Genomic DNA, 72,089 nt, shown 5'->3' on the forward strand with positions numbered 1-72,089 from the left:
TCTTATGGGAGAGACACCTCTAGTGAACTGTGGACCCCGGTCCATTCTTTTATACTTGAAATACAAATCTGCTGCAATACTTGTTTCTACTGTTTTCTTGCAAACAATCATCTTCCACACAATACGGTTAACCCTTTGTTACAGCAAGCCGGTGAGATTGACAACCTCATCTGTTTCGTTGGGGCAAAGTACTTTGGTTGTGTTGTGCAGGTTCCACGTTGGCGCCGGAATCTCTGGTGTTGCGCCGCACTACATCCCGCCGCCATCAACCTTCAACGTGCTTCTTGACTCCTACTGGTTCGATTAAACCTTGGTTTCTAACTGAGGGAAACTTGCCGCTGTGCGCATCACACCTTCCTGGTTCCCAACGGACGTGTCAGCTACACGCATCAAGCGGGCCAAGGCTGATGGCCAGATTGAAGGAGTGATTCCACATCTGGTTGATGGTGGTTTATCTATACTTCAATATGCCGACGATACAATTCTGTTTATGGATCATGATCTTGAAAAAGCTCAAAATCTGAAATTAATTTTGGCGGCTTTTGAGCGAGTTGTCGGGATTGAAAATCAATTTCCATAAAAGCGAATTGTTCTGTTTCGGTGATGCCCAAAACGATACGGCTCGTATACGAGTTGTTTGGTTGCGAGCAAGGCCAATTTCCTATTCGTTATTTGGGTATTCCGATTCATTATCGGAGACTTACAATCGCGGAATGGAAATTAGTGGAAGAAAGATTACAAAAACGCCTTAGTAGTTGGAAGGGTAAATTGTTGTCCCCGGGAGGAAGATTGGTACTCATTAATTCGGTACTCACAAATATGGTACCGTATATGTTATCATTCTTCATCCTACCGAAAGGAATTCTGCATAAACTCGATTACTATCGATCCAGATTCTTTTGGCAAGGGGACAGCGAGAAAAGAAATATCGATCGGTTATGTGGAGTATAGTTTGTAGTCCCAAAGATCAAGGAGGGCTTGGAGTTCATGACCCGGAGGTCAAGAATTCAGCTCTTACGGGTAAATGGCTGTTTAAGCTACTTACGAGGATGGGACTTGGCAAACTATTCTTCGGAGAAAGTATATCGGTTCGAAGACATTATCCCAAGTGGTTTGGAAACCCGGGGATTCTCACTTCGGGCTGGTCTTATGGCGACAAAAAATGTATTCTTTCGCCATGGTACTTTCTCAATCAGGAATGGAGCACGGATACGGTTACGGGAAGATGCTTGGCTAGACAATGCACCCTTAAGTGAACGAGTATCCTGCTCAGTATAGGATTGCTCGTCGCCAAGGTGATACCATTGCTAATGTAATGGCTACCTCACCTCCGAATGTGACGTTCAGACGGGTTTTACTTGGACAAAGACTTGTGGCATGGAATACCCTAATTCAACGGCTCGGAGATATTCATTTATCACCTGAACCAGACGAATTTAGATGGAACCTTCATGTAGATGGTACCTTTTCCGTAAAATCTTTCTACAATGCGATCCTTCTTTCTGACTTACCAGTTGACAACAATAAGAAGATTTGGAAGATGAAGATACCATTAAAAATTAAATTTTTTGGATGGTATCTTCGTCGTGGGGTTATTCTCACCAAAGACAATCTTGTTAAGCGGAATTGGCATGGAAGTACACGGTGTGTTTTTGTCATCATGACGAAACAATCAAACACTTATTCTTCCGAGTGCCGGTTCGCGAGATCTATATGGTCTGTTATCCAAGTAGCGTCTACCTTGTATCCTCCGACTAGTGTCGCCAATGTCTTTGGCAATTGGCTTCATGGTATAGATTCAAGGTTTAAGTTGCTTCTTAGGGTGGGGGCGCTAGCAGTTATCTGGGCGCTTTGGCTATGTAGAAATGACAAGATCTTTAATGACAAAAATTGTTCTTTGTTGCATGTCATCTACAGATGTACAAGTATTCTCCGTTCATGGTTACCTCTACAACGAGTGGAGAACCGACATCTATTTACGGAGGTCTGTACACGGTTGGAGGCTACGGCGAGGGATACTTTTTCCCTACATGGGTGGCAGCATAGTCTACGGATAGATGCCCCACCTACACTTTAGGCGTTATATGATTCATCGTTCCGATATGTATCTCGCCTAGTTTTTATTATTTATCCTTTTGGACTTGAGACAACAAAACGGCTGTGTGCATCCTGGTTATGCAGAGGCTGGATGTAATTGCTTATTAAAGTAATAAAGCATCCTTTATCGAAAAAAAACAAAACATTCACCGGTTATCGCTACACCCCACAAGAAAAAAAAAGATGATATAAATTTGTGTAATTCTTCTTTTATACAAAATATCAGAAGAGGAAATCCATAAGAATATGTTATCTTCAGTTTATCATATTTAACCATGGTACCAAGTTCACACACTCAGACATGTGCTAGAAAAACAGGATCCTAATAGCGATAAACTAATTATTAAGACCATGATCTAAGAAAGCTAGCGCAAGAACACTCACATGCATCTACTTGAGAGTTGAAATTAACTTACAACGCAACAAAGACCACTATGTACGAAAGCTGTAAATGTTCAGGGTCACAAAAAGTTCGCTGGTTTATTTTCAAGTGGATCATTTTGGTTGAATTAAAAAAAAAGGTATATCCTGTTCTTTATTGGTTTATAGCGATGACAGAAACAAAGAAAACAATTATACAACTATAAAAGGAATATTCTACGTACGTCATGTTTTCTTGAACTCGATTTGGTTTGTGTAAAAGATGATGCTGATTATGTGTACCTGTAATCATGTGCTCCTGTAGTACTGGCGTTCTGTTTGTGGAAAGCACGGCCAGAACAGGAATATGAAGAGGTGTGAGCGCAAACAAGCAGAAATCTCTGCCCATGAAGGAAAAAACACTTAGATGCCTGCAAAGCCCATACCGATCAAGTGATGGGTGAAAAATCGCACAAAAAAACACTGATAAATAAAAGCATGCATGCAATCAGCCTCTTTGGTCTCTGCAAGTGCTAGCTAGCTGAGGAAATCTATAAGAACCATAGATTTAAACTATAGATTATAATATATTTAACCAAGATACCAAGTTCAAACTCGACATGTGCTAGGAAACAGTATCCTAAAACGATATAAACTTATTAAAGATCATAATGTAAGAAACTATTTGTAGCCCCGATGTTATCGCTGCACACAAGAAAAAATAAGATGATATAAACATTTGTGTAGTTCTTTTTTATACAACATCAGAAGAGGAAATCCATAAGAATATGATATTCTCAGTTATCATATATTTAACCATGGTACCAAGTTCACGCACTCGGACATGTGCTAGAAGAACAGTATCCTGATACGCTATAAACTAATTAAGACCATGATGTAAGAATTATAGCACAATAACACCCGCATCTACTTGAGAATTCAAATTGACTTATAACACAACAAAGACCATGATGTAAGAAAGCTAGTAAATGTTCCCGGTCACAAAAAGTTCACTGGTTTTTTTTTTCTTCAAGTCGATCATTTTGGCTGAATTAAAAACATGATGGTACACCATGTTCTTTATTAGTTTATAGCAATGACCAAAAGGATACTGTGTAAGCATATTTAATTTTTAACATGTGCTCAAAGAAACAAAGAAAAAAATGCAACTAGACAAGCTAAGTCTACTACAAACGATCAAGTGGGCGATGGCGACAGCGACTCCCTCCCTCTCCTCCACCTCCTTCATGGATTTTGGCAACGCTTCCTCGATCTAGGCGGCACGGATGCCATCCTTCGGTGGGATTTCTCGCCAGTCTTGTCCCTGGCGGATCAGGTTCGTCAGTGTTTTGGATCTACGGTTCATTTCTCTCCCTCACCTTCTGCCAAGGAATTTTTCTTGGTTGTCTCATTTTCCTCGGCTTCTTTTTCCCTCACGGAAGAATCTGTTGGCGTAGTGTTGCAATGTTGTCTTGGTGGTATTGCACAACGTTATAATGTTTACAAGATCAGTGGTCGGCGCTTTCGATTCTCCTTGGCTTCAAACAAAGTGGGTCATTTTAACTATGGATGAATTGCCATTTTTCCCTATTCCGAGGTGTTCATCCTGCTCATTCTGGATTTTTCACACCATCAAAAAAAACAAAAAAAATTCTCACCGTCAAAAAAATTCTGGATTTTTCAATCATACAATATTGAATTATTGTATATCGTAAATGGATCTTTTGGTGGCACAACGTAGCCCAACTTTGCTACGTCCGAATCTGGATCTTCTGGCAGCTAGTTCTGCAAAGGATAAATCAACTAAAGAGTAACCAAATTTGGTTTTATCAAGGATTTTAATACATCCAATGAACGATCCTCGCTGGTATTCTCTGTTGAACTGCTGCTAGTGATTCCTCAACGAGCTTCGTCGGTCTCTGCTACACTACCGCCGGTGGCTCCTATGGCGGCGATGCCTCAAGCCCTCAACGGTCGTTCCTGGTGGGTCAGTTATATGTTCATCGTTTATAGGATCATGCAAGTCTAGGTGAACGTTCTTTTGTCAGCCCTAATTTTGCGAGATTGCTATGTCAAAGTCTACCCGTGCACACCCTTGAATTACTGGAGGATCAGCGGCAAGGAGGATATTCAGAGGAAGAGATCATGCAGATGTTGCACTTGCCAATTATCCCGCCCAAAGATTTTTTGAATTCATTGGTCATTGCTATAAATGTGGGCTTCGGGATCATTTACGTGAGAACTGCCTAGGGTTCTATGCTGATTGTGCTCATTTGGACCGCTGCTGCGCGCGGTGTTTAAATGCTCCCGCTCGCCCTTGCTCTAAATATTTTTCACATGAACATAGCACAGATTGCTACACTATTGGGCTGCGCTGTAAAACCTGCAAACGATTGTGCCATTGGGCATGACAGTGTTCCAAGAAGCCCGGTAGAATTTGGAGAGTCAAGAAGAGAGAAAGAGATCATTTAATTGGTCAGAAAATCTGGGTAGTTAAGGAATTAAGAGATATTCCGCCGTTAGCCCCGGCTCTTTTATCGTTCCAACTTCCTCCTCTGCTCCAATTACGTCCAGGGTTTCCTCTGTCGCCGACATGGCCACCTTCTCAGTGAACCCGCTGGCGTTTTTACCTGATGGGATGGCGGTTGATCACGAACCTGCAGATCGCAAGGTTAGAATGGATTTGGTTGTTCCCCCTGTAGCTCCTCTTCGGCATGACCAAGTTCTTATTGCAGAGACTAGTAGATTCATGCATGTGCATCTAAGGCAAATGGTTAGAGAATCGATCAGAGATATGCTAGTTGAGTCAGGATACATTGTGCGCTACTTTAATGATCACCCATTTGGTATTGGCGTGTACACTTTCCCAAAAACCTTGGTTGCTGATGCAGTTGTTAATTTGTCTTTTGAATTGGATGATGAAACAACTGTTACTTTTGTTCGTCATGATGCGGCTAGAAACATGAGACCACCTTTGGCCGTGAGATTTGGATTATTTATCTGGGATTACCTCTAGATTATCAAACCAATTATTATGTGAACAGTGCTATTGAGGACTTTGGCCAGTTGTCGATTTGGCATAATCCTAGAGGAAATAAGAAGTTTGTACTGGTTAAAGCTTGGCTTGTGGATCCCAAATTTGTCCCTAGAAGCTTGGTCATGCATCAAATAGGAGGTGCTCGTCATAGTTGGACAGTGCATGTTATTATGCTCAGGAGTCCAGCTTGAACTGTTCACATACATGATGCTCCACCACCACCTGAAGACCCTGCCCCTGCTAATGGAAATCCTCACCCTAAGTTGGCCACTTGGCTCCACAATAACAACAAGTGGGAGGGTACAATGGTGGAAATCAGCACCAGGTTCAACGTATCCAAGTTCAGCAAGATGAGAATATAGTACAGCCAGCACAGCCTGCTCAACTACTCCATAAAGATCCTCCTTTGTTTAACTTTTAGGTGATGCTTGAGGAGCAAGGTGTTCCTTTTTTTGCTGGGGTCCCACCACCTGCAACAAATGTGACAGACAGTCCTATACAAGCATGGACAGATAGCATATCTGACTCATCCTCTTCCTCTGCTGATATCATGGATTTGGATGTCCTTGGATCCATTCAGATAAATTCCTTCAATTTGAATTCTGCTTCATTTCAAGATATGCATGCTAAGATATGGTCTAGATTAAAACTGGTGAAAGCAATTGTGAACTCCACACCTAGTGCTCTAACTGATGGGACATTTATCACTGTCCAAATTCAGTTACCTTCATTTGTTCTCTTTGAGATGGTTCATGAGTTTGTGTCTCTGTCTAATTGAAGGAAAGTTTCCAGGATGGATGTTACTCGTGCTCCCTTAAGGATTTTGGACACTACAACTGAAGATCATGTTGATAGCAATGTATATGTGGGCCAGAAGAGAAAGAAAACTTTACTGGAGGCGCCAGAGAGCACTCTGCAAGTGAGAAGAAGCCCTCGTAGCAACAATTATGATGGTTTCAAACCAAGAAATGACTCAGATACCAAGACAGTGAAGTCCAAGGTGAAGCCCAGGAAATATCCAACTATAAAGAGAGCTCCAGCTGATGCAACTGCAACTACAGTCACTGCTGAAACTCCAATTCTTGTTCTGCAAGCTGTGGGAATAAATATGTGTGGCATTCACCCTGAGGAAGTGTCTCCAAAGAAGCTTCTTTCTTCTCTTCAGGAGGAGAGCTCTTCGGATAGTAGTGCTTAATTGTACTCTGCTATTTGCATTATCCTTTTGTAATGAATTTCCTTAAGAAGTGGATTGTGTTATGTTGGAATATCATGGGTATTAATGATAAGACTAAGCAGTTAGCTCTCATGAATGATATTAATATTAGTGGTTTTTCAGTTGTTTGCTTGCAAGAAACTAAAAAATGATTTTAATATTCTTTTATTAAATATTGCTGCTCCAGTAGTTTTGATGAGTATGTGTTTATTCCTTCAAATGGAGCTTCTGGTGGGTTAATTATTATCTGGAAATGTTCTATTTTCTCTGGTATGGTGATGCATTGTGAGCCCTTTGCTATATTTGTTCATTTCACCTCACAACAATCCTCTCAAGCATGGACACTAGTTAATATTTATGGGCATAGTACTGGAGAGTTAAGGGATGATTTTGTGACCTGGTTTTATAATTTAAATATCCCTGATAATGAGGATTGGTTAATTATGGGAGATTTTAATTTCATTAGATCCCCTACAAATAGGAACAAGCCAGGGGGAAATATAATCCGATCACAGAATTTGACTGAACTTCCCATTAAAGGAAGAAAGTACACTTGGAGAAATATGCAAGATGACCCACTTTTGGAACAGTTAGACTGGGTTTTCACCCCTCTGCATTGGACAACTGAATATCTTGCTACTCTGGTAACTGCTCAGGGCAAACACACATCAGATCATTGTCCTTGTGTTGTATCTATTCAAACTTCTATTCCTAGCTCAAAAATATTTCGGTTTGAAAATTTCTGGACAGCTCATCCTGGTTTTCACAAAGTGGTGTTGGATATTTGGTCAAAACCAACTCACAAAGGCAATTCTGTGGCTAATATTAATGCAAAATTTAAACGATTCAGATATGATCTGAAATTCTGGAGCAAATCTATCTCAAAACTTTCTATTTGCATTGAAAATTCAAACAGGGCCATTTTGGAGCTTGACATACTAGAGGATAGTAGGCCACTTTCCATTCCAGAGAAGAATTTTAGAATCATTCTTAAGAAACACTTAGAAAAACTACTTCAGTATCAAAATGCTTATTCGAAGAAAAGGTGTACTATTCAATGGACTAAATTTGGGGATGAAAATACAAAAAAATTATCAGTCAATAGCTATAGAAAGACATAGAAGGAATTCCATTCCCACACTTGCTCTTCCTGATGGGTCCATTGTTATAGAGCATATAGACAAAGAAAAAATTGTTTTTGAAGCTTTCAAGGAAAGGCTGGGAACTTGCAATTCTTCTACTATGCAGTTTGATTTATCTTTTGTCATTTGTCCTACTGCTGGACTTGAGGAATTGTCACAACCTTTCACCACAGAAGTAATTAGAACAATGCCTATTGATAAGTCACCAGGACAAGATAGATTTAATGGTTTGTTCCTAAAGTCCCTTTGGGATACTATTAAGGAGGATGTCTATCAGCTCTGCTTTGACTTCTATGAAGGGAATTTGAATTTGGACAGTATTAACATGGGATACATTACTTTGATTCCAAAAATACACTCTCCACAAGAACTAAGTGACGGACCCGTCACACTTCTAAATTGTGTGTTGAAAATTATCACCAAGATCTTGGCAAATAGGTTGCAAAAGAAAGTGTTGCAAACTGTTCATAAAAACCAGTATGGTTTTCTTAAGGGAAGGACTATACAAGATTGTATGGCATGGGCATTTGAATTTATATATCAGTGTAAAGCCTCCAAAAAGTAAATTATTCTTCTCAAACTAGATTTTGCCAAGGCTTTTGATACAATTGATCATTCTGCTATGCTCCAAATTATGAAGCAAATGGGTTTTGATGATAAATGGATTAACTGGATTGATGTGATTTTCAAATCTAGGATGTCGGCTGTCCTGTTGAATGCAGTTGCTGGAAGACAATTTCACTGTAAGAGGGGGTCAGACAAGGGGATCCTCTTTCCCCATTGATTTTTGTGCTTGCTATTGACCTTCTGCAATCAGCAATTAATAAAGCTTTCAGGGATGCATTGCTTAGAGCACCCTTTTCTCCCGATTTTGGTATGGACTTCCGTGTTTTCCATTATGCATAGGATACTCTCATTATAATTCCAGCTAGCACACAACAAGTCGTGGTGATGAAGGATATTCTGGAGAAATATGCTACTTCAACATGCCTCAAAATAAACTTTCATAAGTCCTCTCTCATCCCTATAAATTTATCTGATACAATGGCTAACAATATTTCTCAAATTCTGGGATTCTCTATTGCCTCTATGCCATTCACATATTTGGGGTTGACTTTAGGAACAACTAAAACTACAGTACAAGATTTGATGCCCCTGGTTGACCGTATTGAAAGAAGGGTTTCTGCTACTTTCCTCATGATGTCATACAGTGGTAGAGTTACAGTGGTTAATTCACTCCTTACATCTATTGTCACTTTTACTATGTGCTCCAGTCAGCTGAACCCAAAAATCTTGGAGCATGTAGAGAAAAATAGGAGACATTGTTTGTGGAACAAGAAAACTGATGATGGAGAGAAGTGTAATTCTTTGGCTTCATGGGACATGGTTTGTATGCCAAAAAAGAAGGGAGGTCTTGGTATTTTGAATCTCAAGCTACAACATCAAGGTCTAATGCTGAAATACTTGCATAAATTCTATAACAAGATAGACACACCTTGGGTTAGCCTCCTATGGAACTCATATTTTACTGGGAAAGTGCATCATGCTATGAACTCGTGTGGCTCCTTTTGGTGGAGAGACACTACAAGAAATCTGCCATAAGTTGACAAAATAAAGGTGTCATTAAAACGTCAATAATGGCTACTTGTGACGTTACGGTGACGCTTTTCAAAACGTCGAAAGCTGGGAGTCAGCAGTGACTGCTTAAGACGTTCCACTTGAAAACGTCGTAGAGCTTTGTGACGTTTTAAAATGTCACCGACGGCATGACATTCCCAAAACGTCATGGGCACCTACCCCCGAGTCCAAGCGTGGCAATCCGACGTGGCAAAATTGCGACGAATTAGAAACGTCATTATCTGAATTCAGCCCGGTCCATTCAGCTCCTTATGTGGGCTGAGCCCATTAGTTTTGATTATTTTTTTCAGCTTTGTTGGGCCTTGGCCCGTAACAGTTTGGACCATTATTTTCTGACAATTGGCCTTTCACAAAGCATTTCTATTCTATTTTTGGCCTTTTTATTTTGATTTGATCCCACCAGTCAGTGGGTTCCAATTGTCAGAGTAGAACCAACATTTAATAATAAATTACAAAATCGAAAATACATGAAATTAAAGAATTTTTTTATAACAGTCATAGTCAACGTACATTACAACATTTCCGGTCTCAATTTACATCACGGTAACATACAACACAATAATATAAGGTTAAAACAAAACAAACAGAGTGCACAGTATCCTTCCATCGAGGGAACAGACTTTGCTCGGAACCTCCAGGTCGGTTCTTGCTGTTGCACCATCCAAGGCCCCTTGCTGCTACATCGCCCCAGAAACTTCGCCCAGAACTAGACACAATAGTGTGCCATCGCCCAGGAACGCTAGAACTGCCCTGAGCAACGCCTCACCGCGGAGGTGCACAAGATTGCACCGCGCCATCTGTACCTCACCACCGCGGGAAATAGTCTTTGCACCATCAGGAACTGCTGCAGGTTAAACCAATTAAAAATAAGGCCCAATAGATTCATGTCAACGAAAATTAACAAGTGTGGATCTGGTGCAAACAGATTTGGATAAACCAATACAAGTTCTAGTTGCTAGTTATAAATTTGAAGAACAAATATGTTTATATGAGACTAGGTGAACATGCGAGCAACACATCTTGCACATCGTGAACAGCTGAGCAAACAAAAAATATAGGGTATCTCGTTCTACGGTGGTCAGCCCCTAACAAAAAGTTCAGGTGATGACACTTAGAGGACGAAAATGAAAATGTGGTGCATAAACAAACAGCCTAATGCAAACATTTTATCTTAGAATAATCAACGAAAACATCGTTTGCACAGATCATGAAGAACACACGAGTAGTGCAGCAGGCAACTTTTAAGTTATTCTCTATCCTTGTTCTATGAATTTGAGTTGAATAGCACATATACAGCTTTGGGAGCGTAAAAGCTGGAGAAAAATCCTGCAAAGTTTTATGAATAAGAACATGATATAACCTGCAATCATGCTAACATTGATCCAATAGTACGTTTTGCATCCAATTGTACCTGTGGCTAGAAGCCTCCATAAGGTAACCAGACTACCATATTTTGCACCGAACGGAAGAACAGGCAATACCTATGTTTTTCAGGGGTTATATAAATTAGTCGAGCAAAAACATTTTGCTTCAACAAAATCTAGAAGTCACGAGCTGAATTTGATGCTTACTTTGAGAGTCATCGACGGGTTACCCGAGAAGATCACTTGTGCCGTAGATATCAAGGAGTTAGCAAACGGCAACACGGCTCGGCAGCACGAAGCAAATCTTCTTCGATCAACCGGAAGTTCCTTCCGAGCCTCCAGTGGCCGGCTGCTACAAATGCGAACTGAAATTACTTCGTTGATCGAAATACAGCAACGAGCAGATGATCTGTGGTTCACACTGCATACCTCTGTGGCACAGAATCTTTCAAGAAGGCTAGGCCTAAGATCATGACGCCCAGGTGACAGAATGCAGAGATCGGGCTGTAGATGGCAAACTTATGCGGGATTAGCACAGGAAAATGAGTCAAGTAGGAATTTCAGGTAACAGAGCAGCAGAGTAGCATGTACCTGAAGGTGATCTCTCTAGAAAAGGAGCAGGAGAAGAAGAACATGGATCCCAGCCCGAACCAGAGCGCTGATTTCGCGACGTCCTTCCACATCACCAACTCGACGATCCTTTCCCAGAGACCTTCCCACCCGGACTGTTCCAGAGCGTCTGTTCCCGTGACTGAAACAATCGCAGTTAGTCAGTTACTTCGAATTAAGCCAGCATTCGGATCAATGGTTATGGTAATTAAGCAAGCTCCAATCACCGTGCGGGGCGTCGGGCTGGAGCAGGGACCAAAGCCAAGCTCATGTCCTCCTCAAAATCTGGGTATAAATTCTTTAGGCTCCGGGTCTAAGAAAAGCAAACATCCCATCGATCATTGTTTCCTCCAGCTCCTGCCAAATTATATCATTAACACCAACATGGTATACAAGGTAAGAGATACAAGTTACTTCATCTTGTAATTTAGCAATTGCCAGCAAGATCTTGTTCTGGGATGGCTCGTTTGAGTTGAGACCACAACCATGAGAATACCAGGCTGCTATTCTAGTGATCTACCTAGGCCAGCTGCAGCTTAACCGGGCTATAGTATGTACGGATATATTTCTTGCTACGGTTGGTCAGATTAGAAGGTAACATTGCAAACTGACTTTCGAACAAGTGTACAAATAATTGTAGTACAAACCTGAATACAAATACAGCATTGAAATGGTGATACAACCGTGCGCGAGAACTTTGTCTGAATTCATTTTCCATTACCTAAAAGTGAGAACAAATGTGTACGCTACATTCAGATCTAACAGCAAACTTAAGTGTATGATTGATCTTTGTAATGTTCATCCTTTTCGTTATAAGCACTACAACTGAGGGTCTTCGCCTCTGCCAAATGAAACCCTGTCTCTTAGCACAAGATAAAATGGGGCAGGTACAGGTTCGCACATGCTTGTCAAGTAACAGTTTTGCAAAAGGCACATGCCTACCTATCTACAATTCAGAAATGATACCTATCTAACAATGATATATTGCTAATAGAGGTTCCGACAAGATGGTTCCTCGAACTTAGGATCCAGTCAAGCAAGATGTAGCAATATATGCCTGAGACGAATGCGAGATGAAGACAGCAATGCAGAAATTTAGCCGAATGAGTGAACTAACCGAGATCAAACGGGTAACAGAATGCAAGACCAGCAAGCGGCGGAACCAAAAACACATCTCTATGGACTGGCGGGAGAACAGAACTTATTTATGTATCGGGATGATAGCACACATCGATACCCAAGATCTGAGGGTTATTACCATGATCCGTCGCTAGAACCCCTAACGGTGTACACACGCAACACATAATTGCATACAAGTCATTCGTGCAACCCGCCTTGAAGCTGGGTTCTACGGATCGAACTAGGTCGACACCCAAGGGGCCAATTCCGCGAAACCCTAGGCGCGTCTCTCAGAGGGGGCAGATCCCCCGGAGACCTGCGTGCGGCGCAAACCCTAGAAGAAGACTAGGTCGGTACGGGGTGTTGAGCTGGCTTACCGGCGTATGAGTTGGTGACGTCGACGGTGCCGCGGGAGGAGGTTCCGAGGAGCACGCCGACGACGCGCTTCCTGGTGTCGCGGGCGACGCGGTTGTAGTGGTCGACGATGCTGAGCAGCACGAGCGGGTGCACCACCACGCGGTCCAGGGTCCGCCCCGACAGCTGCGCCGCCTTCACCACGTCCATCTCGAGCTAGCTAGCGCGGCGCGCGGCGGCAGATCTGCGGCGTACGGGCTGCTGCGGCTGCGACGGCGGCGCTGCGCGTACGGCGCGTACCTCCGGTCCAGCTCCTCGAGGGTCTCCTGCGCCGCGGCCGTGGGGGCGGATGCGGCGGGGGCGACGGAGGGCGGGGAGAGGAGCGGCTTGGCCGCGGCCTCGTCGCCGCGGGTGGCGCTGTCGAGCTCGGCGGGGGCGTTGGTTTGGCGATGGGTGGCGGCGTGGAGCTGGCGGTGGAGTTGGTTTGGCGATGGGTGGCGGCGGGGAACGAAAGTGGACGGGGAATTAGGGTTAAGTCAGTCGCGATGGGATCTGAAAATTTCGATTCGGCGCGCAATACAAACTTCCAGCGATGGGATTGAGGCGGGAGACGAAAAAATAGGCCACATAGGCGAAAATTGATACGAGGTAGGTCCCAAATGTCTGAGTAAAAGTGATGACATGGCAGCCAACTCACAGTTTCAATTACGCGAAAAGCCTAACGACGATCTTGTTTCGTCGCAATAGGCTGCACTAGAACGTCGTAATCCATCTCGGTTAGATTATGACGTTTTCGTTTAATCAGCTAACGACGTTTTTGCCCCAGAACGTCACTATTTTCTAAGGTTTTGCCCCCCTTCAACAGCCAACGGCGGTCAAAGCTAGGAACGTCATAAAGCTATGACATTTTGATTTCCAGTCATAAAAAAAACGTCATATTATGGCAGATTTCTTGTAGTGAGAGGTATTCAAATTGACGCCCATTTTTCGAGGAATCACAAATGTCAAAATTGTTGATGGTGGTTCAACCCTTTTCTGAAAGGACAATTGGGAAAATCAAATTTTTGCAGATATTTATCCTAGAGCATTCTCGTTTGTCAAAAATAGATTGGCTGACAGCTTCCATTTACCTTTATCTCCTCAAGCTCTAGAGGAAACAAGATCTCTACAAGCTAGTGTGGCACATGTTATCCTGGAAACTAGTACTAATGATAAATGGACTTATGATTGGGACTCTAAGGTATATTCATCAAGTTGTTATTACCAGTATTGCTTCAGAGAAATACAACCTCATATCTCCTTTTCATGGTTATGGAAGACAAAATGTATCCCAAAGATGAAATTCTTCTGCTGGTTGGTGCTCTCAGATAGACTAAATACTAGAAACATGTTGAGAAGAGGACATTACACTCTGAACTCTAGGTATGACTGCCTCATGTGCTCTTCATCTCCTGAGGAAACAATTGAACATCTAATTTTCCACTGTCAATTCAGCCACGAATGTTGGTCATCTCTCAACCTTGCATAGCAGCAATCTGGAGATCGATGTCAAATAATTGAACAAGGTAGAACACAATGGACAAGACCAATGTTCATGGAAGTTTTCATTGTTGGTACTTGGAACATTTGGAAGGAGAGGAACAATCTTTTGTTCAATAATATAATACATCAAGTGGATTCATGGAAGAGAAGATTCAAGACAGATTTTGCTATGCTAGTCCATAGAACCAATAAAGATCTACACCCCTTCATTCATAGTCTTTCAAATAGTTTATAACTTTCATTTCTGTCTTCTGTAAATTCACGACGGATGTAATACCTTGGATTGGTACCCCGAGGGGTGTTTATTAATACAAAAGCAGTAGGAGGCTTTCCTACTGTTAAAAGTTCAAAAAAATACAACTATACAAAAAGAGGGCGAGAAAAAAATAATTAAGTGTTACTGGTCATGGAATATTGTACGTTCTATTTCCTTGAACTTGATTAGCTTTGTGTAAAAAAAGATGCTGGTTATGTGTACCCTGTAGTCATGTACTCTGGCAACCTGTTTGTGGAAAGCCGGGCAGCTGAAGTAGGAACAGTAGTAGGTGGAGAGGTTTGAGCCCAAACAGCCAAGAATCTGCTAATGAGGAAAAAGTACTTAATTAGATGCCGCAAGGCCCATGCCGATCTAGTGAGAGGTGAAAAATCCAACTAAAAAGCACTGAGAACTAAAATCATACATATGCAATCATCCTATGATCTGCTAGTGGTAGCTAGCTGAGTAAATCGGTTCCAAGGCGCAGTAGCATGCATGATAATCACGGGTAACTAAAAGGCACCCACGCGATGATCACAAATGAATGAGCTACTTGCAGTTTGGTGAGCAAATCAACACACCGTGCATGCATATGCACACCATCGTCGATACACATGATATAACTGCGTAGATTTCGGAGGCCCTAGGGTGAAACGATGTCAAGGGCCCATTGTTCACAGTAGTGAAGTTTTCTTACGGCAGGGGGGCATTGCCCCCCCCCCCACTCTAGAATTTTTTTAAATATATTTATTTAAGATAACTTTTTATATATTACTTAAAGTTTAAGTATGATTGGTGTTGTGGCCTCCTAACAATCTCCATTACACACAAAAAACTTAAAATATATTAGTATTGGGCAAGAGAAATATTAGTGTAATGGAATAGCAAACTAAATAATATTTACATTTGAAAGATCCATGGTCTTCGAAAACTTGAAGAAGACGTTTGAAAATATTTATTTCTATTGATCAAGCGAACTATGCCATGGTTCTTATTTCTACCAATAGCTACTTGTGTACACGTGTATATACATATATATCTTTAAAAATAAAAAATAAATATGTGGGTCGGTGTTGTTCTGGATATTTGGGAAGGGCTAGAGAGAAATCGTATCTTCAGGAAAAAATATTTAAATATTTTTTTGTTAAAGAAGTTGGAGTAGAGGCATAGCTTGGACCTTGTATATTTTATAGAATTATTCTAAATAGTACATCCTAAAGCGTAAATATTAAAATAAATATTTGGTAAGAAACATGGTAAACTGTAAACTGTAGCTTAGGACGTCTATATTTTTTGAATTATTTTAAAACTTTACAGCCTAAGTACAAGTTTAAATATATCAAACATGTAAAGAAATCTTGAGCCGGAGCCCTCGCTCCTGAAGGCCCCAGGGCGAGCGCCCCTTTGCCCCTACCTATGGGCCGGCTCTGGTCAAACCACACAAAGCTAGCAACAAATCGTGGGGGGAAAGGAAGAAAGAGTAAACAAATAAAGTGCACAGATCCCACACTGGTCACTGGAGCAGTAGCATCGCCTACCTGATCTATCCCAAAACCCTGACGGTGGCTCCTCCTACCCCTTGAGCTAGATCACTCTCTCGGCAGGGACGGAGACAAGGGGGGACGAGGGGGTGGGGGGGCTGCCCCCCCCCCCCACATGCTCATGATTTTCCTTTGAACACAAGCCATATCAGCTCTTTATTTGTGTGATTTTAGCTAGTTCTGTTCCCCTCATACTAACATTGCTCCCCTTATACTTCATTCCTAGCTCCGTCCCTGCTCCTGGTCCGGTGCCTGAGCAAATGTGTATACCGTCAAGCCAAGTGCCTCGCAAATGTGTATATCATGGATCGGGGGAAAGGAACAAAGGGTAAACAAACAAGAACACATATCTCACACTGGCCACTGGAACGCTTACCTGATCTCACACTTCTCCCTTCAGCAAGCTGCGCCGATGCTCCCACTCTGCTGTGTGCTAGCTCTCTCGCTTAAGCAAGAAACCCAGCCAGGTTTATGTGTCTCGCGCAACGAAAAGAACACGCTAGATAGGTGATGGTTGCCAAGTTTTTACAATTCTCCGTGAAATATAAAGAAAGAAGAAGGAGGTTTGGTTCGCTGCTCTGACCGAATGTGTGTCGTGATCAAGTGCCTCGCTTTTTGCATTCTTAATTTTTCAACACGGGGGCTCAGAACAATCGATGCGCTGGTGCCTTGTTCGTATGGTGTATGTCAGATAGAGAGAGAGATAAGAGAGAGACAATGGACTAGGTATGACATACCATGAAGCTAGCATTCCGTTTTCAGAATATTCCACGTCTTGTTCAGACACCAGAGCCACAGACCGGCGTGCCTTGAAGCAGGACGAAAATTGCATGCATGTAACATATTTTTGCGAGTGAGCATGCTCTTACATTATGTCGCTCTTTTCCTATGCTTTTCCTTTTTTTTGCTTGTGGATGGTGTCTTCTTTGCTCGTTGTAATTTATTTTTGCGTAAAAGTGAATATACTCATGGCTTCTTACATGGTCTAGAAACATTTCAAGTCTCCCTAAAAAAAGTACAGAAAAAATATTTTAAACCCGCATGCAGCCCTTCCAAAAAGAGAATCAATTGGCTTTTCTTCCACTCACTATAGGAAATGCACAAGGGCCCGACGGCTATATCCTATACCGACGGCTTTTTGTCGGGGCCAAATTATTAATTAGTAATTTGACCTAAGCATGCTTAGAGATTAAATTGTCTAACAATTAAAAATTGCCTCGGTTTTTTTTGAAAAAAATGAAAAATGTGCCGAAAGAGGATTGTGCCGACAGGGGTATGCCGACGGTAGCCGTCAGCACAGCGTGTGTCGACGGCATTCCTGGTAGTCCCGATGGCTCATCGGGCCCTTGAGTGGTTCATGTAGTGACTTGTGCCAAAGTTTTGTTTATAAGTTGTTCGTTATGCAGCAATCATTGTCGTACTCCTTTCGTTTTTTAAGGTATTTGTTTTCATGGGTGTTTTTTTGTTACATCTTATAATTTGTAGGCCTTTGTTATTGCATATAATAATCTGTTCAAGAGGTGTTTTGGCCTTGTTGCCTTGCCCTTATTCAATGAAATGATACGCATGTGCATCCTACGATGTAGAGCCTGGAGATATGCACTTGGTTTTGAATGAAATTATTATTTTTACTAATTTTGATTTTAAGTAATATATTTAATTAATGCAGCTACAAATATATAAGTGCTGACATGCCACAGTGTAAAATTAATTGAAATCCTCCGAATCATACTAGATGTCGGTTATATATGTTGGGTAGATCGGTATTTTCAAAACCAAAGTATTCCAATGTCGTGGCAAAGAAATATCGCAATTTTCTGCTATACTAAGTTTTAGAAGAAAAAAAGGAGGTTCAGACCTTTTTATCCAATACTTCAAAAAAATACACATTTTCTGAGAAACGTTGGTTTGTATATCTGCAATATTTGTTAAAGCTAAACACCTCAAAGTATATAATACTAAATTAAACTAGAGGGCCGATACTTATTATGGATCGGAAGGAGTAGTAACTAGAAACCATAGTACTGTAATAAAACTTTAAGAATACTAGTATATGCTACCAAAAGCACCCCATTTATGATGATTTTATTCTTCCCCACATAGATAGATAAATTAATAGACCTCCGTCTCCGGTGGTCCTGGGGCCTTGGAGGTGTGGCGGACCACGGTCCCTCGTCGGCGGGGAGTTTTCGTTCTTAATTTAGTTTGCTTTTCAGTCTCTTTCTTGGGATGGTGAGGTGACGACTACATCCTGAAGTCAGAATAAGGTCATCTCCGCCCTATCCTCGTTCCGGTGGTGCATCTAGTGCCGACGGAGGACGCGTGGAGTTGTGTGCCCGTCGGATCTCCTGGGATCCGATCGATTTTCGTGTTTGTTGGTGTGGTTTCATTATAGTCTCTTCCGATCTACGGTTGTCATCATTGGTGATACGTCTCAAACGTATCTATAATTTCTTATGTTCCATGCTAGTTTTATGACAATACCTACATGTTTTGTTCACACTTTATATCGTTTTGATGCGTTTTCCGGAACTAACCTATTGACGAGATGCCGAAGTGCCGGTTCTCGTTTTCTCGCTGTTTTTGGTTTCGGAAATCCTAGAAAGGAAATATTCTCGGAATCGGACGAAATCAACGCCCAACATCCTATTTTTCCCGGAAGCTTCCAGAGCACCGAAGAAGGACCAGAGGGGAGCCAGGAGGGCCCCACCCCACAGGGCGGCGCGACCAAGGGGGTGGGCGCGCCCCCCTATGAGGAGGGAGCCACTGTGGCCCTCGCGACTCCGTCTCTTCGCCTATAAGATGCCTCCTGACCTAAATCCTCGACACGGAAAAACCACGATACGAGAAACCTTCCAGAGCCGCCGCCATCGCGAAACTCCAATTCGGGGGACAGAAGTCTCTGTTCCGGCACGCCGCCGGGACGGGGAATTGCCCCCGGAGTCATCTCCACCGCCGTCTCCACCGTCATCTTCACCGCCATCGCTGTCTCCATGATGAGGAGGGAGTAATTCACCCCGGGGCTGAGGGCTCCGCTGTAGCTATGTGGTTCATCTCTCTCTTTATGTGATCTAGTTGAATATCATCTATGTGCTACTCTAGTGATGTTATTAAAGTAGTCTATTCCTCCTCCATGATGTAATGTTGGCAGTGTGTGCATCATGAAGTACTTGGTTTATGCTATGATTGTGATCTCTTGTAGATTATGAAGTTAACTATTACTATGATGGTATTGATGCGACCTATTCCTCCTTTCATAGTGTGATGGTAGAAGTGTGCATGCTATGTTAGTACTTGGTTTGGTTGTGTTGATCTATCTTGCACTCTAAGGTTATTTAAATATGAACATTGAATATTGTGGAGCTTGTTAACTCCGGCATTGAGGGTTCGTGTAATCCTACACAATGGTGTTCATCATCCAACAAGAGGGTGTAGAGTAGTCCTATTATGTGATCATTGTTGAGAGTGTCCACTAGTGAAAGCAGGATCCCTAGGCCTTGCTTCCAAGCATCGAATCTCCGTTTGTTTACTCGTTTTGTTACATGTTTGCTCGCTGCCATATTTTATTCAGATTGCTATTACCACTCATACTCCTCCATATTACTTGCATCTCACTATCTCTTCGCCGAACTAGTGCACCTATACATCTGACAAGTGTATTTGGTGTGTTGGGGACACAAGAGACTTCTTGCTTTGTGATTGCAGGGTTGCTTGAGAGGGATATCTTTGACCTCTTCCTCCCTGAGTTCGATAAACCTTGGGTGATCCACTTAAGGGAAACTTGCTGCTGTTCTGCAAACCTCTGCTCTTGGAGGCCCAACACTGTCTACAAGAATAGAAGCACCCGTAGACATCAAGCACTTTTCTGGCGCCGTTGCCGGGGAGGTAAGGTAAAAGGTATTCACATCCTCCGACTACTAAGCTATTTCCTAGCACTGTTGCCGGTGTGTGAGTGCTCGAAGCTATCTCCTTTAGATTCTGCAATTGCATCTTTTTGTTTCTTGTTTTTATTTTCACTAGTTAGGCATAATGGAAAACAACAACAAATTTGGTGAGCTTTTTAATCTTTTTCCTAATTTAGAATTGTTTGATGCGAAAATTAAAAAACCTATGGAACCTTATTTACATGATAGTAGCAATGTTATTAGTATGAATGCAATTACTGCTAATGCTATGAAGAAGTCTAAGCTTGGGGAAGCTAGTTTTTGTGATATTTTTAGCTTCCCAACTTTAGGGGAGAAAATTTGCTCTGATAATACTTTATCTCCCATATGCGATAACTCTGATGATGCTTGTGATATTTTAAATGCACCTACTGAAAGTATTCCATATAAGATACCCATGAAAATTATTGAACGTGTTATGGATAACCGCTATGAAGGGGATGGAACTGTCCATCCTGGAGATCATTTACTGTTTTTGCATGAATTATGCGGGTTATTCAAGTGTGCAGGCATCTCTATGGATGAAGTGAAGAAGAAATTATTCTCTATGTCGTTGTCTGGTAAAGCGGCGCATTGGTATAAACTGCTGAAGGATGAGCATTCTCTTGATTGGAAGGATATGGTGCCTCTATTTTATTCTAAATTCTATCCTCCAAGTGAAATTCACAAAGACCGAAACCGAATATATAATTTCTGGCCTCATGATGGAGAGAGTATTGCCCAAGCATGGGAGAGATTGAAGTCTTTAATGCTCAAATGCCCCAATCATGAGCTTCCAGGTAATATCATCATTGATAATTTCTATGCAAGACTTTCTTTTCAAGATAAGACCTTGCTGGATACTACTTGTTCTGAATCATTCACGCGCAACAAAGAAGAGTTTAAAAGGGACCTTCTTGATCGGATTAAGGAGAACGCTGAAGATTGGGAGAACGACAAAGGTAAAGAGTCAGGTATAAATTATGATTATGAATGCATTGAAACTTTTATGGATAGTGGTAAATTTCGAAATATGAGTGCTACTTATGGCCTTGACTCTCAAGTTGCTGCAAATTTTTATAAAGCTTTTGCCTCTCATTTTGAATTGCCTAGGAAGAATTTTGATAAGTATCATGAACCTTTTAAAGAGGCTGGTATGAAGGATGAAATTGTTGTTAATGATTGCAATAAACATGCTCAAACTCCTAAGAATGTTATTTCCTATAAGCATGTTAATTTTTGTGGAATGCATAGACCTTGTGGAATTAATCAAATCGAAGATGAATATTGTATCCATCATACTAATGAAAAAACTAGAAAGTGGTCTAGGGCGCTAGATGATCTTGGTAAAAAAGTTTGTGTCCTCTATCCTTTTATTTGTGAAGTTTGCCATGAAGTGGGTCATTTTAATTTTCAATGCTCCACCAATGATAATTTGAACCCAATGAGTGCTGCAAATTTGTATTGTGATGATGAAATTACTCCTAATCAGCATGATGAACTCACTTTATTTTTGTGGTGTGAAGAGTTATCAAGAAAAATTTCTTTGTTAGATATTAATGATCTTGATGTTGATGATGTCCTGCATGGGTGTTTTTCTTATTGCATTGATAATTTCCATACAAATACTTACATACAAAATATTTTAGAAGATGACATCTTGCCAAAATATGATAGGACCGCTGTGTGTTTTGAACTTATTAATGAAAAGGGGGAATCCTCCCAAGTTTCTTCTATTGTTTCTGGAAATAAATCAGGTCCTGAGGAGAAGCCTCTCTTCAAGCCTCTTCCTCCTAAAGAAGGAAATGAGGAGAAGGAAAAGAAGAAGAAGAAGAAGAAGAAGAAGAAGAAGAAGAAGAAGAAGAAGAAGAAGAAGAGGGGGAATAAGAAGAAAGAGGCAACGGCATATCCCCGCGTGTATGAGGTAACAATAGGTAACCGTAAGTATGTTGCTCCTAATGATTATTATGATAATGAATCTGAGTACGATGATCTTCCTATACCCTTTACCCATATTAGTGATCATGATTTGGAAGAGCACACTAACTTTGATGTTGGAAATCTCTTTGATACTGATTATGAAAGTAATGATGATAGCATTATTCATGTCCCCTCAAACGATGATATTGAAAGCTCTAAGCTTGGGGATGTTGTGCTCGAAGATCCTATACTTGAGACCTCTACTTTTAGTGAAAATAATGATATCACATATTCTGGTCTAGATAATCGCTATAGAGATGGATATGACACATGTTACAATTATCCTTATGAAACTTGTCATAGTTATGATGGGATTGCCAAAAACAATTCCCTTAATATCCAACTTGTTTACCATGTTCAAATTCTTGATAATAATTTTGCTCCAATTACTATTAATGAGAAGAACTCTTCTTATGCCAAAATTAATGATACTCCTATGCATATGAACCATGATAAGAATGTTTTAAGTGATGGGTATATTGTGGATTTCATCAATGATGCTACTGAAAGTTATTATGAGAGAGGGAAACATGGTTATATGCATCTTAATAATATTAAGTTTCCCCTCTTTATGTTGAGAATTTTGAAGTTACTCGTGTTTTATCCTCTTATGCTTGTCACCTTGTTCTTCATGAATTTATTTGTGTACAAGATTCCTTTTCATAGGAAGCATGTTAGGCTTAAATTTGTTTTGAATTTGCCTCTTGATGCTCCTTTTTGCTCCAAATACTATTTCTTGCGAGTACATCATTAAAACTGCTAAGTCCATCTTAATGGCTATAAAGAAAGAACTTCTTGGGAGATAACCCATGTGTTTATTTTGCTACAGTACCTTTGTTTTATATTTGTGTCTTGGAAGTTGTTACTACTGTAGCAACCTCTCCTTATCATTTTGTTGTGCCAAGTAAAGTCTTTGATAGTAAGGTTCATACTAGATTTGGATTACTGCGCAGTTACGGATTTCTTTGCTGTCACGAATTTCGACCTGCCTCTCTGTAGGTAGCTCAGAAAAATATGCCAATTTACGTGCGTGATCCTCAGATATGTACGCAACTTTCATTAAATTTGGGCATTTTCATTTGAGCAAGTCTGGTGCCATTTTAAAATTCGTCTTTACGAACTGTTCTGTTTTTACAGATTCTGCCTTTTATTTCGCATTGCCTCTTTTGCTATGTTGGATGAATTTCTTTGATCAATTAATGTCCAGTAGCTTTATGCAATGTCCAGAAGTGTTAAGAATGATTATGTCACCTCTGAACATGTTAATTTTTATTGTGCACTAACCCTCTAATGAGTTGTTTCGAGTTTGGTGTGGAGGAAGTTTTCAAGGATCAAGAGAGGAGTATGATATACTATGATCAAGAGGAGTGAAAGCTCTAAGCTTGGGGATGCCCCCGTGGTTCACCCCTGCATATTTTAAGAAGACTCAAGCGTCTAAGCTTGGGGATGCCCAAGGCATCCCCTTCTTCATCGACAACATCATTAGGTTCCTCCACTGAAACTATATTTTTATTCCATCACATCTTATGTACTTTACTTGGAGCATCTGTGTGCTTTTGTTTGTGTTTTTATTTGAATAAATGCTTGTGTGGGAGAGAGACACGCTCCGCTGTTGCATATGAACACATGTGTTCTTAGCTTTTAATGTTCATGGCGAAGGTTGAAACTGCTTCGTTCATTGTTATATGGTTGGAATCGGGAAATGCTACATGTAGTAATTCTAAAATGTCTTGATAATTTGATACTTGGCAATTGTTGTACTCATGTTTAAGCTCTTGCATCATATACTTTGCACCCATTAATGAAGAAATACATATAGCTTGCTAAAATTTGGTTTGCATATTTGGTCTCTCTAAAGTCTAGATAATTTCTAGTATTGAGTTTTGAACAACAAGGAAGACGGTGTAGAGTCTTATAATGTTTACAATATGTCTTTTATGTGAGTTTTGCTGCACCGGTTCATCCTTGTGTTTGTTTCAAATAAACCTTGCTAGCCTAAACCTTGTATCGAGAGGGAATACTTCTCATGCATCCAAAATCCTTGAGCCAACCACTATGCCATTTGTGTCCACCATACCTACCTACTACATGGTATTTCTTCGCCATTCCAAAGTAAATTGCTTGAGTGCTACCTTTAAAATTCCATCATTCGCCTTTGCAATATATAGCTCATGGGACAAAATAGCCTTAAAAACTATTGTGGTATTGAATATGTACTTATGCACTTTATCTCTTATTAAGTTGCTTGTTGTGCGATAACCATGCTCCCGGGGACGCCATCAACTCTTTGTTGAATATCATGTGACTTGCTATGCATGTCCGTCTTGTCCGAAGTAAGAGAGATCTACCACTTTAATGGTTAGAGCATGCATATTGTTAGAGAAGAACATTGGGCCGCTAACTAAAGCCATGAATCATGGTGGAAGTTTCAGTTTTGGACATATATCCTCAATCTCATATGAGAACACTAATTGTTGCCACATGCTTATGCATTAAAGAGGAGTCCATTATCTGTTGTCCATGTTGTCCCGGTATGGATGTCTAAGTTGAGAATAATCAAAAGCGAGAAATCCAAAATGCGAGCTTTCTCCTTAGACCTTTGTACAGGCGGCATGGAGGTACCCCTTTGTGACACTTGGTTAAAACATGTGTATTGCGATGATCCGGTAGTCCAAGCTAATTAGGACAAGGTGCGGGCACTATTAGTATACTATGCATGAGGCTTGCAACTTGTAAGATATAATTTACATAACTCATATGCTTTATTACTACCGTTGACAAAATTGTTTCATGTTTTCAAAATAAAAGCTCTAGCACAAATATAGCAATCGATGCTTTCCTCTTTGAAGGACCTTTCTTTTACTTTTATGTTGAGTCAGTTCACCTATTTCTCTCCACCTCAAGAAGCAAACACTTGTGTGAACTGTGCATTGATTCCTACATACTTGCATATTGCACTTGTTATACTACTTTACATTGACACTATCCATGAGATATACATGTTATAAGTTGAAAGCAACCGCTGAAACTTAATCTTCCTTTGTGTTGCTTCAATACCTTTACTTTGACTTATTGCTTATGAGTTAACTCTTATGCAAGACTTATTGATGCTTGTCTTGAAAGTATTATTCATGAAAAGTCTTTGCTATATGATTCATTTGTTTACTCATTATCTTCATCATTGCTTCGAATCGCTGCATTCATCTCTTATGCTTTACAATAATGTTGATCAAGATTATGTTGGTAGCATGTCACTTAAGAAATTATCATTGTTATCGTTTACCTACTCGAGGACGAGTAGGAACTAAGCTTGGGGATGCTTGATACGTCTCAAACGTATCTATTATTTCTTATGTTCCATGCTAGTTTTATGACAATACCTACATGTTTTGTTCACACTTTATATCGTTTTGATGCGTTTTCCGGAACTAACCTATTGACGAGATGCCGAAGTGCCAGTTCCTGTTTTCTGCTGTTTTTGGTTTCAGAAATCCTAGAAAGGAAATATTCTCGGAATCGGACGAAATCAACGCCCAACATCCTATTTTTCCCGGAAGCTTCCAGAGCACCGAAGAAGGACCAGAGGGGAGCCAGGAGGGCCCCACCCCACAGGGCGGCGCGGCCAAGGGGGTGGGCGCGCCCCCCTATGAGGAGGGAGCCCTGTGGCCCCTCCGACTCCGTTTCTTCGCCTATAAGATGCCTCCTGACCTAAATCCTCGACACGGAAAAACCACGATACGAGAAACCTTCCAGAGCCGCCGCCATCGCGAAACTCCAATTCGGGGGACATAAGTCTCTGTTCCGGCACGCCGCCGGGACGGGGAATCGCCCCCGGAGTCATCTCCACCGCCGTCTCCACCGTCATCTTCACCGCCATCGCTGTCTCCATGATGAGGAGGGAGTAATTCACCCCCGGGGCTGAGGGCTCCGCTGTAGCTATGTGGTTCATCTCTCTCTTTATGTGATCTAGTTGAATATCATCTATGTGCTACTCTAGTGATGTTATTAAGAGAGTGGATTTGGTGAACAGGGGATACGTGTGCACCCTCTCTCTACCGTTGGATTTGTTCCAAGATTATGACTTCATAAACGGTAATGAAACGGCGTCAAATCTGCTTATCCAGTCACGCGCGGTCACACAATCTTATCCCCTCGTCGCCTTACCTCTCCTCCATCCTTATCCCCCAACGACACCTCCTGGCCACAGAATCGCCGCTCTCTCTCGCAGCGTGGTGGCCGCCACGAGCACCTGAGGCATCCGTCGACTAGCGCAGCGAGGCCTACGCTGGGGAGTATGCCATGAGGCCATAGGCACCTCAGGTCCTCAGCTGTGCAACCCAGCTGGAGCAATGGCGGTGAACTGCCTCGAAGGTGAGGACCTTGCCAGGGCTGATCGTCGCCGCGTGCCCCCGCCTCTTGGAACAGCTATGGCGTTGGTGTTGATTGGCCAACAAGCGAGCTGTAGTCTCCGCGTCGCCGCTGCCACCGACGCGACCACCATCACCGTCGTGAACAAGTGCTCCTACACAGTCTGGCCTGCCGTGCTTCCGGGCGGAGGCGTGCGGCTTGACCCGGGCCAGACGTGGCCTCTCACCATGCCGGCCGGCACCGTGGCCGCCAGGGTGTGGCCGCGCACGGGGTGGACCTTCAACGGCAGCGGGGTTGGCCGCTGCATCACCGGCGACTGCGCCGGCAAGCTGGCTTGCGCCGTCTCCGGCGAGCGGCCGACAACAATTGCAGAGTACACGCTAGGGAAGGGCGGGGCCCCGGACTTCTTCGACCTGTCCCTCGTCGACGAGTTCAATGTGCCGATGAGGTTCCAGCCCCTAGACGGCGCTCCGTGCCGTTCCGCCAGCTGTGCCGTGGACATCCCGAAGGAGCGCCTGCCGGAGCTGCGGGTAGCGGGAGGGTGCGGCAACTCCTGCGGCAAGCTGGGCGGCAACACCTACTGCTGCAGGGGCCAGTTCGCGGTCACCTTCCCGCCGAGGCGCCGACCTACTACTGGATGTTCTTCAAGAGGAAGTGCCCCGAAGCATACAGGTGGTGGTGCTCTGGACATGTTGTTACTTGTAAAATAGATAATCTGTTAATCATGACTATATGATCTGGAAACTACTAGTGAATTAATCTGATATGCTGGGTATTATGGTGGAAAATGAACTGCTCGGCTCTGTAGATCAAAGACGGGCAAATCTACTTAATTTGATCCTAAAATGAAGCTAATCAAGAAGATATAGCATGTTTGACTAGAGCCACGACATTTTTTTTTACTTTACCGTAGTACTTTTATGCTTTGCCCCGGCTGGCAGAGTGGCAGTAGCTTATCTACTTTGCTCTTGCCGTACTGTAGCATATATTTTTTCCTCGATCATGGCCTGGTCTATCAAATAGCTTTTGTGACAACTCAGTACTTTAATAGCGAAGGGAGAATCTGGTGTGTCCTTTTTCCACCGTCAGACACATGCAAACACGAGGTGGAGCACAGGGCGGCGGACGCTCGGGAGACATCAGCGAGGAGGACCGGTCAACGAGGGGGGAGCGTGTTATCTTCTCACAGCCAACTAACACCGTTTGACACGTGTCAAGTAGAGAAGGGGTGCTCACGTATCCCCCTGATCACCGGGTTTCATCCGATGTTATTAAAGTATTCTATTCCTCCTCCATGATGTAATGTTGGTAGTGTGTGCATCATGAAGTACTTGGTTTATGCTATGATTGTGATCTCTTGTAGATTATGAAGTTAACTATTACTATGATGGTATTGATGCGACCTATTCCTCCTTTCATAGTGTGATGGTAGAAGTGTGCATGCTATGTTAGTACTTGGTTTGGTTGTGTTGATCTATCTTGCACTCTAAGGTTATTTAAATATGAACATTGAATATTGTGGAGCTTGTTAACTCCGGCATTGAGGGTTCGTGTAATCCTACACAATGGTGTTCATCATCCAACAAGAGGGTGTAGAGTAGTCCTATTATGTGATCATTGTTGAGAGTGTCCACTAGTGAAAGCAGGATCCCTAGGCCTTGCTTCCAAGCATCGAATCTCCGTTTGTTTACTCGTTTTGTTACATGTTTGCTCGCTGCCATATTTTATTCAGATTGCTATTACCACTCATACTCATCCATATTACTTGCATCTCACTATCTCTTCGCCGAACTAGTGCACCTATACATCTGACAAGTGTATTTGGTGTGTTGGGGACACAAGAGACTTCTTGCTTTGTGATTGCAGGGTTGCTTGAGAGGGATATCTTTGACCTCTTCCTCCCTGAGTTCGATAAACCTTGGGTGATCCACTTAAGAGAAACTTGCTGCTGTTCTGCAAACCTCTGCTCTTTGAGGCCCAACACTGTCTACAAGAATAGAAGCACCCGTAGACATCAATTGGCGATGGTTGTTGCTCTGGTGCGTTGGTCCTTTCACTACTAGGAAATCCCTTTTCTGTGGCGCACCATTTAGAACTTCTGTGGCGCATATCCCTTGCGCCACAGTTGTCACGCGACATATATTTGAATTATGTGGCGCATATGTACATGCGCCACAGAAATTTCAAAACTTCTGTGGCGCACCATGTAGTCATGCGCCACAAAAATCTTCTGTGGTGCACCCAGCAGTGGTGCGCCACAGAATTTTTTTTTGAATTTTAAGAATATGGCGGCCAGATCTAGATCTAGGGCCGCCGAAATTTCACCAGTTTTTTTGAAATTTTTAGGAGGTCGCCGGAGGTGGGCGATGGGGTGGGTGGGTGGGTGGAGGAGGAGGCCGAGGAGGCTGGCCAGAGGAGGTGGTGGTGGTGGTAGAGGTGGGGGTGGAGGTGGGGTGGTGGTGGAGGAGGAGGAGGTGGAGGAGGGCTGGTGGTGGTGGAGGAGGGGGTGGAGGAGGAGGTGGTGGTGGTCGCCGGAGGAGGAGGAGAAGGTGGTGGTGGTGATGGTCGCCGGAGGAGGAGGAGGTCGCTGGAGGAGGAGGTGATCGCCGGAGTAGGAGAAGATCGTCGGGTGTGGGGGGAGGAGAGATTAGAAGGGAGGAGAAAGAGGAGAAGGGAGAAAAAGGGAGAAGGAGGAGAGAAGTAAGGAGAAGTGGAGGAGGAGAATGACGCCTCCGAAATTCAAAATTTGGGCTAAGAATTCTGTGGCGCATGTCCATATGGTGCACCACAGAATTTTTTTCGTTTTTTTTTCATTTTTGCAGGAAAAAACTTGACTTTGCCGTATCTTTTTACTCTTTTCGAATTTGGCGATTCTAAAAATTTGCTAACCAGGTAAATCCGGCTGAATTTGGATGTAGAATTTTCTCCCGGTCATTTTGATATATTATGCGTTTTTTTCGAGTTCATATGCAACCACAAATCCAGTTCGATGATTTTGTAACATAATTTTGCAAAAAAAAAAAATCAAAATCATGTTTGTTAATTCTCAGTGGTACTAGATGAGATAATATATGGGCAGCTCGAAGGATTTTATTTTCTTGAAATTTCTAGCTATTTCTTTCTATTTTACGGTGCTAAAAAAGGCGATCCACGGGGAGGTGGAGTTGCATGGGGAGCAAAAAAAACCCTGCACATTATGTGGCCCATATGCCAATATGCGCCCCAGAAGTTCAACTTTCTGTGGCGCATGGGCATATGCGCTACAGAATTGTGGACTCGTACTGTTAGGGGTGGCCCCCCACAAGAAATTCTATGTCACATATGCCAATATGCGCCACAGAAGTTCAAATTTTTGTGGCGCATGTGGCCAGATGCGCCACCGAATTTCCTTCGCCCATGTGCAGTATTTGACCTCCCATGGGCCCCATAGAGATTATGTGGCGCATCCATCCACATGCGCACAGAATATATTTCTACCTATAATAGTTTTCCTAGTAGTGTTTGGGACCTTAGCACGATGACTTCCCGTCTGTCTACGATAGGTTTTGTCTGACTCCGGCGACAGAGGGGCGAGGACAGCGGCGCGCTTTCGGCTCGTGCTAGTGTTTGTAGTCGTCACTAGGTGGTATGAGTACCAGTTTGTAATTTTCTTTATTTTTGGGTCATTTTTACTACTGTTGATGATTGGATTTCTTGCAAAAAAAAAAAAGGTCTAACGTACATGAGAGGTACGGTGCGTTCCGGCACGTATATAATCGTCTCCGCAACTGACACAGCCAAGCCAACACCAGCTCCCGGAATCCGGCTCCTTCCCCGCCTCATCTCTCTCGCCCCCTGCCCCGTGTTCGTCTCGCTCTCTCTTGGACGTCCTAGTTCCAGACCTACTCCACACCACAAAACTCGCGGCTTCCATAAGGCAATCTGTTCCCGATCGAGGAGCAGATCGATCTAAGGAATCTCGTTGATCCCATCACGCCGTGTCGTGTGTGCGCACATACCTACTTTCCTTAATTTCCTCATCAATCGTAGAGATCAATCGTATCGATCGATCGATCGCGGCGGAAGAGAGAGGCGGCATGGATCGCGACGAGGAGAAGGGCCACGGCGACAGGTCGCTGCTCTTCATAGGCGACGAAGACGACGACCTCGGGGTGGACCGGGACGGCGGCTCGCCGCCCTCGTCCGACGCGGGATCCTCCTTCTCAGAGAGGAGCGACGACGGCATTGACGACGACCCAGGCGGCGGCGACGGGAGCGGCAGCGGCAGCGATGACGACGCCGATGCCGACGGTACCGGCACGCAAGGCCGCGTACCCAACGTCGCAAGGCAGCAGGCCGCGTGGCCGCAGAGTTACAGGTATGCCCGCGCGCCCATCGACCTTGCATGCATGCGTGCTTCTAACTTCTAACTGATCACCTTACGAGATCGATTAATTTCCCGTCTCCGTATGTCTTGCGCAGGCAGTCGATCGACATGCTGAGCGCCGTGCAGTCGCCGACGGTGAGCTCGATCATGGCGGCCAGCCCGAGCCTAACAAAATTCGGGAACTCCTTCATCAAGGCCGGCAGCTCCTTCTTCCTCAACAAGAAGGCCGCCGCCGAGGGCTCGCTGCCGCTCACCAGGCCGCTGCTGCCGCCCTCGCTCTCGCAGCTGTCACAGCAGGGGCCGCCTGCCGCACGGCTGTCCACGGACAGTCTACCGCCGCGTCCACCGGCACCGGCACCGGCTCTGCAGGCTCCCACCATGCAGCAGAGGCCCTCCGCGGCGTGCCTGAAATCCAATTACATCGAGCTCCCTCCGCCGTCCTCCAAGTGCAGCAGTAGCCAGTCTATTATCAACGGTACACAATATTTGCTCAGTTTATTTACCATGGTTTTTCTATATGATGTGTTGTGAATCATCCCACTCATCACTAATAGCTATATAGTTGCAGACAAATCAGATTATGTTCACTCATCACTAGTTTCATGTAGAATTCCATTACTTGTGCTAGGCTAGAACTTTCAGATGCTGCATTGTAATCTAAATATCAACTTGAACTATGAGGTGGCGATGCCAGCTTTAATTTGTTTTATGTCCTGGAAAAAGAGATAAATTATTTATGTATCCAAACCGCTGTACAACTGCTCTAAATTAGTTTCAGAACTAAGTTCAGGATCATGGATGGTAATTATAAATGATTTTTCTGTCTTAACGTTTCTTTTATTTTCTAGGGCTCAATGTCCTGTGCGGTGTTGGAATTCTCACCACGTGTTTTGGAATCAAAGAAGCGGGGTGGTTAAGCCTCCTCCTCCTTCCCTTGTTGGGTGCCTGTTCATGCTACACAGGTTTGCTTCTCAAGAGATGCATCGACAGTTCACCGACCATCGAGACCTATCCTGACATAGGACAAGCCGCTTTTGGTATCTCTGGCCGAATATTTGTATCGGTATGTATTCATATTTTTTACTCTTTTGATAGTATAGATTTGTAAAATTCACATCATCCACTGCCTATCTGATGATTGCTCACATTTGTTTTGCAGGTTGTCCTCTATCTAGAGCTCTATGTAAGTTATCTCTGAATTCTGATACTATGTTTTCAAAGCATCTGGTTGTTGCACATCAGAGCTAACATGCTGCATATTTACAGGCGTGCTGCGTGGAGTACATCACACTGCTAGGAGACAGCTTATCATCAGTGTTTCCTTCTGCGCATCTAGCTTTTACCGGCATCTACTTGAACTCCCATAATCTCTTCGCCATTACTATGGCTTTGGCAATCCTTCCATCAGTCTGGCTCAGGAATCTCAGCCTGTTATCCTATCTTTCTGGTAAGCACAACAATATTATTTCTTGTGTCGTAGTTTGAATACATAATTCAAAGCTTATGCTGTTCATGAACTTTTTTTTTGTCTGAACATTATGTATGCTAGCATTGCCTCTCATATTTTGAACTATGATGAATCCTTCATGACCATCTTTTAACTTATGAAATTTCACAGCCGGAGGCGTGGTTGCGACGATGACAGTCATTGTCTGCCTCTTTTGGGTTGGTATTGGGGATGGTGTTGGGTTCCACCCTTCTGGTACCGCACTGAATCTGACCCGCCTTCCAGTGGCACTTGGCTTGTATGGGTACTGCTTCTCGGGACACTCTGTTTTCCCAAATATATACTCATCGATGAAAGAGCGCTCGCAGTTTCCTTTCGTGATCCTGTTCTGGTAAGAGATCATGAACTTGACAAATGAAATGCTACAGTACTGCACTGCCTTTACTTTGGCAATTACTTCTCCACTTAGCTACATTCTTACATGCGCTATTCTCTACTGTTTCAGTTTCATAGTAGTCACAGTTGTGTACGCCGGGGTCGCGGCCACAGGGTTCCTGATGTTCGGCGAGAACACAATGTCGCAATTCACACTGAACATGCCGCAGCAGTACATTCCCTCGAAAATCGCCATTTGGATGACGGTACGAGGAAACACAAACTCCTGACAATTATTCCACTTGCATCATAAAAAACTAACATACCGATGCAAATTCTCATAATCGATCCCTTCGTTTTCAGATTGTGAATCCATACACCAAGTATGCCTTGACGATGACGCCGGTCGCCTTGTCGATAGAAGAGGCTCTGCCTAAGAAGATGCGGAATTACCTAGCCGGAATGTGTGTCAGGACGGCTCTTGTCCTCTCGACAGTCGTCGTGGCTCTGTCATTTCCATACTTTGGTACTTATCACTTACTGATATTTTCTTAACAACAATATTTAACTGAAGTTACCCCCACAAAGTGTGTCACTCATGCTAACGCTCGTTTGAATTGCAGCCTTGGTGATGGCGTTGCTTGGATCAGTCTTCACAATGCTTGTGGTGAGTGTCTTCTTTGACCTGAAATTATGCAGCTAACATTATTTAGTAAACTTTGCAATCTTATATTTCCCTGACGATTTGCATTGTGCAGGCCCTGATCCTCCCATGCGCATGCTACCTCTCCATCAAGCGAAACTTGGTACCGTTGTGGGAGGTAATCAATCAACAGATTTTTAACCCTGAAGCTTCTAAACACATTTATTTAGTTATGATGGATGTAACCTCTCATTTCTTCCGGTTTTGCAGGTCTTTTTGTGCATAGGAATCATACTGATCGGCATGGTTTGCGCGTGCATCGGATCGTACACCTCGATTAAGCAGATGATAGGCAGCAGCTAGTAGGCATTGATCATGGAGTGCACTGGAAATATATGTAGTTGTCGCAGAGTTTTCTATTTGTTTTTTTCTAATTTCACAAATTGAAGTGCGCAATTTTCCTTTGTTGTAAGCGTTCCTTCTTTCTCATAGAGAAGTTGTACGAGATATCTCTCTTTTCCTTTTACTGTTACATGATACCCTTGGCTTTTTTCCAGAATAGATGCCAAGAAGTAGTAGCCAATTCAAAAAAGAGAAAAACAGAAAAAGTGTTTTGCATTTGGAAAATTGGGAGAGCATCAAGTACTCCATCCGATCCATAATAAGTGTATTATGGAATGGACGGAGTAGTATTACTCTTTCTTCAAATCTCTATTTTGTGCGATCTACAGTAGTTTGATCTGCTTGCTTCACTGCCGAAAAAAAGATCTCCAGATTTGCATGTTGGCAATATTCAAGAGCATTTCATAACCGTGTTTTGTGGTGCCACAATGCTAACCAATGTCGTGGCATGTCAACATAACAAGATATTGTTACATGACTGTTGCAAGGAACTAATTAAGTACAGCAATGTATGAGTAAGATAAATGATTAGTCCTCTGTAGCGTAGTACTGTGGGGCGAGTTCAGCAAGCCACAAGGGGTCGATTCGGGTCAGATTCTTGACGTAATTCTGGGTCGTCCGGACCAGCTCGTTGAAGATAACGCAGTCAGGCTTGGTTCTGAAGAGCACCGATGAAGGATGCATCTGCACGCTCTGGCCGGTTCCAAGAGCCCTACCAATCAAAAGATGGAACTTTGAGCTACAGCTACAACTTCCAAATGTATAGATGATGAACTACAGAGCATACGGGATACATCAGTATTCATATGATGGCTGTTGTACCAAAATACAACTCAGGTTGCAGCAATGGTCAAGGATCGTAATAGAGGAAATGGTAGCAGCGACCAAGTAACTGGGTTGAAGTAAATCAGAAACAAAAAATCGGAGCAGTACCTGAACGATCCATCTGGTTGCCGCATTGCTGCATTCAGGAAGAAAGCAGCAGTGAGGCATCTCCGAAACTGCACCATGTCATCTCCACATGATGACAGGTTAAGCCCCATTTGCTGGACATGGCCCTGAATTTGACTGCAGCAGACAGAAAGTTCTATGTTAGCTCGTCATACTGTATATTCTGAAATTCCTAAACTGAACATACTTCCAAATATTGTTTTTTCAGAATGTCTAACATATTGGTAATTGTGAATCTTTGGTGATGGTCCTAGAATAGATGGCAATATAAAGACTAATGCTGAAAATCTATGTCAAACTTGAGAGTTGAGACCGTTGCACATTGTTTTAAGCACCTCTTTGGTTATGATATGTTGAGTTTCATGCACCAACCAGCTCGCCCGAAAACTGGAAAGGTTTTTTCCATTTCATTTAAGATGCTTAAATGCATATCATCATGTTCCATCTTAATCTGGTCCGGTAGTTCAAGCCTTCCATAAAAACAAAAAAACAAAAATGATAACTGACCTGTGAACATCACGGGCATGTCTTAGAGAGCGGTAATTGATGAAGTTCTCCCAACACCATCTGTTCAAAGCCTTCTCCATTGTCTTTTCTTTGGCATTTGCATTCTTGCTCTTCTCCAAGCATTCTGCAACAGCTCGGTATACATTAACCAAGGTTATATGGTCTCCTTCTGAGCTTTCAAAAGGCTTCCTAGCAGCTCTCGCCTAAACAGAGAAAAAGGTACAAGGATCAATAAATGCATTGTTGTTCCTCAAGGAAAAGGAAAGCACATTAGTTGGCAACACAATGGATTTGTTTATCTCAGGCTCAAGAGTGGATGGGCCCAACCAAATACAAGTTGAAACTTAGAATTTCACTTTGGTATGCAAATGGAAAATCATGACAAGTTCGAGGCTAAAGGTACCAAGTGGTAGCCTAAAAGTATTTGAATATACTCCCTCCGTTCACTAATATAAGATGTTTTAGCTTTTAGCAGATTCATCTATTTTGGTATGTATCTAGCCTACTTTTAGTGTGTAGATTCATCTATTTTGGTATGTATCTAGTTCACTTTGAAGTGTCTAAAACATCTTATATTTCTGAACGGAGGGAGTAGATCCTAATAGAACAGTATATGGTTCCACCACCTAACTATGAAAAAATGAACATCTATTACAAAATTCTGCAGCACAAACAACTTTGGACCTGTGGAGTTTGATAATAGGATCAATGGATGCTCGAATATTTCTACGACCCAAATTTAGTTTTCCAAAGCTTTATTTAAAAAATAGCATTTTTAACTTCAAACAACATGAAATAAAAAATAATGCTTAAATCAATACAAAATAATCCAAAAACAGCCATATGCCATAGTTCATCCAGACGGTTCCCACTGGTAGAATACATTTAATAGCATCACTACAATATTACTCCATAATGTCGAATAAAAACCTATTGGCGAACATATACTAAACCAGTTGTCAGGGATTCACAAGAATACCTCTTCTAACTTCTCACGTGGGGTGAAGAAAATTGATTCCACTGAAAGCATAGAAACAACAATCAACATTTCTTCCAAGCACTTGAATTCGCTTGATACTATCAATGCCTTGGAGTACATTGGATCCAACGGCAGCCTAGCCATCTGTTTACCAACTGGTTCCGACAGCTTATAATCATCAGTCAAAGCTCCTAGTAAAATCAACTGCTCCAATGATTTTAAAATAGAAGTCCTGCAGTAGATTTCGCCCAATAAGCATAACTTTTGTGTCCATATAAAGCAACATACTCCCTCCGTTCCTTTTTAATTGACTCGAATTTAGTACAAACTTGTACTAAATCCGAGTCAATTAAAAAGGAACGGAGGGAGTACTATTCAGCTTATAGTATAATTTTCTGTTCGATGTTTCCAGTGCATTCGTTGTAGGAAATTAGTTTTGTATTAGAAGCAAAATTTAAGGTACGGTCATCTAGAAGTAATAAAATACTTCAATACAGCGTTATAAACAAAATGACTGGCATGTATCTTCTTATTGCCACGATATTTGAGTTTGGCATATACAATAACAGTCTAATATATTACTAAGCACAATAGCATGCATGAACAAAACATCAAGTTCCCACGTTGCAAGACAAACTTCCCTAGCAAAAATAAAATGATTGATACGATTAATTTTCAAGTTTTTCTTTTGACATGACATTTGTACTTCGTGGATGACGCTTCACTATGTTCTGATCCGATATATGCAAAATTTTCTCCTACGTGTGAGCAGGAATGAAAAAGTGGGCAAAATTCACCTCGATGGTTTCTCCATAAAATCAAAACCTATGATATCATCAATTCCAAGAGCTTTGAGCTGTAGTACCACATTCGAAAGGTTACATCGTTTAATCTCAGGAATAGTAGATTTTGCCAGTTTATCAAACTCACATTCTTGGAACAACCGAAAGCACTTCCCTGGCCCCTCTCGTCCAGCACGGCCACTGCGCGTAGAATGATAAATAAGGTAAGAGAAAGGGCACAAGAATTAAATATGTTTGATGTTTTTACCTCCTTTGAAGAGCCTGTGCTTTAGAGACTGGAATAATGATTAGAGACTCCATTCCAGTTACAGGATTGTAGGAGCGTGCTTTGACCATCCCAGGATCAATAACATATTTAATACCAGGTATTGTTACAGAAGTCTCTGCAATATTTGTCGCTAGAACTATCTGACAGATAAACTGGACATTAGTAAATGTTGAAAACCTAATATATTTATATATTATACAAATCATGTCCTTAACGTGTAAGTAAACTATGCAAAAAGTCAAAAGGAAAAATTCACTGCTCAATGAACCTTGGAAAAGGTGGAAAATTTGAGAGATACGACCTATCTTCTGCGGATACGGATATGAGGATATGGGAAACAACATTTTTCAAAAACCATGTTGCAAGGATACAGGTACATATACATGTATTTAACCAAAAAGTGTCATGGGTACAACATTATTGAGGATGGGAAAACAAAGGCTGCAACAAAGGAGTTATTTCCATCTTCAAAAGCATTTTTTGCCAAGAACATCTAATATCCTAGAACAGTCATCTATGAGCTAAGATGCAAAAGAAAATCATACATGTGAATAAAAATAATAATATGAGTCATATGTCATCTGGTCAAAGAGTGTATTTTTCTGGAATACAAGCAACAAGTGAGGTATGCAAATAAGGCTTGTGCCTTCTTCAGTGGATGAACTTTTCTTATTCACAACTTTATTATTTATAATATAAGACCAAATATATAGTATCATCTTTGTATGAACAGGAGGCATGCTAATGTAGGGTATTCTCTCTGAAAGGTTTACGACAGAATTGTTCTGAGCAGATAATTTCATTTCAAACAGATCGCCAACACCTAGCAACATATCTAATTTCCAGAATGATGCATATTTGGGCTTTGGTAATTCATCTGCCCCCTTATCGATAGGCATAATTATGTTCGCATAATTAGCTGACAACTGATTAACTGCTCCCTCATCCCTCCTTTGCAACTGCATACACTAACATAAAATAGTTCTTTGTTAGCCAACACATTGACCCCTACAGCAGTTATTTTCAGAAGTGTACACCCAACCGTACATAAGTAGAACATCAGTACATCAGATATAAAGAGCAGCAAGTAAACTGCTCATCAATTAGGAAACTAAACCCCTTAAATCATTAGGTTGGAACAAAGGAAAATTATGCATCCAAAGAATGTAAAGGTTCACCTTGCGGGTTCCAGCTTGTGCTGGCTTAAAAGCATTCATTTGCTGCTCCGATGGAAGAGATGAGTAGATAGGTGTAATCCATATCTTACTACTATCTGGTGGAAGTTGACGAACACGCTCCTGAATAAGTCTCTCTAGTGATTCAATCTCTTCCTGGCCAGTTAAAAATGCAAGAATGTCGCCAGGTCCTTCCTCCAAATGGATCTAGCAAAAGAAACATCCAAATTTCCAAACATGAATTTTATACACAAGCAGCTGGCCACATTAAGTCGCAGTTGAAACAATATGTGATATAGGAAGTACTAATCTGAGACAAGACTGTATATTCTCTTATCATGGTTTCTGAAGCAAGTTTATCTTTCCAAGATGCTATTTAATATGGATTCTAATTTCCTTACATCCTCCTTAACTCATCCAACTCTTGCATGCATATAGGATGATGCTAACCTGAAAGATAGTAACTAGTGTAGCATCTAGATAATCTGACTCGGGCTGATATGTATACAGTGTGTCAACAGGGTATTGCCGTCCTTGAATATGTACAGCTTTAGCACCACCAAAGTAATCAGAAAAACATTTGGCATCCAAACTAGCAGACATAATTATCAGCTTTAGAGGTGCAAATCTCATTCCCTGGCATGACTTTAGAGTAACACTTTGAGAGTGATCTTGTTTGTCAGATAAAGTATTTCCATCATTATTGGCATAAATGGATCGGGAATGTTGTACTTTTTTCAACAAACCCAGCAAGACATCTGTATGGACGGTTCTTTCGTGGGCCTCGTCAACAACTATAACACTGTACTTCGACAAAAGTGGATCCAGAAGTGCTTCCCTGAAGATCCAAAAAAAAAACATTAAACTGATGCAGATTAACCGATGGAAGATTATCCCCACACATAAATAGCTTATTGTCCATTTGTACAATGGTAACATGATACAGTGGAAACAGAAATCATAGTTCAGAAATTTCTGCAAAAAGTATCTCAAACATAAGAAAAGAACACGTTCGTAACTGTTACAGTGGTGGAGAAGACAAACAAAATGATTGAAACTCAAATGTAATTTTCAATTCTGAAGCAAACATAACGATAGATGATCTTTGTAGTCATCCTCATGTCCATGAGCATGGATGGAAGGCTATTGTCAGGAAGTATGAAAAGAACAGAAGATGCTTGAATACATAATAAAAGGACATCTCAAATACTGACAATCTATGAGAAAGATAAAACGTAAGTATCAGTTCTACGCATTTTGCTCTTTACTTGGTCTGATTTATTCCATGGAAAAAAATAGCGCGCTATTTCAACGCTAATAGCATGCTATAGCATATCTCGAGAGCCTATGCTACGCTATTTCGGCGCTATAGCGCGCTATTCGCGTTAATAGCACGCTATAGCATGCTAATAGCGTATTTTTAGACCCACGCTATTTTATTATAGCGCACTATTTTTTTCCTTGATTTATTCATATCATCTGAACAGCTTTCCAAAGGCAATAACAACAATGCTGGCAACACAATTTGATGATCTAAAATTCTGAAAAAAGAAACCTATTTATCCATAGTAACATACAGCAAGAAGTCAGCAATTAAGCAAAAGACAACAAAAAATGAAAACTTATATTCTCAAACAAAAAGTAACACAAAAGGTTGAACATCTGGAGTCAAGGAGCTACACAAAACAATGGCCTGCAAACAACCAAGCAATGATGATTCAGTTTGTTAATACAAAATTACCTTAGAAGCAAACCATCTGTCATGTACTTAATCCTTGTTGCGCTAGATGTGGAATCATCAAACCGAATAGAGTATCCAACCTTTTTGCCCAACTGATCGTTGCATTCCTCAGCAACACGCTTTGCTACTGTAACGGCTGCAACTCTTCGAGGCTGGGTGATGCCAATGACTTTTCCATCCTGACAGAACCCAGCATCATACAAAAATTGTGGAAGTTCTGCATAATAAAAAATAAATGAAAACGTATGCTAACTGAAAGAATGAGCATAGTGATATTCGAAACAAGTACATGATATTAGTCAATAACTGATAAAGATATGCTCCTTACAAGAAACCAAACAGACATATGTAACTGGTATAATGAGAACCATCCATAAGGACAATTTTGGTAAGATTATAAACACTAGGGCGCAAAAAAATAAAGTGAGATTTTGGAGAAAACGGGACCTCATTTTGTGTATATGAAATGTTCCTACAGTGAACTATACAGAAACTTCTCACTCTTACTCGTATATATGTGATGCTACATGAGTAATCGGAATGTCACGAAACTAACAAGTTGGTAACAACATAAATTCCATAAATTGCACATACCAATAATCACAAATATAATAAAGCTACATTCTTCCAGCCACAGCTTCACCCAAACAATAATGAGCAATGGAAGGAAAAGAAACATAGCAACGCACTTACGAGTCGTTTTGCCACTCCCGGTCTCGCCGACAACAATCAGAGTGCCATTCTTCCTCACCTCCTCAACAAGCTTTTTCTCCACTGCACCACAATCACCACCACCATGAATAGCAGTGAAATTTACGTCTGATGAAGACCCTAACGAAACCCAACTGGGTGACAAGGCTAACCTGAGGCGATGGGGAGCGACTTCCTCTGCTGCTGGATCAGCTGCTTCCGCCTGCTCAAACCAACCAAAATACGGGCTCAGTCCCCAAGCCAACATATACCAAACAAAATCGCAGAGAGGGTGGTGAAGGTTGGCGGCGCACCGCGCGTTGTGCTGCTGGTTGTGCTGAGAAGCGCCGGAAGAGAAGGACGGCATGCCGGATGCGCGGATGCAATGAGAAGGAGCCGCCGGTGGGTGGCGGCACGCGGAACAACGGTAGGCGGAAGGGAGGAGGGGAAGGGGAGGGGGAGGGCGGCTGATGAGGAGGAGGAATTGACGGCGGGTGGCGGCGGAGGCCGGCGGCGGTAGCTAGCTGTGCCGGAGCGCCCCTGTGGGGTTGGACTGCAGTTTGCTCTGCCGTAGGATGATGAACGGACGGTCTGAACTTGTTGCTGGCTTATTCTGAAATTGGCAAAGCGATCGACTCGGTGCTGGCTTATTCTGAAGTTGTTACACGATGATTGTGTTTTCTGCGAATAGAAAACGGGTTTGTTAGTTCTGAAGTAGTACTAACTCCGTTCTAAAATAAGCATTTCGCTTTCTACAAATTTATATTTCAAAACAGGGCTAATAGTTTTTCTTTCATGAAAACTTCCAGGCTTTTATTCGTATAAACGGCTACAGCGTTATCAGCAAGAATCCATCCACAAGCTAATTACCTCCAATGTGCAAGCAAGCTTTGCACAGAGGTGGGCCGGCACATTGGTTGATATTATTACATGTTGAACTCTAGAAGAAGAAAAAGAAACAGCTAGCCCTTCAATTTCACAAAAAATTGGCGCTACCACCAAGCGAGAACCAATGCGTGAGTCTCGGAGGTTCACTACCTCAAAACAATCTATTTCCAAAGCCACTCGCAATAAACCTCAAAGCTTGGGCAAAATGACATCATCCCTTAACGCTAACGCCTCAGCAATTAGAGCATCTCCACCGGCGCTCCCAATAGCTCTATTGGGATCATAGCGAGGGAAAGCGCTCACACCGACGCTCTATAAAAAGCTCCGGTCCCATAAAAGCGGTAGCGCGTCCGAAAGGATCCCTATACGAAGAGCTTCGATCGGGGTCGCCGGCGCCTCTTCAACAACTCCATATCGAATTCCTGGAGTTTGGGGCTTTTTATGGGGCTCGGTGGGGGTGCCGGTGTGAGAATAGCAACCCCTATCCCAAATAAAGGATGCTGCGCTGGCATCTGTTTAGGGAACGCCCGTGGAGATGCTCTTAGAGAATCAGTAACTTAGGGATACGGCTTGCTCCAAGCTCCCATGAAGTCGACAAAAGATCTTGCTACCCTTCCCGCTCCACCCTTCAAAACCTCAGTCGCTGTACCAGCATCTGTGTTAATCTTAACCCACTCAGCACCAGGTGGCCTCCACATTACTTAGCACCAGATAAAATAATGCTTACAAAGTGTCAATATATAACTCCAGTGGACAAATAGGTTCACACAAACACTAACATAACTTAGCACCCTCACACAAACACTAACATAACTTAGCACCAGAAGTACCCCCATATTACCGTTCACGCCTCAAAGCAGGGCAACTAAGCTATATGTCAATCAACACTTCTCCAGGTGATCTTCACTGAAATCGAGGTGGATTCGTCCAGATCCACAACTTTATCCACCTCTCCATGGTAGCAGGAATCGAAGCTGTCCTCCCACACACAAGGCAGCAGTTTCTGAGAAACTCCTCCGTCATCTTTCGGAGTCCCTTCGATACGAAGATCAAGGTAACTGCGTATCTCCACTGCTACAACTGAACTCATTCTGCAGCCAGTGTCCACACTTCCTCGGTAGAGACGAATCACATCACTGAAACCACTGGTCTTGGCATAGAGGTTCAGATTAAAACCACAAGCAGGGGCACGGAGTATCTCAACATCAACGAATGCTTGTACCGCATTCATCACCACCAGGAACTTCACATCCAGTCCACACTTCTCCCCATAAATACGTCGATTCTGAATGAATGATTTTGTTTCCATAATCTTGCTGAATTCAGCGCATCCTGCGATCAGAAGGTCATCTTTGGGCCCATTTTCAGGCGGGGCTTCAGTACGTACACAAAGCTTGAATTCAAACAACACATGGCTTGTCATGCCAATACCTCGAGCAGGGCTACCAAGTGATAAACGTGCCATGCCCTACAATAAGGATAAAGTATCATCACATCGTAGATTAGAATTACTGATCAATGGTAGATCACCTACCATCACAGGTTTATGATACAATTAAGCAAAGTGTTAACCTTAAGAATTAACTATCTAAACTCCGTATTGCTTACTATTCATATGCTGCAGCGTGGATTGAGGACAACATGTCAAGCATACGGAGCAAATCCTACTTACAGAGCTTTCATATGATGCTGCAATCTCATGCATAGGTATTTTCAGAACAATAAAAGAGGCATACATGTAGCAATTTGCATGCTTAAAACAAAGAAAATACCGTCTTTGGCTTCACAGTTACAACTTCACAATTGCCAATCTCCCGCCTGTAGACATAATTGCGCAAAGGTTCGATTCGATCCCGTGTCGCGAAAAACCCAAATATTTTGGCAGATCCAGGTTGGGCATGGCGATAACCAGCTATCTTGAGGTCAATGAACTGCAGCAAGTCCATGACATGGCAACGGCATTTATTTGAACAATCGATGGTCCTAACATTGTTCACGCTGACTGCAAAATCAACAAACAAGGCATCAGGTCTACACAGAGATTTGCAGTCAGTAAAACATATGAATAAGAAAAGTTCAGTACCACCATAATGTTGTGCTGGTATGAAAGGAAATCAGTAATTCAGTATGTCCACCTATGTTGAGTATTCCTATTTGTTACGCTAAAAGATGTATAGGGCTGAAGATAAATTTTGATTCCCAGAGTTAACCCATGCAAATTCTTTTCAAGGTTAAGCCTAACCACTTTGCTACCAAGAAAGAAAAACAATATGTCCCATGGCTAAGCATAACCATGTTCATCTTGTTCTTTTGTTTGAGCACCATCATAGTTGACCCTAATTTGGCCAAGTCACACCATATTAGCCCAACAAGACGGCCTTCACCACTGTAGGTCATTATATCTGACATAGTTGTCCCTGGCATAGTCGATGTACGCAAGAGATCCTCCCCACCGTTTTGCCGCATGATGGTTGCAATTTAAAATTTGGCCAGGCCATTTCATTTTTACACTGTGTTCAGAGAAACTGGTTCATCACAAAGGATTGAGTAAAGAAGAGCCAAGGACAGAAAGAACTTCCTGAGCAGTGGAAGGATCAGGAAAATAGTCTGGATTTGGCGGAGCAGGAAACGGGAACTGCTCAAGTTTTCTTCGCTTGATGGCAAAGGTGATGCCAATCCAAATAGAAGGCATAACCAGACACTCGACATCAGGTTAATTAAGCTAACTGGAGATGAGTGGAATAACTTAATGGCGGGTATTTTCTTAAACTGAGAAGCTTTGAACTTTTCCTGGGATGATAACATGATACATGGCAGCTTTGCAATAGAAGAAAATACTAACTTTCAGATTCATTGCTGAGCCGATACCGGGTAGCACATGGATGCCTGCCAATTTCTGGCTTGAATGGTCGTACGCTCCAGAGAAGTTTTGGTCCTCGAAGAGAAATCTCTGGATTTGTGTCCAGTGCATCTTGCTCGTCATAAGTGCTGGCCCTCGGGAACTCATCAACTGTAAACGGGCGGTATTTCCCTGCATGCAAAATCATTAATCGAGCATCATCAAACATTGCTATGGATGATAAAAATTAGATGGATGAAAATACCTACTCCTCCGATTCATATTAATTGGCTCAACTTTGTGTGTTTGTTGACTAGATACATCTGTATATAATACCTAAAATAAGTGACTCAACTTTGTCTAGATGCGGGTATCTAGAAAAAATTGAGTCACTTATTTATGGACGGAGAGAGTATATAATACTGTATAATTTTTAAACCAAACATTTATGTGCAAACTGTACCCATAAAATAGTTAATGATGATCACGACTTACGAGTTTAAGTCCAAGAGTGTGTAACGATCATCCTTTTTTTTCAGAGAGCAACATGGTGCTACTCAAATGCCAATAACATACCGAAATATCAGTACCATAGTTACTCAAGAGGTGATTAGGTCACGAGTCAGCAACGCAATGTATCCGATTGAAACTAAAATTGCCACGAAAACATCGTTCTTGATGAAATCTCTTAGAGCAGGGACCGCCGATTTCTAACTCGAGGACCCAATTGCATCACGATACACATGGGGATCGAAACTAAGAAACCACCAACAGAATCGTACTGAGTAAGCAAGTTAATTAGTAGGCGCCTTTACCTTGGTATTCATCCTCCTCTTCGTCGTCGGTAACCGCCCACGGGTTGTCGTCCTCGTCGCTGGTGGGTGAACCCTCGCCGTCGCCCGGTGAAGTTGAGGGGGAAGGCGGCCTCTTCTTCCCACGGACGAGGACAGGCGACGATGCCGGTTCATCTCCGCCTCCGTCGACTTCCATGGCGCCGCCGCCTAGAGGAGGAGGAAAGCAAGGGCACGAGTTCGGCGGGTGAGACAGAGAGAAATGTGCCGTTTCTTGTTTTGGCAAACACAAAATAGGGGGCGAGGGCTGTACTGTAGAATTGACTCTTTTTAGGGCAATATGTTTGTTGTATTACGAGGGGTTCAAAGGTCACAATATATAGTACATGTACAGGTGCAAATATGAATGTAATATCCCAGATAATGAGGTTACAAAAATAGAGGAAACAGATGTGTGCATTGCATTCATGCATAGAAAATCTGGGAAATTTTCGCGCTTTAAAGTAAAACAGTCACAGTAACTGAAGTTTCACTTGACCTTGGTGGAACTGAAGTAGCTCATCAAGTCAAGCGCTATAAATCTCACTGTGACTTTGCTAAAACCTTGTTTTGGGCAGAGATGATTTGATCTAAGGGGTTAGATCAAATGGAACTAATAATCAACACAACAACACTTTACTCAATGATCAAATGATTGATCTTATAAAAGATTATAATATGGTAATCCTTACCATAACACATGAACATACATCTATTTGGAAATCAAGTAACAATAAATGGAGAAACCATCCTTCACTTATCTTCTCCATGTCTTAAATTAATCCATGCACTTACCATAAACCCTATGATACCCATTCTACTTTAATCTTGGAAACAAGACAAGGAGATCCAACTAAGGAATATAATTCTTCTCGAGAGGTGAGAGTTCTATTATAATTATTAGAGAAGCATTACTAAACCTTAAGCTTAAACCTTGGATATAAATCCAAGTATTCAAATCATCATCTTCAAGACAACCCTAGAGAGAGATAACCATTAATGTTAAACATAGATCTTGATGATCACATCAACCTCTATGGAGCCTAATATTAGGTTAGCATTGAAGTCCTTCCCAAATGAGAGAGACCATCCATACTAATCCTAGTTCTATCTATTCAAATATCCAAATGGTTAAACCATCAGTTCTTGAGGGAACTTTAAGTAAATATCTCAGGCATTCTCCTGGGATATATAAAAAAATATTGAGACAACCATAGCCATGTCCATCCTAGAAAGTAAAATAGAAGTGCCATACATTTATTGATCAAGACAATGCTTGATCATGGAAGTGAGAAACCCATTTAATGAGAGATCCTTAAGAAACCAAACCTTGATCATTATAAATTGAGTAATAATCTTAAACCCTAAGAACTTGAGGTAGAGATATTAAGAACAAGTTGATCAGGCCTAATCCATGATCATGCTTTTGAGGTATGTGAGGATAAGTTAAACCCTACTAGGATAAGTAGATCTCATCCCCACATGAAATTATAGGGAGATCACTAGTAAGCAACCATATGCTTATATTCCAACCTTAACTTGTGAATCACTTGGTGATCATAAGTAGAATCCTACCATATCTATATTCCATAGATTTAAGAACCTAAGAAAACCTTAGAGTTAAACTCTCTATTTTATATGGTGAGAAACCATACATCCATATGACCAAAGTTAACTATAAAAAGAACCATAACCAATTTAGTTACTTCAATGATGAATTAAGGATTCTAATAGAAGTCCAATGGAATAAGATAGAGCCCATTCTCAAATCCTCAGTAATTAGAGAAGCACATAAGATATGTAGCAAGTAACCATATTACCATGGTTAGGGGAGATTAAACCCTAGCCAATGCACTATGGTGTTATCTCAATTCTACAACCCAGAATTATATCTCAAACCAAGTTATGAACCACTTGGGTGATCACAACTAAAACCTAAGTCATAAGTAAATTCCAAACCATATGCCATTAGGTGAATATCAGTAGAACCTTAGAATTGCTCACAAACTAAACCTTAGGCTTCAATTATTGAACCTAAGATCATCCTAGTGCTAAATACTATAATTAAAACCATATGGGTGATCAACCACTTATCCTCATAGTTAAACCAAACCATGAGGAGAGTAGTACTTCCTCTAGGAAAATTTAAAAGTGTTACTAAACCACAATTTTAATACTAAACTTGGAAGGAGTTTAAGTAGAATTTCTATTTTATTAACATATAATTGTGCACATAAAATAACATGCAAGCAATCATTTCTCAAATGGAAACCAGTACATAATAACCATCTCTGAAATATGTGGAGATGAAAGTATGAACTGTCATAAATCTAAACAGAATTGATTACATAATAAAAAGTGGATTAAAGTAAAAATAAGTTTATGTCCAAATGTTATTTTGAATAAATTCACAAATATGCAAGTAATTTAATATAAAATATGAATTTAATATAAGATAGTGAAACAATAGTTAGTATTCTGAATATTGGATGGATTAGCATATTTACAAATTATTTACAAACAGTATTGAATTCAAATATGAATTCAAATTGAAGATATAAAACAGAAAATAAAAACAGAAAAGAAGAAAAAGAAGAGAGAAGAAAAACCACCTGAACCTTACCTGGCCGCCACAGCCCACCTCGGCAGCCCAGCTTAAGCCCACCAACACGGCCCAACGCCAACCCACTTACCCCTTCGTTAAAAAAAACCGGGGAGGCGTCGTCCTCATCCTCTCCAGTACGCATGCCGGCCAGCTCGACGCCGTGCTTCCCTTCCCCTCTCGCCGGCAGCCTCTCCTTACTCCAACCCGTGACGAGGCACCCTCCCGGCATCGTATAAAGCCCCACGACGAACCCTCGCCCCAGCTCTTTTCCCTCTCGCTCCGAATTTCTCCCCGCACGGAAACCCTAGCCACCGGTCGATTCTCACCGGCGACGAATGGAGCTTTCCCAGGCCCCGCCGTGAGCACAACTGTGACCGTCGTCCTCGACTTGGTCACCGTACGCCGGGAATCGAGCCAACACGTCTTCAATCGACCACGCCTGGCCATCTTCTCCGGCGCCGGTAATGGCTCAATCCGGCGATTTGGGCCAGCTCCGACCTCGCCGTCAAGCCATACGTGCTTCTGGTGAGCTCCTCAATCTCCCAGTGTGCTCGCTTTGCTCGATTATGATCTGTAGCCTCGCCGCACCGTGAGCCTGCGAGCACCGCCGTTTCACCTCGCCGCCGGCCACTCTCTGATGACCAATAATTAGCGGCGAGACCACCGTTAGGTTCCCCGAGTCACGCTGATGCGAATGAGCATGCGCGCCACACCGCGGAAGTCCTCTAGCATCCACATCGACCTCGACTGGCCGCCGGCCAGAGCTCCAGCGCCACGTCTGGATTTTGACTTCGGTCAAAATTGCGTGGCAGCTGACGTGGCAGGGACCCCACCAGTCAGTGACTGCGTGGGTGAACTATCTGGGTAGGTTTAGTTATTTCTCGTTTCAATTAAATCTCAAAATACCTGCAACTTCAAATAATTGTAGAAAATTCATAAAAAGTCAGAAAAATATAAATGTGATATTAAAATTCTTAGAAAAGAAAACTCAATCCAATAAAAATATAATATGAAATTTTTATTTTCAATAAAAATTTAATTATTTAACACTTGTTATTTAAACCTTTAAATTTAATTCCAAATTTAATTAAGTTTCAATAATTAAAAAAACTTCTAAAATTAATAAAAAACCAATAAGAAAATCAGCAAAATAATAAAACTAATTTCCTTTGCTTATAATTTATTAAATCCTTAATAGGAGGATTTAAATCCTAATTAATAATTACTTTAATTATTAATTCTTTAAAAATAATAAAAGGACAAATCCAATACTATTTTAATTTCAAAGTTATTAATAACTTCAACTTTATTAATGAAGTTATTAATACAAGAATTATAGAGTAATTAGGAAACCCTAGTTCCATTATAAAACAAAGTGATAACCCCATAATTTCATGTGGGATCCTAAAACCCTAATGCCATTTAGAACCTAGCTCCACTATTTCATTTGAACACTAATTTACTTCTAAGACCTAAACCCTAGATCCTCACTTGTAATCTTGGCGTACTATTTTCATACATAGAATCATAACAGCAAATAAATACTTGCCATGCCACCTAAAATTGTAGGAGCCCTATTATCAATAATTTAGTAGTCCATGTAGGCATACCTATCCAACCTAATTGATCAAATAAGGGCAACCAAATACAAACCCTAGCTTCTACTGTCAAAACCATCATCCTTATTCATTCCTATTTAGCATCACACCATGGTGATGAACCCTAATAGTAACCATACCTATTATTTTGCGTTACCTAACCATATTCCACTAAACCCTACTAGTGTGAGATACTTATGAACCATCCTATTTAGGAACCAACCATTCTCTACTTAGAAACCCAATAGCTAATACAAGACAACTGATGGCGTGTATTTCACACGTTCGTTGGGCAACCCCAAGAGGAAGGTATGATGCGCACAGCAGCAAGTTTTCCCTCAGAAAGAAACCAAGGTTTATCGAACCAGGAGGAGCCAAGAAGCACGTTGAAGGTTGATGGCGGCGGGATGTAGTGCGGCGCAACACCGGAGATTCCGGCGCCAACGTGGAACCCGCACAACACAACCAAAGTACTTTGCCCCAACGAAACAAGGAGGTTGTCAATCTCACCGGCTTGCCGTAACAAAGGATTAACCGTATTGTGTGGAAGATGATTGTTTGCAGAGAAAACAGTAAAAACAAGTATTGCAAGCAGATTTGTATTTCAGTATTAAAGAATGGACCGGGGTCCACAGCTCACTAGAGGTGTCTCTCCCATAAGATAAAAGCATGTTGGGTGAACAAATTACAGTCGGGCAATTGACAAATAGAGAGGGCATAACAATGCACATACATGACATGATAAGTATAGTGAGATTTAATTGGGCATTACAACAAAGTACATAGACCGCCATCCAACCGCATCTATGCCTAAAAAGTCCACCTTCAGAGTTATCATCCGAACCCCTCCAGCATTAAGTTGCTAAACAACGTGACAATTGCATTAAGTATGGTGCGTAATGTAATCAACAACTACATCCTCGGACATAGCGCCAATGTTTTATCCCTAGTGGCAACAAGCACAACACAACCTTAGAACTTTCTCGTCATCGTCCTGGTGTCAATGCAGGCATGAACCCACTATCGAGCATAAGTACTCCCTCTTGGAGTTAAAAGTAAAAACTTGGCCGCAGCCTCTACTAGAAACGGAGAGCATGCAAGATCATAAACAACACATGTATAATAACTTGATAATTAACATGACATAGTATTCTCTATCCATCGGATCCCGACAAACACAACATATAGAATTACAGTATAGATGATCTTGATCATGTTAGGCAGCTCACAAGATCCAACAATGAAGCACAATGAGGAGAAGACAACCATCTAGCTACCGCTATGGACCCATAGTCCAGGGGTGAACTACTCACTCATCACTCCGGAGGCGACCATGGCGGTGTAGAGTCCTCCGGGAGATGAATCCCCTCTCCGGCAGGGTGCCGGAGGAGATCTCCAGAATCCCCCGAGATGGGATCGGCGGCGGCGGCGTCTCAGTAAGGTTTTCCGTATCGTGTTTTTTTCGCATCAGGGGTTCCGCGACGGAGGCTTTAAGTAGGCGGAAGGGCAGGTCAAGGGGCGTCACGAGGGGCCCACGCTATAGGCCGGCGCGGCCAAGGCCTGGGCCGCGCCGCCCTATAGCCTGGCCACCTCGTGGCCCCACTTCGTGTGTTCTTCGGTCTTCTGGAAGCTCCGTGGAAAAATAGGGCCCTGGGTTTTCGTTTCGTCCAATTCCGAGAATATTTCGTTACTAGGATTTCGAAACCAAAAACAGCAGTAAAACGTAGAACCGGCACTTCGGCATCTTGTTAATAGGTTAGTTCCGTAAAATGCACGAATATGACATAAAGTGTGCATAAAACATGTAGGTATCATCAATAATATGGCATAGAACATAAGAAATTATCGATACGTCGGAGACGTATCAAGCATCCCTAAGCTTAGTTCTCGCTCGTCCCGAGCGTGTAAAACGATAACAAAGATAATTTCTGAAGTGATATGCCATCATAACCTTGATCATACTATTTGTAAACATATGTAGTGGATGCAGCGATCATAACAATGGTGATGACATGAGTAAACAAGTGAATCATATAGCAAAGACTTTTCATGAATAGTACTTCAAGACAAGTATTAATAAGTCTTGCATAAGAGTTAACTCATAAAGCAATAAATCAAAGTAAAGGTATTGAAGCAACACAAAGGAAGATTAAGTTTCAGCGGTTGCTTTCAACTTGTAACATGTATATCTCATGGATAATAGTCAACATAGAGTAATATAACAAGTACAATATGCAAGTATGTAGGAATCAATGCACGGTTCACACAAGTGTTTGCTTCTTGAGGTGGAGAGAAATAGGTGAACTGACTCAAAATAAAAGTAAAGAGAATGGTCCTTCAAAGAGGAAAGCATCGATTGCTATATTTGTGCTAGAGCTTTTATTTTGAAAACATGAAACAATTTTGTCAACGGTAGTAATAAAGCATATGAGTTATGAAAGTTATATCTTACAAGTTGCAAGTCTCATGCATAGTATACTAATAGTGCCCGCACCTTGTCCTAATTAACTTGGACTACCGGATCTTTGCAATGCACATGTTTTGACCAAGTGTCACAATGGGGTACCTCCATGCCGCCCGTACAAAGGTCTAAGGAGAAAGCTCGCATTTTGGATTTCTCGCTTTTGATTATTCTCAACTTAGACATCCATACCGGGACAACATGGACAACAGATAATGGACTCCTCTTTAATGCATAAGCATGTGGCAACAATTATTATTCTCATATGAGATTGAGGATATATGTCCAAACCGAAACTTCCACCATGAATCATGGCTTTAGTTAGCGGCCCAAAGTTCTTCTCTAACAATATGCATGCTCCAACCATGAAGGTGGTAGATCTCTCTTGCTTCGGACAAGACGGACATGCATAGCAACTCACATGATATCCAACAAAGAATAGTTGATGGCGTCCCCGTAAACATGGTTATCGCTCAACAAGCAACTTAATAAGAGATAAAGTGCATAAGTACATATTCAATACCACAATAGTTTTTAAGCTATTTGTCCCATGAGCTATATATTGCAAAGGTGAATGATGGAATTTTAAAGGTAGCACTCAAGCAATTTACTTTGGAATGGCGGATAAATACCATGTAGTAGGTAGGTATAGTGGACACAAATGGCATAGTGGTTGGCTCAAGGATTTTGGATGCATGAGAAGTACTCCCTCTCGATACAAGGTTTAGGCTAGCAAGGTTATTTGAAACAAACACAAGGATGAACGGTACAGCAAAACTCACATAAAAGACATATGGTAAAAATTATAAGACTCCATACCGTCTTCCTTGTTGTTCAAAACTCAATACTAGATGTTATCTAGACTCTAGAGAAACCAAATATGCAAACCAAATTAGCAAGCTCTAAGTATTTCTTCATTAATGGGTGCAAAGTATATGATGCAAGAGCTTAAACATGAGCACAACAATTCCCAAGTATCAAATTATCCAAGACATTTTAGAGTTACTACATGTATCATTTTCCAATTCCAACCATATAACAATTTAACGAAGAAGAAACTTCGCCATGAATACTATGAGTAGAGCCTAAGGACATATTTGTCCATATGCAACAGCGGAGCGTGTCTCTCTCCCATAAAGTGAATGCTAGGATCCATTTTATTCAAACAAAACAAAAAACAAAAACAAACCGACGCTCCAAACAAAGTGCATAAGATGTGGCCGAATAAAAATATAGTTTCAGGGAGGAACCTCGATAATGTTGTCGATGAAGAAGGGGATGCCTTGGGCATCCCCAAGCTTAGACGCTTGAGTCTTCTTAATATATGCAGGGGTGAACCACTGGGGCGTCCCCAAGCTTAGAGCTTTCACTCTCCTTGATCATATTGCATCATACTCCTCTCTTGATCCTTGAAAACTTCCTCCACACCAAACTCGAAACAACTCATTAGAGGGTTAGTGCATAATAAAAATTCACATTTTCAGAGGTGACACACTCATTCTTAACACTTCTGGACATTGCATAAAGCTACTGGACATTAATGGATCAAAGAAATTCATCCAACATAGCAAAAGAGGCAATGCGAAATAAAAGACAGAATCTGTCAAAACAGAACAGTCCGTAAAGATGGATTTTATTAGGCCACCAGACTTGCTCAAACGAAAATGCTCAAATTGAATGAAAGTTGCATACATATCTGAGGATCATGCTCGTAAATTGGCGTAATTTTCTGAGCTACCTACAGGGAGATAGACCCAGATTCGTGACAAAGAAAGAAATCTGGAACTGCGCAGTAATCCAAATCTAGTACTTACTTTTCTATCAAAGACTTTACTTGGCACAACAAAACTTAAAACTAAGATAAGGAGAGGTTGCTACAGTAGTAAACAACTTCCTAGACACAAATATAAAACAAAGTACTGTAGTAAAAACATGGGTTGTCTCCCATAAGCGCTTTTCTTTACGCCTTCGCCTAGGCGCGTAAAGTGTATCTCAAGTAACATCGAAGGGTGGTGCACCTACAGCGGGGTTTGGAGTTTTCTCAACCATGCATAGTATATTGGATACATAAGTTTCAGCGTCTCCCTTTTCATTAGTCTTGGGCTTGCTACTCTCATCGAACAAATTTTCAGGAACAAGCCAAGCATAGTTATTTTCTAGTGCATCATTCATAGCCTGGAGTTTACATGGTATTGGTGCTTTGATCTCCCCTCCATCATTAATATTATTAGTGTATCTTATTCTATCCATATCCATTTTTTCAAGGAGGCTAACAAAATTAGTATGAGAACCAAGCATATTAAATTTAGCAAAGACCTTTCTAGCCTCTCTTGCTAGACCACCAAATTCTCTAAGAAGGGTTTCTAAAACAAAATCTTTCTTTTCCCCTCTTCCATATCACCAAGTGTAAGAAACATATGTTGGATTATAGGATTTAGATTAACAAATTTAGTTTCCAACAAGCGAACTAAAGCAAGACAGCAGCAATTTCATAAGTGGGAGCAAGGTCTACCAAGTGTCTATCTTCAAAATTTTCAACGGTACTAACATGGGTGAAAAATTCTTCTATATTGTTCCTCCCAATTATAGACCCTTGTCCTACCGGTATGTTCTTTGTGGAAAAATTAAAAGGAAACATGATGAATTAAGTAAAGTAAATGCAAGTAACTAATTTTTTTGTGTTTTGATATAAGTGCAGCAAACAAAGTAGTAAATAAATAAAGCAAGACAAAAACAAAGTAAAGAGATTGAGAAGTGGAGACTCCCCTTGCAGCGTGTCTTGATCTCCCCGGCAACGGCGCCAGAAAAAGAGCTTGATGGCGTGTATTTCACACGTTCGTTGGGCAACCCCAAGAGGAAGGTATGATGCGCACAGCAGCAAGTTTTCCCTCGTAAAGAAACCAAGGTTTATCGAACCAGGAGGAGCCAAGAAGCACGTTGAAGGTTGATGGCGGCGGGATGTAGTGCGGCGCAACACCGCAGATTCCGGCGCCAACGTGGAACCCGCACAACACAACCAAAGTACTTTGCCCCAACGAAACAGAGTGAGGTTGTCAATCTCACCGGCTTGCTCGTAACAAAGGATTAACCGTATTGTGTGGAAGATGATTGTTTGCGAGAGAAAACAAGAAAAACAAGTATTGCAGACAGATTTGTATTTCAGTATTAAAGAATGGACCGGGGTCCACAGCTCACTAGAGGTGTCTCTCCCATAAGATAAAAGCATGTTGGGTGAACAAATTACAGTCGGGCAATTGACAAATAGAGAGGGCATAACAATGCACATACATGACATGATAAGTATAGTGAGATTTAATTGGGCATTACGACAAAGTACATAGACCGCCATCCAACTGCATCTATGCCTAAAAAGTCCACCTTCAGAGTTATCATCCAAACCCCTCCAAGCATTAAGTTGCTAAACAACAGACAATTGCATTAAGTATGGTGCGTAATGTAATCAACAACTACATCCTCGGACATAGCGCCAATGTTTTATCCCTAGTGGCAACAAGACAACACAACCTTAGAACTTTCTCGTCATCGTCCTGTGTCAATGCAGTGCATGAACCCACTATCGAGCATAAGTACTCCCTCTTGGAGTTAAAAGTAAAAACTTGGCCAGAGCCTCTACTAGAAACGGAGAGCATGCAAGATCATAAACAACACATGTATAATAACTTGATAATTAACATGACATAGTATTCTCTATCCATCGGATCCCGACAAACACAACATATAGAATTACGGATAGATGATCTTGATCATGTTAGGCAGCTCACAAGATCCAACAATGAAGCACAATGAGGAGAAGACAACCATCTAGCTACCGCTATGGACCCATAGTCCAGGGGTGAACTACTCACTCATCACTCCGGAGGCGACCATGGCGGTGTAGAGTCCTCCGGGAGATGAATCCCCTCTCCGGCAGGGTGCCGGAGGAGATCTCCGTAATCCCCCGAGATGGGATCGGCGGCGGCGGCGTCTCGGCAAGGTTTTCCGTATCGTGTTTTTTTCGCATCGTGGGTTCCGCGACGGAGGCTTTAAGTAGGCGGAAGGGCAGGTCAAGGGGCGTCACGAGGGGCCCACGCTATAGGCCGGCGCGGCCAAGGCCTGGGCCGCGCCGCCCTATAGCCTGGCCACCTCGTGGCCCCACTTCGTGTGTTCTTCGGTCTTCTGGAAGCTCCGTGGAAAAATAGGGCCCTGGGTTTTCGTTTCGTCCAATTCCGAGAATATTTCGTTACTAGGATTTCGAAACCAAAAACAGCAGAAAACGAGAACCGGCACTTCGGCATCTTGTTAATAGGTTAGTTCCAGAAAATGCACGAATATGACATAAAGTGTGCATAAAACATGTAGGTATCATCAATAATATGGCATAGAACATAAGAAATTATCGATACGTCGGAGACGTATCAACAACCTCAACCTTAATTGTTATACTTCTTATTATTTAAGAAGTATGTTCTTCAAAAGTTATTCTTTTGAAGTAAACAGAGAACCATCATCAACCCTGCTTATAAGAACCTATAAGTCCTAGCCAGCTATCACTAGCAAGATAAACCAACCTTGACCACAACCATGTATAATGAATTGCTTAGGATGCCTAGGCTTAACTCAGCCTTACCAGCCCTAGGTATTGATGAATCCAACATTGTTGTGATCCATCTACTACTTACTCCAGAAACCAATTAGAATCATAGAAAACCATAGAACCCCACAAACCTAATATCATACTTGTTCTTCATTTTAGAACATGTTCTTCAAAAGTTATTCTTTTGAATTATATAATAAGTAATCATTAACCATGCCATATAGTGTTAAAACTAACCACTGTTCTTTACTTGATAACATTATGCTAATTATCATTCTTTGTGTACTCAATTGATTATTATGCTTTATGATCTACCTGTTTATAATACCAAGTAATCACACCTGAATCGTAACCTTGTATGTGAATCACTCTAAAAAGTGCAACACACCCTAAACCAATCATTACAACTTACTAATCCTAAATCATCGGGGTTAGGTCACGCTTAGAGCGATTGCATCTCATTCTTATGCATTATTGCATCCTTGCCCATCTTTTAAACATCGTCCTTACCGGACGATGATGCTATTTCAGAATTTGGAGTTATTACGTATCGAAGACCTTGCCTGCATAATCTTGCAGTCAAGAAAGGCAAGTTCATCACTTGCTCATGTCATTTGAGTATCTTTATCAAATTACTTGCAAAGTACTATGATTATCACTATTGCATAAAAACCAAAACCACTATTTTCATAACTATGAATATGACTATGTGGTGGGCAATGGAACCATGGATTGTGTTGATATGGTGGAGGTTCCATTGCAAGGGTTTATATCCATCTAGGATTAAACAACAAATGTCGCCAGTGATTCTTGTGCCGTAATAACCGTGTTAACCATAAGATCCGGAATGGGACGGACTAGTCAATCGTATTTCCACCTCTTGTACATCAACGGATGCGCTTACCGTAGCAGCTTGTATCCGGCGGAACAACCGGAGGGTGGGGATCCCACTCTAATTCCCCACGGTAAAGCATTGCTTGCCGTAGCGGTTGTATCTTGCGGAACAACCGGAGGGTGGGGATCCCACTCTAATTCCCCACGGTAATGCGGTCTATGATGGGTTGCAGCCTACCGGCGTAGGAGTGTATGGTAGAGCCCAAGACTCGTCGTCGTGGTCGGGGTCCACCCCGAAATTACGGGAATAATGGGGCCGGCGTGGACCCAGGGTCGGGGCATGCAACAACGGGTGGGTGTGCGAGGTAGCGGAGGAATATGATTGGCTATGACCTTACTCCCGACCTCACACCAAAGGAAGTGTGGACGAGCCTCGCAACTCGGTTGGCAACAAGGATAAGATCTCTTATGGGTAAAGCAACACACCTCTCGCGAGTGTAAAGAACCGTGACTGTCACTCCCCGTTCCGGATATGGAACTCGCGAACGCGGCCGGAAAGGAGCTCCATGAAGTTCTAGTAAACCGGTGAAGGCCGACGGACATAGTTCTTCCGAATAAAAGCAACCTTTTGAAGAAATGGTTATGAAAACTTGCATTGGTATTAGACTTTCTCGGTCTAATGCTCGTAGCTAGAGCATTAAACACCTCTTTCCTATAATGAACTTGTTGAGTACGCTCGTACTCATCCCACTCTTAAATCCCCGCTTAGATATGGAGGCATCGAAGGAAGATCTACGAATGCAACTCGAAGGCCAAGGAGCCAACAACTACTTCACGAGACAGAGACCCCGTCAGCCGGAGTCGATACATCATCCAACAAGGAGAAAACCTAGATTAGCAGTGAGAAAGGAACTAGCTTCCTCAACCTAGCTCCTACTTAGCTAGAATCTATTCTTAGCCTCTATAGCTAGTCAAATACTCTACAAATAGAGTTCGTGATTAGACTAGACTACGAGTCGTTCTTCTGGAGTTTATTTGCAGTTTCACCTCATTGTAAAGTAGGAGGCTGTGATGATCTTATGTAACAGAGTCGATGTTGTAATTCTATAGACATGCCTTGGACCCGCATATGTTTCTGTTGTACCACTCTCGCCGATATAATACTAGTGGAACGGTGTTTCATTGGTGTTATATCAGTACTTGCATACTACACCATGCGGTGGTATGCCGGGTCACCACAGCTTGGTATCGGAGCAAATGCTTTGACCTTAGGATTAAAACCCTTTAAAGGAGACCTATAGGATTGGTAGTGTCTATAGGAAATTGTCCTAGGTAAACCAAATACTTCTTATGACTTGAGATGGATATTCACTTGAGAATAATCCTGACACACTTGAGTCAATCCTTCTTACCTATCTTTCCTAAGTAAAGTTAGTCAGCTAATCCCAAACATGCAGCACATCAATAAGTCCTTAAAACAATAGATGAGTAGATCACAGTTGGTATACAATACATGGTAGTCCAAAGAGAGGATACAACCATAAGGAAGATATCCTATTGGAAGATGTGTACCAACACATGTTATGGTTAAGTAAGAGTTATCTAAACCTGTAATAGGAGTGATATCAAGTAATGAAGATAAGAATATAAGCAAGATATCCTATTAGAAGGTGTAAACCAAGACAAGTAATAGGGTAAGTAAAAAATTATCTAAACTTGTGAAACAACTGATACTAAGTAATAAGTATAAGCTATATGAGATAGTATAGACCATGATGAGTCAATCATGGGAGGTAAGGAAGAGTGATAGAAATAAAACATGTCCACTTACAGAGAAGAGGTAGTAATCATATATGATTCACTTGAGAATCATTATGTGATGGAATAGAACATTATAAGTATTTTGGAGGAGTACAATAAGAAGCCAAGTGCTAAACAATAGTGCAAGAATTATGTTCCAAAAACCATGGGAACTGTGTCAAGAACATTAGGTCCATAGCCTTACGATGCAATAACTTGGAAGTATAGGAGCTATATTCCAATAGTTATGTGTCTAGAATAGTGATGTTAGAACCAGACATATCATTGAAGTAGTCCTCAACAAAATGGAAGCTAAGTTAGTTTTTCCAAAGAAAATTAGGTTAACCATAACTATCCTAGACCACTTTGTTTCAAGTTTATCTCATTGCAAATGTGCAATTAAGGTAAAGGTTGAGACAAATAGTTGAATTCCCTATATTCGTGCTAAGTATCACGATATAAACCTATATTATGTGGTGTTCTATACTACACATCGAGCCTCGATGTTTAGAGATGTCTTACTCAACAATCATATTCAGGCTTATGATGATGTGTATTATAAGCACAAAGCTGAATCTTCTTGGATTTTATTGGAATTTTATTGTTTGACTAGATCCATACATGAAGTTTGACTTTGATATGCAAATGCATGTTGCTATATCAAATCCTTACTCGGTGTTATAGATCTAGAGGGTAATGGTAAACGTGTGAGGAAGTGACGAATTCTGGAAGATTCCGAAGATAAGATGAAGGTTCATCAGAAGAAATGAGAAAAGTTGTGGGAAGAAACCACAATATTCAGAAGGAAGTACCAACCTAAACTCATGCTTTACCTCAACAGAGGATTACTTTAGTACATAGGAAGCAAGAAGTAGAAGTAGAACCATAGTCATTATGGAAGAGGGAATGCATGGGAAATCACTTAGGATACTATAATTATAGTGTCAGCTAGTGGTTTTCTTGCAAAATAAACCCTGAATGAAGGAAGGTGATATATGAAATCATAGCAGACATACGAAGACCATAGTCGATATCAGAAGACCACAATGGGTATAGGATCAATACTGCAAGATAAAGTAGAAGATGTCTTGTCCAGTTGATCAGAACCTATCATAGAATCCATTTTTTTTATCAAATAGCCACAGTTGGTATAATAACCACAGCTGGTATCAGTTGGTATTACAAATAGTCCATGATATAATTATTTGTAACAAAAGTTTGTGAACAAATAAAAATCTTGTCAGCCAAATAGCTTGATCTATAATCATTTAGTCGAAGGATTCACATTGGATGTCCACAATTGAGTGGATACACCACCAACAACATTCTTCGCGAGACCTTAGTAGAAGAAAAACCCATAAGTTAGAACCAGACCAATATTCCAACCATAAGTCCAATAGTTGGAAGAAAAGGAGTTGAAGACCATAAGAAAACTCTAAGGGGTAGAGTAAAGATTGAGTGGATGTACAACGACTCAATACTTTAAGCTAGATAGAAACAGAAGGTCTGAACTGAGAGGAAGTTCAATCTTATTTTTATAAGATTGTTTGACTCTACTTTCAGAAGTATGTCAGACCAGAAGCTGAGGTTTATACCTCGAGGAAGTAAGAAGTGGACTGTAACTTGAGAAAGTGAGTAGTATTTACCCGGAAGTATGATAGCCCAAGTAAATTAAGGCTAAGGAAGTTGGATGAAGGATTGTAGGAGACCAAATAAAGCTCAAGAAGACCCAAAGACCGAAGGAAATTGACCATACCAGAACCACAGACGAATAGAATGATTCCTTTCATGGAACCTAAAGAATCCAAAATAGTTATAAGCATCAATTATAAACCATGATTGGATGGACTAAATGAGTCTAATCCATTCCTAGGAAAATAAACCATCACAACCATTTCCATGGTAAGTGCCTTACCAAGTACCATTACTGCACTTTTGGTAGTAAGGGAAAACAAAGACCTATTTTATCAAATAGGAGATTGTTATCCAATTAGTTCTCAATTAAGACTGTCAGGACAAGAAGAAGTCCCAATCATTGAATATTCAATGAGAAAGGAAACAAGCTTATAATATTGGAGGAAATTATGGAAGTAAAGGAAGTAATAGTTGTTTGACGTCAAACACTAATGGATTCCAGGAAGAATCTGGACAAGGGATATATTCAATTATATCCAGTGAGATTACCACGGAGTTCGAGAAAAGTCGTAGTCTGCACAAGTCAGATCCACACTTCGGAAACGTGAGAGAGTTCAAACTTCGAGGACGAAGTTTAGTTTAAGGGGTAGAGACTGTAATATCCCAGGTAATGGGGTTACAAAAATAGAGGAAACAGATGTGTGCATTGCATTCATGCATAGAAAATCTGGGGGATTTTCGCGATTTAAAGTAAAACAGTCACAGTAACTGAAGTTTCACTTGACCTTGGTGGAATTGAAGTAGCTCATCAAGTCAAGCGCTATAAATCTCACTGTGACTTTGCTAAAACCTTGTTTTGGGCAGAGATGATTTGATCTAAGGGGTTAGATCAAATGGAACTAATAATCAACACAACAACACTTTACTCAATGATCAAATGCTTGATCTTATAAAAGATTATAATATGGTAATCCTTACCATAACACATGAACATACATCTATTTGGAAATCAAGTAACAATAAATGGAGAAACCATCCTTCACTTATCTTCTCCATGTCTTAAATTAATCCATGCACTTACCATAAACCCTATGATACCCATTCTACTTTAATCTTGGAAACAAGACAAGGAGATCCAACTAAGGAATATAATTCTTCTCGAGAGGTGAGAGTTCTATTATAATTATTAGAGAAGCATTACTAAACCTTAAGCTTAAACCTTGGATATAAATCCAAGTATTCAAATCATCATCTTCAAGACAACCCTAGAGAGAGATAACCATTAATGTTAAACATAGATCTTGATGATCACATCAACCTCTATGGAGCCTAATATTAGGTTAGCATTGAAGTCCTTCCCAAATGAGAGAGACCATCCATACTAATCCTAGTTCTATCTATTCAAATATCCAAATGGTTAAACCATCAGTTCTTGAGGGAACTTTAAGTAAATATCTCAGGCATTCTCCTGGGATATATAAAAAAATATTGAGACAACCATAGCCATGTCCATCCTAGAAAGTAAAATAGAAGTGCCATACCTTTATTGATCAAGACAATGCTTGATCATGGAAGTGAGAAACCCATTTAATGAGAGATCCTTAAGAAACCAAACCTTGATCATTATAAATTGAGTAATAATCTTAAACCCTAAGAACTTGAGGTAGAGATATTAAGAACAAGTTGATCAGGCCTAATCCATGATCATGCTTTTGAGGTATGTGAGGATAAGTTAAACCCTACTAGGATAAGTAGATCTCATCCCCACATGAAATTATAGGGAGATCACTAGTAAGCAACCATATGCTTATATTCCAACCTTAACTTGTGAATCACTTGGTGATCATAATTAGAATCCTACCATATCTATATTCCATAGATTTAAGAACCTAAGAAAACCTTAGAGTTAAACTCTCTATTTTATATGGTGAGAAACCATACATCCATATGACCAAAGTTAACTATAAAAAGAACCATAACCAATTTAGTTACTTCAATGATGAATTAAGGATTCTAATAGAAGTCCAATGGAATAAGATAGAGCCCATTCTCAAATCCTCGGTAATTAGAGAAGCACATAAGATATGTAGCAAGTAACCATATTACCATGGTTAGGGAGATTAAACCCTAGCCAATGCACTATGGTGTTATCTCAATTCTACAACCCAGAATTATATCTCAAACCAAGTTATGAACCACTTGGGTGATCACAACTAAAACCTAAGTCATAAGTAAATTCCAAACCATATGCCATTAGGTGAATATCAGTAGAACCTTAGAATTACTCACAAACTAAACCTTAGGCTTCAATTATTGAACCTAAGATCATCCTAGTGCTAAATACTATAATTAAAACCATATGGGTGATCAACCACTTATCCTCATAGTTAAACCAAACCATGAGGAGAGTAGTACTTCCTCTAGGCAAATTTAAAAGTGTTACTAAACCACAATTTTAATACTAAACTTGGAAGGAGTTTAAGTAGAATTTCTATTTTATTAACATATAATTGTGCACATAAAATAACATGCAAGCAACCATTTCTCAAATGGAAACCAGTACATAATAACCATCTCTGAAATATGTGGAGATGAAAGTATGAACTGTCATAAATCTAAACAGAATTGATTACATAATAAAAAGTGGATTAAAGTAAAAATAAGTTTATGTCCAAATGTTATTTTGAATAAATTCACAAATATGCAAGTAATTTAATATAAAATATGAATTTAATATAAGATAGTGAAACAATAGTTAGTATTCTGAATATTGGATGGATTAGCATATTTACAAATTATTTACAAATAGTATTGAATTCAAATTGAAGATATAAAACAGAAAATAAAAACAGAAAAGAAGAAAAAGAAGAGAGAAGAAAAACCACCTGAACCTTACCTGGCCGCCACAGCCCACCTCGGCAGCCCAGCTTAAGCCCACCAACACGGCCCAACGCCAACCCACTTACCCCTTCGTTAAAAAAAACCGGGGAGGCGTCGTCCTCATCCTCTCCAGTACGCATGCCGGCCAGCTCGACGCCGTGCTTCCCTTCCCCTCTCGCTGGCAGCCTCTCCTTACTCCAATTCGTGACGAGGCACCCTCCTGGCATCGTATAAAGCCCCACGACGAACCCTCGCCCCAGTTCTTTTCCCTCTGCTCCAGAATTTCTCCCCAGACGGAAACCCTAGCCACCGGTCGATTCTCACCGGCGACGAATGGAGCATCCCCAGGCCCCGCCGTGAGCACCACTGTGACCGTCGTCCTCGACTTGGTCACCGTACGCCGGGAATCGAGCCAACACCTCTTCAATCGACCACGCCTGGCCATCTTCTCCGGCGCCGGTAATGGCTCAATCCGGCGATTTGGGCCAGCTCCGACCTCGCCGTCAAGCCATACGTGCTTCTGGTGAGCTCCTCAATCTCCCAGTGTGCTCGCTTTGCTCGATTATGATCCGTAGCCTCGCCGCACCATGAGCCTGCGAGCACCGCCGTTTCACCTCGCCGCCGGCCACTCTCCGATGACCAATAATTAGCGGCAAGACCACCGTTAGGTTCCCCGAGTCACGCTGATGCGAATGAGCATGCGCGCCACACCGCAGAAGTCCTCTAGCATCGACATCGACCTCGGCCGGCCGCCGGCCGAGCTCCGACGCCACGTCCGGATTTTGACTTCGGTCAAAATTGCGTGGCAGGCGACGTGGCAGGACCCCACCGGTCGGTGATCGCGTGGGTGAACTATCTGGGTAGGTTTAGTTATTTCTCGTTTCAATTAAATCTCAAAATACCTGCAACTTCAAATAATTGTAGAAAATTCATAAAAAGTCAGAAAAATATAAATGTGATATTAAAATTCTTAGAAAAGAAAACTCTATCCAATAAAAATATAATATGAAATTTTTTATTTTCAATAAAAATTTAATTATTTAACACTTGTTATTTAAACCTTTAAATTTAATTCCAAATTTAATTAAATTTCAATAATTAACAAAAACTTCTAAAATTAATAAAAAACCAATAAGAAAATCAGCAAAATAATAAAACTAATTTCCTTTGCTTATAATTTATTAAATCCTTAATAGGAGGATTTAAATCCTAATTAATAATTACTTTAATTATTAATTCTTTAAAAATAATAAAAGGACAAATCCAATACTATTTTAATTTCAAAGTTATTAATAACTTCAACTTTATTAATGAAGTTATTAATACAAGAATTATAGAGTAATTAGGAAACCCTAGTTCCATTATAAAACAAAGTGATAACCCCATAATTTCATGTGGGATCCTAAAACCCTAATGCCATTTAGAACCTAGCTCCACTATTTCATTTGAACACTAATTTACTTCTAAGACCTAAACCCTAGATCCTCACTTGTAATCATGGCGTACTATTTTCATACATAGAATCATAACAGCAAATAAATACTTGCCATGCCACCTAAAATTGTAGGAGCCCTATTATCAATAATTTAGTAGTCCATGTAGGCATACCTATCCAACCTAATTGATCAAATAAGGGCAACCAAATACAAACCCTAGCTTCTACTGTCAAAACCATCATCCTTATTCATTCCTATTTAGCATCACACCATGGTGATGAACCCTAATAGTAACCATACCTATTATTTTGCGTTACCTAATCATATTCCACTAAAGCCTACTAGTGTGAGATACTTATGAACCATCCTATTTAGGAACCAGCCATTCTCTACTTAGAAACCCAATAGCTAATACAAGACAACCTCAACCTTAATTGTTATACTTCTTATTATTTAAGAAGTATGTTCTTCAAAAGTTATTCTTTTGAAGTAAATAGAGAACCATCATCAACCCCGCTTATAAGAACCTATAAGTCCTAGCCAGCTATCACTAGCAAGATAAACCAACCTTGACCACAACCATGTATAATGAATTGCTTAGGATGCCTAGGCTTAACTCAGCCTTACAAACCCTAGGTATTGATGAATCCAACATTGTTGTGATCCATCTACTACTTACTCCAGAAACCAATTAGAATCATAGAAAACCATAGAACCCCACAAACCTAATATCATACTTGTTCTTCATTTTAGAACATGTTCTTCAAAAGTTATTCTTTTGAATTATATAATAAGTAATCATTAACCATGCCATATAGTGTTAAAACTAACCACTGTTCTTTACTTGATAACATTATGCTAATTATCATTCTTTGTGTACTCAATTGATTATTATGCTTTATGATCTACCTGTTTATAATACCAAGTAATCACACCTGAATCAGAACCTTGTATGTGAATCACTCTAAAAAGTGCAACACACCCTAAACCAATCATTACAACTTACTAATCCTAAATCATCGGGGTTAGGTCACGCTTAGAGCGATTGCATCTCATTCTTATGCATTATTGCATCCTTGCCCATCTTTTAAACATCGTCCTTACCGGACGATGATGCTATTTCTGAATTTGGAGTTATTACGTATCGAAGACCTTGCCTGCATAATCTTGCAGTCAAGAAAGGCAAGTTCATCACTTGCTCATGTCATTTGAGTATCTTTATCAAATTACTTGCAAAGTACTATGATTATCACTATTGCATAAAAACCAAAACCACTATTTTCATAACTATGAATATGACTATGTGGTGGGCAATGGAACCATGGATTGTGTTGATATGGTGGAGGTTCCATTGCAAGGGTTTATATCCATCTAGGATTAAACAACAAATGTCGCCAGTGATTCTTGTGCCGTAATAACCGTGTTAACCATAAGATCTGGAATGGGACGGACTAGTCAATCGTATTTCCACCTCTTGTACATCAACGGATGCGCTTACCGTAGCAGTTGTATCTGGCGGAACAACCAAAGGGTGGGGATCCCACTCTAATTCCCCACGGTAAAGCATTGCTTGCCGTAGCAGTTGTATCTTGCGGAACAACCGGAGGGTGGGGATCCCACTCTAATTCCCCACGGTAATGCGGTCTATGATGGGTTGCAGCTACCGGCGTAGGAGTGTATGGTAGAGCCCAGCACTGTCGTCGTGGCCGAGGTCCACCCTGAAATTACGGGAATAATGGGACCGGCGTGGACCCAGGGTCGGGGCATGCAACAACGGGTGGGTGTGCGAGGTAGCGGAGGAATATGATTGGCTATGACCTTACTCCTGACCTCACACCAAAGGAAGTGTGGACGAGCCTGCAACTCGGTTGGCAACAAGGATAAGATCTCTTATGGGTAAAGCAACACACCTCTGCGGAGTGTAAAGAACCGTGACCTGTCACTCCCTGTTCCGGGATATGGAACTGCGAACGCGGCCGGAAAGGAGCTCCATGAAGTTCTAGTAAACCGGTGAAGGCCGACGGACATAGTTCTTCCGAATAAAAGCAACCTTTTGAAGAAATGGTTATGAAAACTTGCATTGGTATTAGACTTTCCGGTCTAATGTCGTAGCTAGTGCATTAAACACCTCTTTCCTATAATGAACTTGTTGAGTACGCTCGTACTCATCCCACTCTTAAATCCCCTGCTTAGATATGGAGGCATCAAAGGAAGATCTACAGTGCAACTCGAAGGCCAAGGAGCCAACAACTACTTCACGAGACAGGACCCTGTCAGCGGAGTCAGATACATCATCCAACAAGGAGAAAACCTAGATTAGCAGTAGAAAGGAACTAGCTTCCTCAACCTAGCTCCTACTTAGCTAGAATCTATTCTTAGCCTCTATAGCTAGTCAAATACTCTACAAATAGAGTTCGTGATTAGACTAGACTACGAGTCGTTCTTCTGGAGTTTATTTGCAGTTTCACCTCATTGTAAAGTAGGAGGCTGTGATGATCTTATGTAACAGAGTCGATGTTGTAATTCTATAGACATGCCTTGGACCCGCATATGTTTCTGTTGTACCACTCTGAGCGATATAATACTAGTGGAACGGTGTTTCATTGGTGTTATATCAGACTTGCATACTACACCATGCAGTGGTATGCCGGGTCACCACAATGCAGAAAGCCCAGTAACATATGGGGAACTACAATATACAGATATATACATCTAACACCCCCCTCAAACTCATGGTGGATCCGCAACACTGAGTTTGGAGAGTAAAAAGTCATGCTGCGCTCGAGTCTGTGCCTTCGTAAAGAAAATCCGCCAACTGCAAATCTGAAGGTACATAATGAACCGCAACAACCTCATCCTACACCTGAGCACGTGTATAAAAAGCATCAACACCAATATGCTTGGTCAGCTCATGCTTGACGTGATCACGTGCAATACTGATAGCACATGTACTGTCAGACAAAAGTGGAGTGGGTGTCGTAACAGAGACCCCAAAATCTGCAAACAACCACCGTAACCAGGTCACCTCATCAATCAACAAAGCCATAGCCCGCAACTCAGCCTCAACACTCGAACGGGAAACTGCTACTTGTTTTTTCGTCTTCCAAGCAACAAGCGAACCACCAAGAAACACACAATAAGCAGAAAGTGAACGACGATCCGTAGGATCACTCGCCCACGTAGCATCCGAGTAGCACTGGAACTGGAGAGAGATGGAACGGGGAAAGAAAAGGCGACGAGTGATCGTACCACGAAGATAACGAAGAACACGGATGGGATGACTGTAGTGAACAGTGGTAGGAGCTGAGACAAACTGACTCAGAATATGAACAGGATAAGAAATATCAGGACGAGTGACAGCAAGATAAACAAGACTCCCAACAAGATGGCGATAACGAGTGGGATCAGGAAGAGGATCACCATCGGTAGGGACGAAGCTTAACATTAAGCTCCATAGGATTATCAACCGTGCGCTCATCCCCAAGATCAGCACGAGCAAGAAGATCCCGAATGTACTTTTCCCGAGAAATAGAAAAGCCATCGAAGTGGAGGAAACCTCAATGCCAAGAAAATAGCGAAGAGGACCAAGATCAGTCATAAGAAACTGATCGCGAAGACGAGCCTTGACAAAGGCAATATACTCAGGATCATCACCAGTAATGATCATATCATCAACATAGAGAAGAAGAAGAGTACGTCCACGAGAAGAAGTGTGAACGAAAAGTGCTGGATCATGAAAACTAGGAGAGAAACCAACAACAGTCACCACAGAGGCGAAACGCTCAAACCAGGCACGAGGGGTCTGTTTCAGACCATAGAGAGAACGTCGAAGACGACAAACCATCCCATCGGGAACAGAATACCCAGGAGGAGGCTGCATGTAAACCTCCTCACTCAACTCGCCATTAAGAAAAGCGTTCTGAACATCGAGCTGGGACACAGACCAGCGTCGAACAGAAGAAACAGCAAGAGGAGTACGCACAGTGGTCATATGAGCCACATGAGCAAAAGTCTCACCATAGTCACGGCCGTGCTCCTGCTGAAAGCCACGAGTCACAAGACGCGCTTTATAGCGCTCAAGAGATCCATCAGAGCGGGTCTTAATTTTATAGACCCACTTACACGTGATAGGACGAACACCAAAAGGGGGAGAAACAAGATCCCAGGTGCCACTGCGCTCAAGCGCAACGATCTCCTCAGCCATGGCAAGCTGCCATTCAGGATGATGCTCGCCATCCCGATAAGAAGTCGGCTCGGAGACGACAGAGAGACCATACTGACCAGGAGAGTAACGGGCTGGAGCACGACGCTGACGAACAGGCCGTGAAGGAGGGACCTCGTCGGTAGAAGACAACTCATCAGAAGAAGAGGAAGAAGGGACAGCATCGGAAGGATCCGAAGCCGGACAACGGGGAGTACTAGGGGGACTAGACGGAGGAGAGGATGGCACCGAAGGAGGCCCATCAGAACTATGAGGAGGAGGAGAAGGGAAAGCAGGGGGTGCATCCGGAAAAAGAAGAAAAGAGATATCATTCACCGGGTAAGTACCCGAGGTGGGGCGAGTATAGAAGGGACGCGTCTCATCAAACGTGACGTCACGAGAGATGCGCATCCGATGACCAATAGGGTCCCAACAGCGATAGCCCTTATGCTCATCACTGTATCCGAGAAAAACACACTCAACAGACTGAGCGGTCAGCTTGGTGCTTTCACGAGGAGGAAGAAGAACATGGCAAACGCAACCAAATAAACGAAGAGTCGAGTAATCGGGAGAACGACCGCCAGAAAGACGCTCGAGAGGAATGCCACCTTGAAGGGCAGCAGAAGGCTGAATGTTAATGAGGTAAGTCGACGCAGCGACAGCCTCAGCCCAGAAATGCGGTGGAAGAGAGGAGGCAATCATCATAGCACAGGTAGTCTCAAGAATATGACGATGCTTACGCTCGGTGACACCATTTTGAGCATGGGCGCCGGGACACGAGAACTGAGCAAGGGTGCCCTACTCAGCAAGAAAACCACGCAGGTGCTGGGAGATATACTCTCCTGCAGAAGAGAATCAAGCTGATGCCAAATAGCAGCACTCTGAGTGTAGAACTCATCAATAGTAGAATCACCCTGCTGAAGAGCATGCTCCTAGCGGACCACGGACAGGTAAAGAGCATGTTGGGTGAACAAATCTGTGCTCGGGCAATTGACAAATAAAGAGAGCATGACAATGCACATACATATCATGATGAGTATAGTGAGATTTAATTGGGCATTACGACAAAGTACATAGACCGCCATCCAACCGCATCTATGCCTAAAAAGTCCACCTTCAGAGTTATCATCCGAACCCTCTCGTATTAAGTTGCAAGCAATGCACAATTGCATTAAGTATGGTGCGTAATGTAATCAACAACTACATCCTTAGACATAGCATCAATGTTTTATCCCTAGTGGCAACAAAGACAACACAACCTTAGAACTTTCTCATCATCGTCCTGTGTCAATGCATGCATGAACCCACTATCGAGCATAAGTACTCCCTCTTGGAGTTAAAAGTAAAAACTTGGCCGGAGCATCTACTAGTAACGGAGAGCATGCAAGATCATAAACAACACATAAGCATAACTTTGATAATCAACATAACAAGTATTCTCTATTCATCGGATCCCAACAAACGCAACATATAGAATTACATATAGATGATCTTGATCATGATAGGCAGCTCACAAGATCCGACAATGATAGCACAATGGGGAGAAGACAACCATCTAGCTACCGCTATGGACCCATAGTCCAGGGGTAGACTACTCACTCATCACTCCGGAGGCGACCATGGCGGTGTAGAGTCCTCCGGGAGATGATTCCCTCTCCGGCAGTGGTGCCGGAGGCGATCTCCGGGATCCCCCGAGATGGGATCGGCGGCGACGGCTGCCTCGCAAGGTTTTCCGTATCGTGGCTCTCGGCACTCGGAAGTTTCGTCACGGAGGCTTTAAGTAGGCGGAAGGGCAAGTCGAGAGGGGGCACGGGGGCCCCAGATGACAGGCGGCGCGGCCAGGGGTGGGGCCGCGCCGCCCTAGGGTTTGGCTCCCCGTGGCCCCACTTCGTCTCGTCTTCGGACTTCCGGAAGCTTCGTGAGAAAATAGGCCTCCGGGCTTTTATTTCGTCCAATTCCGAGAATATTTCTTTACTAGGATTTCGAAACCAAAAACAGCAGTAAAACAAAGAACTCGGCACTTCGGCATCTTGTTAATAGGTTAGTTCCGTAAAATGCACGAATATGACATAAAGTGTGCATAAAACATGTAGATAACATCAATAATGTGGCATGGAACACAAGAAATTATCGATACGTTGGAGACGTATCAGCATCCCCAAGCTTAGTTCTCGCTCGTCCCGAGCAGGTAAAACGATAACAAAGATAATTTCTGGAGTGACATGCCATCATAAACTTGATCATACTATTTGTAAAGCATATGTAGAGAATGCAGCGATCAAAACAATGTGTATGACATGAGTAAACAAGTGAATCATAAAGCAAAGACTTTTCATGAATAGCACTTCAAGACAAGCATCAATAAGTCTTGCATAAGAGTTAACTCATAAAGCAATAATTCAAAGTAAAGGTATTGAAGCAACACAAAAGAAGATTAAGTTTCAGCGGTTGCTTTCAACTTGTAACATGTATATCTCATGGATATTGTCAACATAGAGTAATATAATAAGTGCAATAAGCAAGTATGTAGGAATCAATGCACAGCTCACACAAGTGTTTGCTTCTTGAGGTGGAGAGAAATAGGTGAACTGACTCAAC

At 41.7% G+C, this 72,089-nt stretch overlaps 3 protein-coding genes and 2 pseudogenes across 3 annotated transcripts; 2 read left to right on the top strand and 3 right to left on the bottom strand.

The window, feature by feature from the left end:
• Positions 1-10,164: 10,164 nt before the first annotated feature.
• Positions 10,165-13,143, bottom strand: LOC124655968 (annotated as a pseudogene).
• Positions 13,144-26,503: 13,360 nt separating this feature from the next.
• On the top strand, positions 26,504-27,398 carry LOC124654753 (annotated as a pseudogene).
• A 3,221-nt stretch (positions 27,399-30,619) lies between these two features.
• LOC124655969 (amino acid transporter AVT1C-like) lies at positions 30,620-33,737 on the top strand. The gene is made up of 11 exons (XM_047194790.1): positions 30,620-30,900; positions 31,005-31,384; positions 31,758-31,972; positions 32,069-32,092; positions 32,176-32,356; positions 32,528-32,747; positions 32,862-32,997; positions 33,095-33,257; positions 33,355-33,398; positions 33,490-33,552; positions 33,645-33,737. The coding sequence occupies exons 1-11, from the start codon at positions 30,620-30,622 to the stop codon at positions 33,735-33,737; spliced, it is 1,800 nt and encodes a 599-aa protein (XP_047050746.1).
• Positions 33,738-34,200: 463 nt separating this feature from the next.
• On the bottom strand, positions 34,201-41,257 carry LOC124655970 (pre-mRNA-splicing factor ATP-dependent RNA helicase DEAH10-like). Its single transcript, XM_047194791.1, has 12 exons — positions 41,163-41,257; positions 41,064-41,113; positions 40,894-41,019; positions 40,201-40,417; positions 38,910-39,297; positions 38,463-38,666; positions 37,264-37,424; positions 37,011-37,196; positions 36,214-36,445; positions 35,235-35,437; positions 34,710-34,844; positions 34,201-34,488 (listed from the first exon to the last, which is right to left on the bottom strand). The coding sequence occupies exons 1-12, from the start codon at positions 41,255-41,257 to the stop codon at positions 34,305-34,307; spliced, it is 2,181 nt and encodes a 726-aa protein (XP_047050747.1). The 3' UTR covers positions 34,201-34,304.
• A 1,220-nt stretch (positions 41,258-42,477) lies between these two features.
• Positions 42,478-45,634, bottom strand: LOC124658076. Its single transcript, XM_047196519.1, has 4 exons — positions 45,433-45,634; positions 44,621-44,809; positions 43,551-43,780; positions 42,478-43,246 (listed from the first exon to the last, which is right to left on the bottom strand). The coding sequence occupies exons 1-4, from the start codon at positions 45,605-45,607 to the stop codon at positions 42,656-42,658; spliced, it is 1,185 nt and encodes a 394-aa protein (XP_047052475.1). The 5' UTR covers positions 45,608-45,634; the 3' UTR covers positions 42,478-42,655.
• Between the last annotated feature and the right edge of the window lie 26,455 nt (positions 45,635-72,089).

The sequence above is a fragment of the Lolium rigidum genome, chromosome 5, assembly GCF_022539505.1.
Source record: "Lolium rigidum isolate FL_2022 chromosome 5, APGP_CSIRO_Lrig_0.1, whole genome shotgun sequence".
Classification (NCBI taxonomy): Eukaryota; Viridiplantae; Streptophyta; class Magnoliopsida; order Poales; family Poaceae; genus Lolium; species Lolium rigidum.

What these genes read in the sequence shown, in the direction of transcription:
- LOC124655969 (XM_047194790.1), top strand. Translation starts at nt 30,620, where the DNA reads ATGGATCGCGACGAGGAGAAGGGCCACGGCGACAGGTCGCTGCTCTTC. An exon ending in CCTGTTATCCTATCTTTCTG is followed by an intron (nt 32,357 to 32,527) that starts GTAAGCACAACA and finishes GAAATTTCACAG; the next exon opens with CCGGAGGCGTGGTTGCGACG. An exon ending in CCTTTCGTGATCCTGTTCTG is followed by an intron (nt 32,748 to 32,861) that starts GTAAGAGATCAT and finishes CTACTGTTTCAG; the next exon opens with TTTCATAGTAGTCACAGTTG.
- LOC124655970 (XM_047194791.1), bottom strand. Translation starts at nt 41,257, where the DNA reads ATGCCGTCCTTCTCTTCCGGCGCTTCTCAGCACAACCAGCAGCACAAC. An exon ending in CACAAGCTGGAACCCGCAAG is followed by an intron (nt 37,425 to 38,462) that starts GTGAACCTTTAC and finishes TTTATCTGTCAG; the next exon opens with ATAGTTCTAGCGACAAATAT. An exon ending in CAACCAGATGGATCGTTCAG is followed by an intron (nt 34,489 to 34,709) that starts GTACTGCTCCGA and finishes TTTGATTGGTAG; the next exon opens with GGCTCTTGGAACCGGCCAGA.
- LOC124658076 (XM_047196519.1), bottom strand. Translation starts at nt 45,607, where the DNA reads ATGGAAGTCGACGGAGGCGGAGATGAACCGGCATCGTCGCCTGTCCTC. An exon ending in GCTCAGCAATGAATCTGAAA is followed by an intron (nt 43,781 to 44,620) that starts GTTAGTATTTTC and finishes TTGATTTTGCAG; the next exon opens with TCAGCGTGAACAATGTTAGG. An exon ending in TAACTGTGAAGCCAAAGACG is followed by an intron (nt 43,247 to 43,550) that starts GTATTTTCTTTG and finishes TCCTTATTGTAG; the next exon opens with GGCATGGCACGTTTATCACT.